Genomic DNA, 70,617 nt, shown 5'->3' with positions numbered 1-70,617 from the left:
TGATGAGGCCTCCTCTTTCCCATCTATTTCCTAAGCTGTACAGTGAAGGGACTGGGGAGCACCCACCTCTAGGTTCAGTATTCTGTGATTCATGACATCCTTGTTCTTCCTGGTTGAGCTCAACCCGGTTGAGACTAGTGGAGACAATATGGGGCATGTAGTGATCTGTGTCTCCCTTTTCCCTTCTCCATCAAAATGGGGGTGAGGCCTGGGGTGCCTACCTGCAGCCTGGCGCCCTTGGGAATCATTGAGGTGAGACCTGACAATTCACCTTCCCCTCAGAACCTCCAGCCCAGGGCCTCCCAGGGCTGGAGGTATGGCCTCTGATCAACAGGTTAAAAATAACCCCTGTGGACTCTTCTCCCTCTACAGGAATGATGTTTGTGTTGGCATCCGTGGCCCCTGTGGGCCTGCCAACTTCCACAGCATGTGACATTGTCAGGGGACCGTAGGTGTGAGGAAGTCAGCCGGAGGGTCTCGTGCTGTCCTGACTTTAGGTGAAGGCATGCTGCAGGGGATGGCTGGCAGGGCCACCTGTGGCCATGGGGCTGCCACGGGGCTGGGGGCATGTGACAGGTAGGGTGAAGGCCACCTGTGGAAGCAGAATGATGTGGACAGGAGGTGGGAGCCAGGCCGGGGCTGTGCATGGCAGAGCCGTCCGGTCCTACCCTATCCAATCCTCAGACCCCAGAATCAGCATGAGGGAACTACAGGATGGTGGAATCAAGGAATTCTAGACTTGAAAAGAACTTGAAGAGATCCTTTCCGTCCGATTCCTGCCCAGACAGGAGAAAAATAGCAGCCTACTAGAGAATATTTATGGAGCTTGTCCTGGGTGCCAGGCTTTTGGCTGGCATTCCCTGAATTAATCCCAGTGGCTCTCTGAGCCCAGCTCGGTTTTGTGTTTGGTTTTATTCTGTTTTAAAGAGAAGAAGAAACAAGGAGGCGCGCAGTTAAGTAACGTCAGCCAAGGTGGCTTTGAACTCGTCTGTAGGATTCCTAAACCCATGCCCCACACCATGACCTTGTCCAGTCCTGTGGAGGTGGGAGCTAAAGCTCAGAGATTCCCCTGTTGGTCAGGGGTTGCTCTTAGAATTGCTAGACCCCTTCATTCCTGACTCTGTCCACAGCTCCCTGTGTTTCCAAGTCCATCTTGTGGGCAGTCAGAATTCTCCCTAAGGCCCCCTGGAATCACAGTGACTTTCATGGAAGGTGATTTTTTTTCTCATTTGCTCTTCCAAAGAGACATGCCAGCACTCCTTTCCCCTTGTGAAGCCCCTTCTTAGCCTTAACAGCAGCCTTGTTCATCTAGTACTCCTTGTTTTTTTCCCGGGGAGTTTTAGGAATTAGGAATTAGGGCATTAGCTGCATTGAAGGCAGCTCTGGGCTTTTCTAGGCAGGACGAGGCAGGACCCTGATGGGGTGGAAGGCACGGCTCTCCCACGACATTTACCACTGACATTACACATGGCCTTTAGGGTCCCTAAGGGCCGGGGCTGCTGTTTGGGAGGGAGGAGTCCAGGTCTCTTTCCATAAGCTCACACCACAACAGTTCTCTCTTCCTCACACCAGGGCAGGATTTCAACAGCGGCCATAAAGAATGCTGTCAGTTCTCTTTGCACTTGTCCCACAGCAGACACAGTGAGAAACACGCTGTAGGAGTCATCCCACTGAACCCCCATGACAGCCACCCGAGAGACTTCTACTGTCATCCCCGCTTTACAGGTGAGGCATCCCAGGAACACCAGAGAGGGGCTCCCGGCTGGACACTGTATTGACAGAACGCCATGCTGATTTTGTGTGGGTTTAAAAAAAATCCCTTCACATTTGCCTTGGATAGTGAGGAAGTTAAGTAAGCCTCGTTCCTAAAGCACAGATAGGAAAACAGAGTTGGACATGGGCAGTGGATCAGGTCAGCCATGCTGCTCTTCCCACACCACAAAGCCTGGCTGGCTGTCACCTGAAGCATTTGCCCTGGGGTATTTCCTTCCTTCTGGAAATTTTTTTTTCATCTTACCCACTTGCCTGACTCATCCCTCTCTATCTCCCTTTCTTCCTTTCTTCTGTTCATCCACCCATCCATCATCCATCCCCAGCTCCTCCTGGAGCTCAATCCTCCCATCAGGGCTCTGCCTGACCTTGCAGGGCATACAGAAGGGAACATTCCTTGTGGGGATGTCACATCCCAGACAACTTTTCTTTACACCCCCTGGCCACATCAGGGTGTGGCTGTGATTCCACCAGTGGAGCAGCCTGTAACCGAGTTAAATTCGATTTATGTAAGATACAGAGGAATTTTTTGCCCGTGTGCTTGAGGTCGGCAGGTAAGCATCCCTGGACTGGCTTGAAGACTATAGGCTGTCAGGGACTCAGCCCCTTCTCTCTTATTGATCTGCCGGGTGTAGTTTCCATTTCCAAGGTCACTTCATTGCTCAAGATGCTTGCTGGAGCTGTAGCCAGGGGAAAGGAGGGAGAAAGGGCCAAAACAGCCCTTGGCCCTTCCCTGGACACTTCCTGGACATCGTACCCACCCTGCTTGTGTCCCGCTGGCCAGAAATCGGTCATGCGGTCACGCCTAGCTGCAAGGGAAGCTGAGCAGTGGAGTCTTTCTGTCCTGGGGGTCTAGCTGCAAACAGCGGATACTGGGGGAGTGTCTGCCACAGGCTCCCATTCCCTGGGCAGAGAGGGGGTGGGGCCTTCTCAGCTCCCGAATTCAAGCAACTCCAATTCTCTCCCTTCCCTGAAGCTGCGGTTCTTCCTGATTTCGCCTTATCTGCCTGACATTCTGCTTTCCGAGGTTGGAGTTACCCACAGTCTACTGCAATTTGGAAGCAGACAGTCCTCCTTCTGATATAGGGCCAGGAGGTCAAAAGTGGCCTCGCGCTACATCCCAGAGCCTTCGTCATTGCTCTCACTTCCTCACTTCATCACGTGAACATGTCACCATCTCGCGTCATCCCAAGAAGGGTAAGGGCAGTACGTGAGGTATTTTGAGAGAGATCGCATTCACGTAACTTGTAGTACATTATATTGTTCTAATTGTTCTCTTTTATTGTTAATTATTGTTAATCTCTTACTATCAATTACTATGCTTAATTGATAAGTTAAACTTTATCATAGTATGCATGTATGGGAACAACGTGGCTACACGGAGTTGGGTACTATCCGTGGTTGTGGGTGTCCACTGAGGGTCTTGGAAGTGTCCTCCACAGAGAAGGGGGGACTGCGGTATTTCCCACCCCGAACTGTTAAGGCAGCGTGCAGTTCCAAGTGCACTTGTTTGTACAACAGGCCCAAGAAACAGCTAGTCTTAGTCCCATTTTACAGGGGAAGAAATTGAGGCCCAGAGAAGTTGGGTAACTTCCCTGAAAGCATCCAGCTGGGCTCCCAGCCCAGTTCTTGTGTGTTGCTTTCTTTCCTGTTGAGTGTTCCTTGTGGGAGTGAATGCCCTCGGCCATCTCATGGTCTGACAGGAGGAACTGGAATGGTCCTGGCCCCAGGAGGGACCTGTCTGGGAGGAGAGAGCAGGCAGGGGTGTGACCTCAGTCCGCAGGTGTCTCCTCAGCACTTACTCAGTGCCGTGGTCAGGGGACGTGTCTGAACAGGGTCCACTGACGGGCGTGGGGATTTCTGCTGGTGCCAGGAGCTGGCCGCTATGTCCACATCCCTGGATGCAACTTTCCCCAGCATGTGAACATCCTAGACCCAGGGGTGAGGAAGGGCAGGGTTAGGGCAGCCCCTGCCACTTCCTCTTGCTTCCTCCTGCCCACCCTGGGGGAGGAGGCAGCAGGGGACTAGTCCCTACCCCAGCCGGCTGTGCTGGGGAGACAGGGGAGGGTGTGCAACCAGCTCCGAGGGAAAGGGGCCAGATTCTGGGCTTCCTAGGCAAACCACAGCCGTCAAGGCCATCCCCCTGCCTCTAGGGGATAGTCCTGTCTTTGCTTGCTGACCCCCAAGGGTGAGGTCATTACTCTGGCCCAGGGTGGGGGTAGGAGCACTGAGTGTAAGCGTGGTCACAGCTGCGACATGTGGTTAGTAATGTTACTGTAATCACTGCTCCCTGATCTCTAGGCAAGAGGAAAAGCTCATGAGTCATGAGTCACAGTTGGCAGTTGACAGTGAGGCCCGCATGCGCAGCTCCAAGGGGGTTGTGCTGGGGATGGCCCTGAGACCCAGACATGACCTCTGCCCTCTGGGAGTTCCCACCGGAAACAGGTGCTGACCAGGAAAAACAGATGAAAGACTGGCTGCCTCCACTCCCTGCCCACCTCTACCAGGAAGTCTTCCTTGATTAACTGCTTTGGCATTGCTCTGGGGTTGACCTTGGGCTCCTTTTTTACTTGACCATTCTGCCAGATCAGAGCACCAAGCACCTCTAGGTCCTGTGCTAGAGCCAAGGGTGTGGACAGGACTGAGGCATTTTCATTCAAGTCGTCCATCCTTCAACAAATGTGCCAGGTGCTCAGGATCTGCTGCTGACCCCCCTCTCCACGCCCCCCAGACTCAGTCCTCCTCTCACAGAGAAGAAGAAACTGAAAGCAAATAGTCACACAAATAATAAGGAATCCCAAGGTGGGCCTGGGGAAGGCAGGGTCTGGGAGCAGGGCGGGTGGCAGTCAGGGGCTGCTACTGGGGGGTGCTGATCCCCCCTGCAGCCCCTGCTCCTCTGACAAAGGTTCTGCAGGGAAATGGCTGGCCAACTCGATGGCACGTTGCCCACCAATGGGGGCCGTGCCAAGTGTGATGTGATGTGTGCTGATCCCTCTCCACTCCTTACCGAAGACCAGCGTCTGCTGCCCCTGCAGCACGGGGAGCCTGGGGCGGCTCTCCCATCATGTGGGGCTGTGTGGGGGAGATGTCAGAGTGGGGAAAGGGATCCCCTTGTGCTACGAGAAGAGGGTCCAGTGTAAAAGGAGCTCCCCACCTCACGGCTAGTCTTCCACCCCCAGCCAATGGGGCCCCTCGCACTGTCCGGTGTGTCAGTCCCTTCTTCCTCCCACTTGTACCTTCACAATGGACGGGGGAGGTGACCCCATTGACCCTGTCGCTCCTCTAAGCCCCATAGTTTGGACCTCCCAATCCAGAACACATTAGAGGCATGTTTTCTTGCCCTCTTTTCTTGCCCTACTCTGCCTGTTTAAGCCTGGGTTCCGGGACGGAGAGCAAGGGATCCTGGGGATGAAAGGGGGCCGTGGAGGCAGGGGTGCTCCCATCCCCCAGAAATAACCAGTGCAGGTTGCCTGGGCTCCGTCTCCCTTTTCTCCCTGCAGCCTGTCAGCCTGTCATCTGAGTCGGGGACTGTGCTGGGTTGGAAGGAGGTCCGAAGCTGGGGCAGCTATTGTATTTAAATATAAGCTCTTGGGTCCTCCTCCCAGATACTGAGATTTTCTAGGTCTGGAGGAATCTTAGTTATAAGTCCCTTGGGTGGTGCCGGGGGGGCTAAGTCAGTGAAGCCTCTGACTCTTGATTTCGGCTCAGGTCTTGATCTCAAGGTAGTGAAATTGAGCTCCCTGCTGGATGTGAAACCTGCTTAAGATTCTTTCTCTCCCTCTCCCTCTGCCCCTCACAAGAGCTCTCTCTTTCAAAACAAACAAACAAACAAACAAACAAACAAACAAACCACCCAAACTCCCTCAGTGTTTGTGACATCCCTGGCTGGCGATCCCACTCTGCTTTTGAGGAAAAGAGTCCCAGTTCTGGAGACAGGAAGTCTTGAGTTCTGACCACAGCTCTTTTCTTGCTGTCTTGGGGATTTCGGATGCTTGTTCTCAAGTCCTTGGTTTCACATCTGTAGAGTGGGACCACAGTACCTACCTGGAGCTCAGTGCCAAGTGCAGATAACGCACCAGCCTCAGACCTGACATGCAGCAGGTGCCCGGTAAACAGTGCGCATTCTCCACGTTCAGACAGGCCGTCTTTGGGATTTGGCTGGTGCATTCACTTCCTGGTTTGGTTGGGCCCTTGTCCCTCCCTCCACTTGGGGATCATGGTGGGGTGAGAGAGGAGAGTCAGAGCTTGGGAATAATGGATGTGCCAGGAGAAGCTCCTCAGAGGCTGCTGCTGCTGGCAACAGGGGAGGGTGAGAACCCCCGTCGCCCCCCAAGTTCACCAACCTAGGGACTCTTTTTTTTTTTTTTTAAAGATTTTATTTATTTATTTGACAGACAGAGATCACAAGTAGGCAGAGATGCAGGCAAAGAGAGAGGAGGAAGCAGGCTCTCTGATGAGCAGAGAACCCAATGCAGGCCTCCATCCCAGGACCCTGGGATCATGACCTGAGCCGAAGGCAGAGGCTTTAACCCACTGAACCACCCAGGTTCCCCCCTAGGGACTCTCATTTTAAAAATAATCACCCAAACCAAACACATAGTGCTATGTGTCAGGCACCGTTCGGAGTCCACTAAGGAGACAGTTCTCATGAGGAAATGTTATTGCATTTTACAGATGGGGAAGTTGAGGCACAGAGGGGTTATGGAAGTTGCCCAAGATCACATGGGCCTGTGATGGGCAGGGCTGGGGTTTGAACCCAGGCAGCCTGGCTCTTAAGTACTTCCTCTCCCTTGCATAGGGCTTCCCTGGGGAGAGGGATGGACTTGCCTTTCCTTCCTGTGCCTCTGTGGAAGGTTCTGGGGCTGGGCTGTTCTCCACTGGGAAGAGGCAGGCTCCAGTTGCACCTCTGGGGTCTCCTGGGCTCTAGCAGCTCCTGCCTTTCCTACCCTGGGGTCCCTACTGCTCTGTGGTTGCCGCTTCCCTCCAGCTCTTCCTCCCTACTACTCTCAGCTCAGTGTTTGCTTTCTCCAGCTGTTAGCATCTGGACCCCCCAGGAGCTGTCGCTGGACTCTGCCTGCCCCAGCCTGCCTTGGCTCAGAGCCCAGTGATCAGGGTGAGATGAGGAGCCTCCCGTCGAAACTCCAACGTGACCTCATGGCTCAAGACTAGGGGCCACCATCCACTGTTCTCTCTGTCTCCGGGGCAGCGGCATGAGGGTCTATCCCTCCTTGAGCTGCTGTTTATGACCCGGTAAATCACTCATTGTCCCCACCATCAGCCTTAATGAGGGCTAGAGCCCACGAAGACACCCCAATTAACCACACCATCTGTTTCCCTTTAAGTGGAAATAGTGTGGCTGGTGAGTGAGAGCTGTGAGGATTCTGTGGGGTGGGCTCAGGGATTGTTTTTGTCCCAGGAAAATGACTTACTGCTTCCCCTGCCCCCACCTCTGCTGTATCCAGAGGTCGGTTCCTCTCCCTCAAAGGAGAGCCTGGGGGCCCCCAAAGGACACGATTTCTGTCTCACCACAGCTGGCTTCTGCAGCAGGCTGGATTTGGGTTCAGCATTGACTCAGATGGGATGCAGAGGGCCCCACTGTGTGCAAGCTTCCTGGAGATTTGGGAGGCCAGATGTCAGTGTCAACAAAGGTATTGGAGTAGAAGAAAGGGCAGGAAACAAGAGTGGAAAGGGAAGCCGGTGGTTGGTGAGATCATTCTGCAGCGATCTGATGTATTCTTTCATTGACCCATGGGTTTATCAAGCACTTCCCAAGTGCCCGGCACGGACTGGGCACAGAAATGTGTGAAGGAGGACCTTTGGGGAGCCTAGAGGTCAAGGCTCTTCTTGGAGGTGGTATGGACTTAGAAATTAGCCCATTTCAGCTCCAGCTCTTTCCTGAGTTCAACTCCCCAGGTCAGCACCCCGGTGAGTGTGAGAGTTAGAGTGCACATTGGAGGGATGGGTTGGGGACGTAAGCTGGAGGATGCATCAGGAATAGTTGGGGCAATGGATCAACGAACAGATAGGGAAATTGGCAGGTCCTGTCAGAAAGCTGTGGGGTGGCATTCGGGCTGGGTAGCTGCCCGGGGAGTATATGGCTGAAGGGAACCCAGTCGGACTTAAGCAGGAAGGACTTTCATTCACTTCTTCAAATATAGAAGCAATCACATGCACTGTCGGCATACACTTCTGCGCCATGGCAGGCATACCAGCTGGCCAGAGCCCGCCCTCCTTTCAAGTCCAGAAGCAGCCTCACACTTTACCATACCCTGGTCCTGGCCATCACTACTCATGGCCCAAAACTGACACGAAGTCAACATCTATCTACCATTCTGGGTTGGGATTCTGATGTGTACAATTGTCTAAGGAAGCTCCTAGAAGAAAAACCTCCAAAGGGGAAAGACATTTGGGAAGATCTTGGCCGAGTGACCATGTATCATGCTCAAAGGGCAAACATGGGAAGTTCTAAGCAGGGCGGGCGATTGTCTTGGGTCTGGCTGTCTGGTAGACCCGCATCTGAGTCTGCGAAACAGAACAGAAGAGGGAGCGGGGAGTAGAAGACAAAGCCCGGTGTACCAGGACTCTGCAGGGACCAGTTTAAATGGTGGGTTTAAATGGAAGGGATTTATTGCAGAGTATGAAACTCTACAGAACTGCTGGAAGGCCAAAGACAGAGACTCCGGGTTGAGCTTTGAGGAACCATTCTCAGTGCTATGATGCAGAATGGGGCTGCTGAAGGCACTGCTGTGTCTTTGGTGATCCTGAGGTCCCCTGCTCCAGAACCACATGGAGTAGCATGATCAGGAAGCTGTTCCTGTTACCAGCGGCACGCTGCACCTGCTGTGATCCACAGTAGTAGGTAGGCATCCTGGGCTTCCCCTTCTTCTTCTTTTCTCTCTTTCTTTCTTTCTCTCTCTCTTCCTTCCTTCCTTCCTTCCTTCCTTCCTTCCTTCCTTCCTTTCTTTCTTTCTTTCTTTCTTTCTTTCTTTCTTTCTTTCTTTCTTTCTTTCTTTCTTTCTTTCTTTCTTTCTTTCCTTTCTTTCTTTCTTTTTAAATTCCAGCATCTTTAACATACAGTGTTATGTTAGTTTTCAGTGTACAATATACTGATCCAGCACTTCCAAACATTACTCAGGACTCATCACGTTAAGTGTACTCTTAATACCCTTCACCTATTTTATCCATCCCCCACTGATAACCATCTGTTTGTTCTCTATAATTTATAATTAAGAGTCGGTTTTTTTGTTTTTTGTTTTTTTTTTTGGTCTCCCTTTTTCCCCTTTGTTTTCTTTATTTCTTAAATTCCACATATGAGTGAAATCATAAGGCATTTGTCTTTCTCTAACTAGCTTATTTTGCTTAGCATTGTCCTCTCTAGCTCCACCCATGTTGTTGAAAAGGGAAGGATATCATTCTTTTTTATGGCTCAGTAACATTTCGTTGTGTACATACACCACTTCGTTTTTATCCATTCATCAGTTGATGGACACTTGGGTAGCTCCCATAATCTGGCTATCATCAATAATCCTGCAGTAAACATAGGGGTGCACATACATCTTCAAACTAGTGTTTTCATCTTCTTTGGGCAAATACCCAGTACTGTGATTTCTGGGTCACAAGATAATTCTATTGCTAGTTTTTTGAGGAACCTCCATACTGTTTCCCAGAGTGGATCCACCAGTTTGGATTCCCACAAACAGTGTAAGAGCGTTCCCCTTTCTCTGCATCTCACCAATACCTGTTGTTTTCTGTGTTGTTGGTTTTAGCCATCCTGACAGGTGTGAGGTGACATGTCATTGTAGTTTTGGTTTGAATTTCCCTGATGCTGAGTGATGTCGAACATCTTTTCATGTGTTTGTTGGCCATCTGGATGTCTTCTTTGGAGAAGCGTCTATTCATGTCTTCTGTCCATTTTTAATTAGATTATTTGATTTTTTTGGTGTTGAGTTGTATAAGTTCTTTACGTATTTTGGATACTAACCCTTTATTGGATATGTCATTGGCAAATGTCTTCTCCCATTCTGTAGGTTGCTTTTTAGTTTTGTTGGTTGTTTTCTTTGTTGTGCAGAAGTTTTTTTTTTTTATTTTGATTATGTCCCAATATTTATTTTTGCTTTTGTTTCCCTTGCCTCAGGAGACATATATAGAAAGATGGTGTTATAGCCAACATCAGAGAAATTACTGCCTGTGCTCTCTTCTAGGATTTTTATGGTTTCAAGTCTCACTTTTAGGTTCTTAATCCATTTTGAGCTTATTTTTGTGTATGGTGTAAGAAGGTGGTCCAGGTTCATTCTTTTGCATTCTTTTGCTGTTCAGTTTTCCCAGGACCATTTGTTGAAGAAATTGTCTTTTCCCCATTGCATTTTTTCCCCCTGTTTTGTTGATTATTAATTAACCATATAATCATGGATTTATTTTTGGGCTTTCTATTCCATTCCATGTTCTATGTATGCATCTATTATTGTGCCAGTACCATATTGTTTGGATTATTACAGCTTTGTAATGTAATTTGAAATGTTGAATTGTGATTCTTTCAACTTTGTTTTCTTTTTTTTAAAATTGCTTTGGCTAGGGATGCCTGGGTGGCTTGGTAAGTTAAGCATCTCCCTTCCGTTCAGGTCATGATCCTGGGGTCCTGGGAGTGAGCCCCGCATCAGGTTCCCTGCTCAGCAGGGGCATCTGCTTATCCCACCCTTCCTGCCCTCCCCCCACTCATGTGTTTGTGCTCTCTCTCTCTCTCAAATAAACAAAATTAAAAAAAAAAAAAAAAGATTGCTTTGGCTACTCAGGGTCTTTTGTGCTTCCGTATTAGGATTGCTTGCTAGCTCTGTGAAAAATGCATCTGGTATTTTGATAGGGATTGCATTAAATCTGTAGATTGCTTTGGGTAGTATGGGCATTTTAACAATATTTGTTCTTCCACTCCATGAGCATGGAAAGTCTTTCCATTTGTTTCTGTTGTCTTCGATTAGTCTCTTTCTCCCTTTCTCTCTCTCTCTCTTTTTCTTTCTTTCTTTCTCTTTTCCTTCCTTCCTTCCCCTCCCCCCCTTCCTCCCTCCCTCCCTCCCTTCCCCTCTCTCTCTTTCTTTCTTTCACTTCCTTGGTTAAGTTTATTCCTAGGTATTTTATTATTTTTGGTGCAATTGTAAATGGGATTGTTTTTTAATTTCTCTTTCTGCTGTTCACTAATTGTCTATAGAGATGCGGTGGATTTCTGTATATTGATTTTGTATCCTGTTACTTTATTGAATTCCTTTATCAGTTCTTGGAGTTTTTTTGTGGAATTGTTAGGCCTTTCTATGCATATCATTATGTCATCTGCAAATAGTGAAAGTTTTATTTCTTCCTTACCAATTTGGATGCCTTTTTTTCTTTTTCTTGTCTGATTGCTATAGCTAGGACTTCCAGGACTATGTCGGATAAAAGTGGTGAGAGTGGACATCCTTGTCTTTTTCCTGACTTTAGGAGGAAATCTCCCAATTTTTTTCCCATTAAGGATGATGTTAGCTGTGGGTTTTTCATACATGGCTTTTAGTATGTTCAAGTATGTTCCCTCTAAACCTTGTTTGTTGAGGGTTCTTACCGTGAGTAGATGTTGTACTTTTATCATGAATGGATGTTGTCAAATGCTTTTTTTTGCTTCTATTGAAATGATCATATGGTTTTTATCCTTTCTCTTACTGATGTGATATATCACATTGATTGATTTGCAAACATTGAACCACCCTTTCATCCCAGGAATAAATCCCACTTGGTCGCGGTGAAAGATTTTTTTAATCTATTGTTGGATTCAGTTTGCTAATATTTTGTTGAAGATCTTTGCATTCATGTTCATCAGAGGTATTGGCCTGTAGTTCTCCTTTTTTGTGGTGTCTTTATCTGGCTTAAGTATCAGGGTAATGCTGGTTTCATAGAACGAACTTATAAGTTTTCTTTCCTCTTCTATGTTTTGGAGAAGTTTATTTTTTATTTTTATTTCTTAATATATAATGTATTGTTTCAGGGGTACAGGTCTGTAATTCGCCAGTCTTACACAATTCACAGCACTCACCTTAGCACATATCCTCCCTATTTTTTGGAAAAGTTTGAGAAGAATAGGTATTAACTCTTCCTTACATGATTGGTAGAATTTACCTGTGAAGCTGTCTAGTCCTAGACTTTTGTTGGTTGGGAGTGTTTTGATTACTGATTCAATTTCATTGCTGGTAATCAGTCTGTTTAAATTTTCTGTTTCTCCCTTTTTCAGTTTGGGAGGTTATATGTCTCTAGGAATTTATCCATTTCTTCTAGGTTGCCCAATTTTTTGGCATATCATTTTTCATAATATTCTCTTATGATCTGCATTCTGTGGTGTTGGCTGTTATTTCTCCTCTTTCATTTCTGATTTTGTTTATTCATCCTTTCTCTGTTTTTGTTTTATGAGTCTGGCTAGAGGTTTATCAGTTTTGTCGATCTTTTCCAAGAACCAGCTTCTGGCTTCATTGATCTTTTCTAGTGTTTTTGTTGTTTCTATCTCATTTATTTCCACCTTATTATTTCCTCCCTTCTTCTGATTTGGGATTTTGTTTGTTCTTCTTTCTCTAGCTCCTTTAGATGCAAGATTACATTGTTTATCTGAGATTTTTCTGGCTTCTTAAGGTATGGGCCTCGCCTTCTTGACCCTCTCTACCAGGACTGCAGCAAAGCAACTATGGCAAGGAGAAAAAAAAAAACAACCCTTCCCTTTCCCAGAATGCAACAGGCGCTGCAGAGGCTCAGCCTTTTAACTCTTATACAAGAGCATCTAGTTGGCTAACTCTGAATTATTTCCTGAATCCTAGGAGCAAGGGACACCGACAAATGTACCGTTTTGTTTATTTTGTTTCTCACTCTTTTTGTCTTTGCAGTCTGGGAGGGCACCTAGCAGAGGGTGGAATGGATTGAGATGTAGTCCATCATATTCACTCTACTCTGTTTCCTAAACTTCTGTAAGATGCCAGGCACGAGCAGCTCTGTTTTTTGGATGATCTCACAGGGGAGTAGAGAGGGAGATGCATTCCCCACTCTTACCACAGACCACTAACAGCTTTGGCCCCTCGAGGGCTCAGACACATCAACGCTGCCCTTTGTGGGTGGTCCTGGGGGAGTTTTGGCACCAGGTCGTCACATCAGATAGGAAAACTCCTAGGCCTGTCCAGGAATATTTGGTGGGATTTTGAAAGCATCAGAGACCAGAGAATATTGGCTATTAGGGTCTGAGTGATTGTATTTAACTCCTGGCCAGATCCATCTTTGGAAACAATACCACGAGCACCTAATCTGTGCCAGGCACTGTGCCGGGTGTTGGGAATACAGAGAGGAATGGAATACAGTCCCCACTGCCTTTTGGGGCTCCTTTTCTAGCCTGAGATGTGGAAAGCAGATAAATGGATGCCCATGGCACCGAGGGTGTGCAAAGGAGAACAGATCCAGGAGACAGGAGAGGTGACTTTTGAGATAAGTCCTGAAAGACCCAAGGATGCCGGGAGGTCACACGGGTAAGGGACAAGGGCACAAATGAGAAAGACACCAGAATCTCAGAGAGCCAGGCATGACAGGATGCAGGGCAAGGGACCACGTATGGGAAACCAAACTGGGGATTTGTCAAGGTGAGTCTCAGGCTCCGCCTCCCGGCCAGGTTGGTATTCCTGGGCTCCGAACCTGCGTCTGGCCAGTACTGCAGTTTGTCCCCTCGCTCTTCACAGACGGCAGGATGGGGTTTGCTGCCTCTGCGTGCACTGACTGCTGGGAATGACTCATGGTGGAGGAGGAGCTGGGGGAGACACGGGCCTCTGCCCAGGCTGGAGGCTATGTGAAGGCCTCTCCCCGCGGGGTGGTGGCTGTGGAAGAAACTAGCCCTTGTTGGTAGGGTGGCCCCTGTCACTCCACTCTGGGCTTAGAGGGAGTTAATGGAACCCCAAGTCCCCAACACCCTCTTCCAGGGCTCCCTGTACTCTGCACCCCTCCCGCTTCTAAGGCAGGGCTGCCCCTCCCTCCCCTCATCCCATTGCGTCTTGATGCCAGCCCTCCTTGGCTTGGGTGTCTAAGGGTACCAGTGGTGGGGTCATTACAGGACACCGCCGCCTGAGGGTCAGAATGGAGGAGGCCCAGCTGTCAGCTGGAACCCATCAGAGGCCCAAGCAAGCCCTGGCAGCAGGCAGCAGGCAGCAGGGGGAGGGCAGCTAATGAGAAAGGTGTCCCTGGAGCTGCAGTTTCTTAACCCTTCCCACTCCCGTCACCAGGGTGTGTCCTGAGATTTTCCAGCAATGACAGGTGGCTCTGGGTCTCCGGTTCCTCAACCCAGGTCCGTTGGAGTAGGGTGGGCTTCATTTAATGGAGAGACCCTGCCCCTGCCTCAGGGAAGGGAGTGAAACAGCATAGTTCCTGTTTTTCTGGGAGTCTTTAGTCTTACAGGGAAAAAGCAATTCAGACCTAGTCTGAGGGGGTAGACACAGCCCTGCCCTCCGGGAACCTCAGTCTGAGGGGGAGACACAACCCTGCCCTCAGGGAGCCCCATTGTGTGGGGAGACACAGCCTTGTCCTCAAGGAACCCCAGTCTGAGGGGAGACACAGCCCTGTCCTCAATTAGCTCAGGGTCAGAGATGGGAGAGGTTTTGTCTCCTTATTAAACTAAGAAATCAACATAATGGCAGAACTTTTGACTTTCTTTGAGATTTTGTGAAAAATCAGCAACTCGAACACATATCCTGGTGCTCTAAAACTCTAGGACTGCTGTATCTGCAGATCCAGACTGCTGTCACTAGGGGACAGTTTTGTCCTGGTTGCCCTCTCAGGGTCAGCTGCCCTCCTCAACCACTGACTTTTCTGAGACCTCTCGGCATCCCAAAAACCACTCAGCAAGTGGTTTTCAAGAACTCATTCAACTCCTTCTTTGGTATCCACGTAACTTATATAACTCACGGCTTTCAATTAACAATTAAAGTGGGCGAGCAAGAGCACAAAAGGAAACAAGTCTACGTGCAACTGGCCTTTCTCCAGCCGCGTGGTTTAGATGTCCCTGATTTATTTTCCACAATTAGTGGCTGGCCTTCTCCCAGCTCTTCTCCCAGATCTGGCTGGAGGGCCTGCGGCTGGCTGGGCACGCCCCCCTGGTGAAGCTGTCACACAGGCGTCCCTTCCCCTGCTGGGATCGCTGAAGAGTTGGGGCCTCTTGGTGACTGGGTGGGCAGAGGTCATTATAAAGCTCTCCAGGGGGTGGGGTGGGGCTCAGGCCCACAGGCAGGTGGAAGAGGAAAGGTTGGAAAGTGCTGCTTTTGCAAGCCTTCGCTGGGCTCTCCAGCTTCAGGCAAGTCATTCCAACTCTGAGGCCTCAGTTTTCTCATCTGTTCAATGGCTGTGAACAACTGAGTTACGTAGTCCCCAGAGTCCCTGGAGCCTGGACTTTGATGCTCTGGCCTGCTTCCTTTCAGACCCCGCCCGGGGCTCTCCCCACACCCTGTCATGGTGACCACGGACTCATTAATCACTACCTCAGTCCGCCGCCAACGTAGTCAGCAAGCATACCACCCGGCAGCCTCGTGCTGGGCCCAAAGGGCTGGGGTCCATTTTTTTTCCAGCCCTGATCTGGCACTCTGATGCCTGAGGATGGTGTGGATCCAGTCCAGTGAGGCTCCTGGGACCCTGAACCAGCCTCTGGGCTTTCCCCTAAAGGAACTCCCAGCACAGTGAGTTGGGTGTATAAAGGAGGTCTGAGGTGCGTGAGTGCCGTGACCCATCGAGTATTCACTGGGCCAGGTCCTAGACGGGGCAGGGGGATGATGCAGATGAACAGGGGGATGTGGCTCAGTTCTTTATGGTGTTTAGAGGTACGTATGTGGGCTCTGATGTCCATCTCCAGGACGTCAGCGTCTTGGTCTGATGCTGACTTGGGCAAGGGACTAGGCAGACACCTTGATTTGTCCGTCTAGAAAATGGGAATACTGAAGTATTCAGCTCAACAACAAGTCAGGATTCAATGAGTCAGTGAATACAGAGTGTTTAGGGCCCAGGGTGTGGCTGTTCCAACTTTTATTTCCTGAGAACCAACTCTGTGCCAGGAATTGTCATGGCATTTGGTGGAAACCAAATCCCTTACAGGAAAGGAAAGAGATCAGCGCTGGCGTGGCTGAAGAAGGAGGCCTCATGCGAGAGTTGGTACCACGGTTTGGTCTTGAAGACCAGAGCTAAATAAAAGGTAGCCCTGGGGGAGGGCGCTCCACAACACCCAGGCGGGTAGACACTCTGGCAGGGGAACTCTAGAAAGGCCAGAGAGATTATGGTGTAAGGGAGATAAAATTAGAAAGTGGGCGTAAGCCGGAGAAACTTCTAGAGCATAGAATGTGGCCTTTATCCTATAGGCAAAGGGGGCCCCAGGTGGTTGTTGGGTGAGGGGACCCTGTGGGAGAGATGAGGCTGATGTATTTGACTGAGACAGCAGGCTTAGTTTCTCTAGATGAATAATATCAGCGATTAGAATGATAATGAGAAACCTCTCTTTTTGTAAATGATGAAGGTCACGAGAAGTGTTTTCATGGGCACGTCTTGGCTGGTCATGACAGTCAGGCAGACAGGTGAGTAAAGCAGAGGTTATCACCGGCCCCTGACAGACAGGAGGAAGAGGCTCATCCAAAGTCAGCCAGCAGGAGGGATCGAAGTCCCCTTTGGGGGCTTCTGCCCTGACTTCAGGAGTTGGCAGGCCTGTGAGTGTGTGTTGGCTGTGGGGGACAATGAGAGTATCTGTGCAAGGAACCTCCCTCCCCCACCATCCTTGCTCCCCCATCAGGCCAGTGTTGGGTTTGTTCCACATCTTGCCCACTGGGGCCAGGGGTGGGGGGTAGCTGGCAAGCCCCCCTCTCAGCACACAGTAGGTGGGCACCTAAACCCCTGCACATAGGTACTGAGAACATTGGGGACTTGAGTGGAGGATTGACTGAGCCACTGCCAGGGGGTGTGGTGGGGGCAGGCAGGGCTTGGGGCGTGTGGACTCATAGCTCTGCCCTTACCTTACACTCTTGGCTGACCTAGAGGTCCCAGCTAAGCTGCAGCCAAGCAGGATGGGTAGAAGCCTCCAGGTGCTGTCTGGCTGGGCTCCTGTCTTCTCTGGGTTCCTGCCACAGGACTGTGAGTCTGGCTTCTGATGTCTGATCTTAGCTCTTTCCTCTCTTAGGATCCTACCTGCTTGGCTGATACTTCCCCTCCTTCCACACTGTGGGAGGGTTTCCTCCTCTGATGTTCATTTTCCAGGTCCAGGAGTTCCCCAGCAGAGCCTGGGGGTGAGGAAGGAAATGGCAGAGCCCTGGCTTCCTGAACCCTTCCCCCACACTACCCCCTCCAACCCCCAGACCAGACCAGGCTTACTGACCTCTCTTAGGGGATCCAGACCAGGGTGCACCTCTTGACACAGCCTAGGTAGCATCTGTGGGTACTGTCTGCCAGGGCCCCCCTCTGTAGGGGATTCCAAGAGCCTAAGGGGGACCAAAAATGGATGCACTGGAAAAGGTACTTCATAACAGAAGTTTAAGAGCAGCCCCGGCAGAGAGCTTTGCTGGTGCTTGGAGCAGGTGAGGTCATGGAGCAAGAGTGGAGGCAGTTGGGGCAGGGGTGGAGGGAGCTTCCTGATGTGGGGTTCCTGACTGGAGCTGAGCCTTGAAGGGTGTGGGGCTTGGAGAGGGGAGGGGATTATCCGGGTGATTCTTCCCAGAGGGTGGGGAGCCGGCCGCACACAGCGATGCGTTAAGGGGGAAGAGCAGAGGGGTGTCGGCGCACTTGCCCTGGCCAGCCCTGGAAGACATGTGCATCATGGCCCTAAAGGCTGGGCAGTTATGGGCTGTTTATTCTCTCACTCATTTATTATTCATTTGCATTTACCTAGTACCTTCTCAGTGCCAGGAGCTGTGCCTGAGGCTGAGGGCTTAATGCTGAGCAGGACAGATGTGCCTCTTCCCTCCTGGAGCTCCTGGCTTAGATGGGAAGGCCGATGAGCAAACAGGCCACCCCAACACACTGATCAGTGCCAGGAGAGAAGAAATGGGTGCCCCGTGAAAGCAGAGAGGAAGGCTTCTGCTTCAGACCCTGGCAGGGGGTATGGGGAGGACCAGAGACCTGCGGGCTGTTGAGTGAGCTGGCGGGGGAGCTGGAAGAGAGGAGGCATCCCAGAACGGGGAGGGGCGCCTCCTGGACACAGGCCCCGTGAAGGCAGGATGGTGACCTTCTCATTGTTACCTCGTGGCGCCCACTGGGGAGTGTTGCTTGAATCCCATAAGGGAGGCCATGTGGGGTCCCAGGTGATAGCTTGTCTTCTCGTTCTCAGGGTCCCTTCCTCTGGTGGAGGTGTGGCCACAGTGATGGTGGCCCCACTCTCTGGCACAGGCAGGGAGAGACAAGGAGCCCCATGGGTGAAGGCTGCCGGAAGCAGGCCGGAAACCTGTTAAATGAGGCAGGAAAGGGCCGGTTGTCAGAGAGGGAGCTGCTCTGCATGAATTCATTAATACTGGCCTTACTCTCCCCTCAGGTAGTTAATCTGGCCTTTAAGAGTAAAGCCCTGTGGTTCCCATGGATCAGAGTGAAGATCCCATTGCTTGGGAGAGGGGATGTTGGGAGGGAGAATAGCTTACCCCAGACTAAGCTCACCTTGGCAAGAGGGCCAATGGAACTCCAGGGAGGAGGGTGAAAATCAGTGCCACGGTCAAGGGGACAGGTGGGGCTGAGCTGGACATCTAAGGTTTCCTGCCCTGAGAAGGATGGGGTTTGTGGAATCTGGGCCACTGGGCCTGTCCTCTGTACCTGAGCACCTCTGCAGGCCACCTGTGTGGGCTGGGGGATGGGATGCCAGTGATTCAGGAACCTTCCTTCTCCTCCACTTCCCCACAGCACAGCCCTCCCTTCCAAGGGGAGAGGGGAATGGGAGGGTACAGGAGGGCCCTGTGGCCAAGCCCTCAGTTCAGCCAGGCCTGGGAACCCTGCCCGAGGCACCCGAGACAATGCCGGGAATGGAGGCTGGTCTGGCCGTAGGCAGGCCCCGAGGAGGGGGCAGGAGCTGTGTCCAGTCCATTCACAGCCCTGGCCCTGCACGGCATGGCGGCTCTCAGCACCGCCCCCGGCTCTTGGGCTGCCTGCCCGGTCCCAGGCTTCTGCCCACCCACCCCTTGGCAGCTACGAGCCATGCCATTCTTCCAGAAGGCCCCTCTCCTACCCAGCCTGGTCCTAACTGGGGAGGGATGAGCGTGTATGTGGGTGTGTGTGTATGAGCGTGTGAGTGTGCATGATGGCAGATGAGCAAGTGTATGTTGTGTGTCTCTGAGTGTGTGGATGTGTGTATGAGTGTGTGTGAGGACATGTGTGTGAGTGGTGAGAGGGCAGAGGTGAAGCGTCTACTTTGCCTACGCACACAATCTTGTCTTCGGGGAGGAAGATGCGGCCGCCATGTCTGGGGCCTCCTCCTTCTCTAGGCCTGGGGAAGGACCCTGCAGCTTCCCCACCTGGCCAGTCAGAGGTCCAGGGGAGGAGGAGCCCGCTGCTGGGGCTCTGGGCTGGTGGGGTGGGGGTGGGGAAGCTGAGAGGATAGGCTTCCCAGTTCCCAGCCCCAAGCCTGGCCTGGATTTTCCTGGAGGGGACAATGAAAGGGAGCTCTGGCCCACAGAGAACCGGGATTCGGTTATTAAACCAAGTTGCGAGTTCAGTCTGCTTTCCAGCCAAATTTTCTTCCCGCCTCCCTTTCTCCTCAAGATAATAGAAATATCCGGGAGAGGTTCCTTTCCTCCCCGGCCCTGCCATTGGCCAGGCCCCTGTCACGGCAGCCACACCCCCTGGGCCCGAGCCAGCTCCACCCCCCCACCCCACCAGAGGGAGCAGTTACAACAGCGGCTCTCTCCAGTGCCAGTCCTCTCTGGGAGAGGCCTCTGACCCGTTCCCTGAAAGGCCCTTCTCATCCGGAAAGAAAGAGGTCATCCCCGACCCCGCCTCAATGACTTCAGACCGTCCCTGACCCTGCTGGGTCCCCGAAACCCTGGTAGCAGCAGGGATTGGGTGGGCCAACAGTGGGCTTGGACTTGAATCCCAGTTGGGTCACTTTCCAGCTGTGTGACGTTGGGCAAGTCACTTACCCTTTCTGAGTCTCAGTTTCCCAGTCTGTAACTGGGGATCATAATAGCGCTGTCTCTATAGGTTATTTCTGGGGATTCAATCAGTTCATTCAATTAGTTAATATTCATAACAGGCTTGTACTTTGTCTTGCACTGTGTAAGTGCTGGTTAGCTAAATACATCACTTTCCTGAATGATGGCTAGCTAAGGAATAGGTGGATGGACGGCTCACTGACCCCCTTATCTCCCAGTTTCCCACCTTAGCACTTACTCCTACCCTGGCAATAAGCTGTTACCCAGCATGGACCCCAGGAGTGTCTCTGATTTCTGCCCCCTTCCTTGGGGTTGAATCCCACCCCATCACTGAGCTCTGACAGCAGAGTGGGGAGCCCCGGGGAGACAGAGAAGAGAGTCTCTCTCACCCTGACCTGTCTCGCCCTGCTCTTTGGGCACAGCAGCTATGCCCCTGCGGCGGCTTGGAGGAGGAAGAGCAGCTATGTGGCAGGTCTCTCCACAGCGCCTTCTGGGTCTTTGCTGTTCTGGAGAGGAGAAGCGGCAGCTTGGCTGGCTGGGTTGGAGAGGTAGGTTTTGGTTTGAAGATGGAAACGATTCACTCATGGAAACTCACCGGCCTTGCTGAGGCAACCGTCCTCAGCCATTACCAGCCACTCGTGCTGGGCTAGGGCAGTAGCTGGGGTGGGGGTGGGCTGCACTCCACCCTGCAGGGGTGGCGGAGGGCTTCTCAGTTTTCTGCCTCCCCTCCCCCACCCCAAGCGGCTCTCTCCTCCCCACTCTCTGATCTCGCTGGAGGGACAGACTTCAGCCTTGCCTGGTCTCCCCTGCATCTCTTGTCTCAAGGACCACAGGGAGTCTTGGCCAGACATGAGCCCCAGGCGGGGGTCCCACACTGCCCTCAGCCTCCGCCCAGCCTCCTGGCAGCCTCTCTCCCACTCCGCTCTTGTTGCGATCACTGTGAGTCTGGAGACTGAGGTAGCTTTTTCCCTGAGCCTCGGGCTTGCCTGCTGCCTGGCTTCTTTGGTGCTCAGGGTCCTCTGGTTCAATTCAGACTTTTCACTTTTGTCACGAGGAACTGCTCTGTGCTTTTCTGTGCCTGGTACTGGGGGGGCAAGGATGAGAAAGGCCCCAGTAGCTCTAGTCACTATGGTGGGAGTTCCTCAACCAGAGAACATCCCTCAAAGAGAAGCCAAGGGCCTCCAGATGCTTTCCTTCCCTCTTGCTTCCTCCTTCCCTTCCTCCTCTGAATATTTACAGAGCCCCTCCATTGTAGCAAGCATGGACTAGGCCCTGCTCTGAAGGTCGGAGAAACCACACAGAGCTTTCTTTTCTGAGGTCCACAGCTCTGCTCGCTGGGGGTTCCCTGAAGGCAATTCCTGAGGTGTCTCCCCCTCCCAGGATCTTCCTCATCCATCGATAGTTGGCTCAGGGGGTGCCTGCTACATGCGGGCTCTTGCCTTCCAAACTGCATCCCTGTGGATGAGAAGAAGCTGCTTTTGGGAAGGGGGTCCTGGGCAGAGGGGGCAACTGCTGCAAAGCCAGGAGCCCGTGTGCGACTGGAGGCGAGCCCTGGGCTGAGGCAGGAAGGGCCTTTGCCTTTGCTCTGACTCACCAGGGAAAGCAGGGTCTGCCCCGGAGCCATGGAGAGAGGAGCCTCTGAGAATGGTTGATTTCACTGCTGTGGCAGGAGAGACAGCCCAGGAGAGTGTCAAGTATCTTGCCCAAAGGAAGACAGGAATTCAAAATGTGTGGAATCCCTGACTCATCGATGGGGTGGAGAGAGGTGGGAAAAGGCTGGGCAGCGAGGCCTTCCAGGAGGACCACAAGCTCCTTCCTCCCCGACTCCCCCCCCTCAGCCTCCCACTTGGCTCCTGGGCCTCCCTGAGTTCTTCCTGTGGTCTCATCGTGGTCTCTCCTGCGGTGTTCTTGCGTGTCCTTGGTGGAGATGGACCACCCTGTGGCCTGGCAGAGGCCTTCCCTATCCCATCCCTGTCCTAGGGCCCCGTGGCTGGACTAAGTCGCTGGGAGGCAGCTTCCTCCTCAGCCCCCGCTAAGGCTCCACTGTCAGCTCTAGGATGGCCTGTGTCTCAGATATACACTGAGGGGCAGGGAGGGGGCAGTTTTCTGCAGATGGAAAGCAGTGCGTTTAAGGGACAACACGGAGCTATGCTGGTCCAAGGCTTGGTGCTGCTGGGGTCAGACGTGCCCGGGGCCTCATGTGAGGTCTGCTCAGACTGCGGGGTGGACGAATGTGGGCGGGGCCCTGCGGTCTACATCTGGAAGGAGGGGGTTAGGGACTTCCCTGGTGATGGGCCCAGTATGGGTGACTGAGGGCGCTGGAATAGAGAAAATGGGACCCCTCCTGCATGGGGCGGGGGTCCTCCTGCGCCCCACTGCTGGAGCTCCACAGTGTCCTGCTTGGGTTCTGAGGGTCTCTCTCTCTCTCACCATCTCTCTCTCTTTTTGTTCTCTCTCCCCACCCTTCTTTTCTGTCTCTGTCGCTTTCTTCTTTCTCTCATCCTTCTGTCTTTCAGGCACTGGCTCCTCTGTCAGCTTCTCCTGTCTTTCTATGTCTGGTGTTTCTTTCCAGCCCCCACACCTTGGCCGCTTTGTGCTATCTGGCCCAAGGCGAACCCCCTTTCTCCATCAGGATTCCTGCCATTGGACACCGGGTGACCCCTGTCTGCGTTTGTGTGTGTGTGTGTGTGTGTGTGTGTGTGTGTGTGTGTGTGAGAGAGAGAGAGAGAGAGAGAGAGAGAGAGAAGGGGGCTTCTGGGTGGGTCACTGGGCAGCTACTGCCACAGGTGGGGCAACCTGTAGAGGGTCTGGCGGAAGGTAGAGGGGTTGGGGTCTGGGGCTGGGCTGCTGTTCCTCTGGGTAGAGTCAATCTTTCTAGGCAGAGGCAGCCCCAGCCCTGACCTGGAACCCTGCACATTCTAGGAAAATGACAAGAGCCAAGGACCCACAAAGTGCATTTTCCCACTCCCCTGTCCTTGCCTCCCACAGCTGATAATCAAGGTAGGAATGAGGTTACTCTGGGGCATGCTGGGCCTGCTGACTCTCAGGAATGGCAACTGTACCTCTCCTTGCCAGCTGCCTGCTCTGCACACCTTTTCCTGTTCTGGGTTCTGGCCAGGCTGGTCAGCCCCGTATCCCCTGCCCCAGCATGTTCTTTTCCACAAGTCTTTGCAGAGGCTAGGTCTCCTGCATGGGCAGCTCACCCTTCCTTCACTCCATTTCTTAGCCTTCAGCTCCTGGCTGCAACTCACCTCCTCTGGGAAGCCTTCTTTGATTGTTCCCTTGGCATTGGAGCCTGTCCCTCCTGGGCCCTGCCAGATTAGTGGACCCACCGCGGACACATTGCGTGTCTGAGGTCCGGGTTTCCTGGCTGAATGCTGGTCCAGAGAAGAGCTTGGGGAAGGAAGTTGTGGGGGGAAGGTGCTGACCCCCACCCAGTACGTGCCAGACACTTTCTGGCACTGGTTACTTCACTCACATGGCATTTTATTCCCGTTTGACAGATGAGAAAACTGAGGCTCTGAGAGATTGGCTGATTTGCCTGAGGCACACAGCAACACCCCCAAAATAAGACACTCTCAAAGTGACATGGGAATGGCAGGGGCTTCCAGTGTAGAGGGAAGGAGCTTCCCCTCCACCTCTAGGAGTCCGAGCATCTCAGCTACTGGAAAGTTTAGGTGCGATGGAGTTTGCGATGGAGGCAGAAGGAAGGATGAAATGACCCCTTGAGTGCTTACCTGGGTTTAGGCCACTCTCTTCGTGCTCACTGTGAGACCTCCCGGCACCACCTGCTGAGAGCTCACCTCTCTTGCCCTCCCATGAGGGCAGACACTTAGCAGCTCGCACGCCCTCCCAGTTCACCCTGGATTCCCTTCTGGCTCCCTTCCTTGGGGCTGGCCCCGAGGCGCCTGAGGAGGCCTGGCTCCCAGCAGCCTGCTTGTTCTCTCTCACCCTGCTCCCCTAGTCCCCTGCTCCCCTCCCAGACCACCTTGGCTAGGATTCACTTGGGATCTCCATCCAGGGCCCTTCTCTGGCTTTCGGAAGGGCCTGGATTCAAATTCTCCATCCCTGTAACACTGCACGAAGCCTGGCCTTCCTCTTCCTACTGTGTATCTGCTTTTTTTTCTCTCTTCTTTCACTCTCTCTTAAGAACCTTCGGGCAGGGGCACCTGGGTGGCTCAGTGGGTTAAAGCCTCTGCCTTCGGCTCTGGTCATGATCCCAGGGTCCTGGGATCTAGCCCCGCATCGGGCTCTCTGCTCGGCAGGGAGCCTGTTTCCCTTCCTCTCTCTCTGCCTGCCTTTCTGCCTACTTGTGATCTCTGTCTGTCAAATAAAGAAATAAAATCTTAAAAAACAAACAAACACACATTTTAAAAAAAGGGGACAAAAAAAAAGAACTTTCAGGCACATGCTATGGCCAAAGCACTGTTCTCCTGTTGGACCCAGGGCCTGATTCCATGGTAAGTGGGTCCATCAACAAACAGACAGAAACATGAAGTAATGGAACAGGTGTCTAGGCAAAACACACTGTGGGAACTTGGGGGAAAACAATGAATGCGTGTTGCCACCATCTTGGAAACCGTCCTGCAGAGGACCATGGGACTGAGCCTCCAAGGGCATGTGTGTGCTGACCCTGGAGAGTGGGTGCCCTCGAGACTGCTCTGTAGTGTGGAAGAGCCGGAGGAGCTTTCCGACTTGGACTGGGAGCTTCTGGGGAAGACCTCTGTGCTCTGAAGCTGTGCTTCTCAGACAGCCTGGGCGAAGGGCCAGTTTTATGGTGTTGTTCTTTTTTAAATTCCAATTTGTCCTAGACCAATAATATTATAAAACATAATATAAAGAAATGATCAGAAAAATAAAACAAGACATATGAAGTACAAGTCCTAATATTTTATTGTTGGAGTCAACAGATATAAAATTGCTGTCCTGTTGGGCAGTCTAAAGCTTGCACTTGGCCTCCCTACCAACCCTGTCCCAGGCTGGTCATAAGCGGCTGTGGACGGGCCTCATGGGTGTGGATCACTCCTTGAGTGTCACTGCCCTAGAGTGGAGTTTTCAAGCTGCAGGTCATGACCTGTTGGTTGGGGTGGAAATTAATTCAGTAGGTTGGGACCAGTGTTCTAAAAACAGAACAGGGGGCGCCTGGGTGGCTCAGTGGGTTAAGCCACTGCCTTCGGCTCAGGTCATGATCTCGGGGTCCTGGGATCGAGTCCCGCATCGGGCTCTCTGCTCAGCAGGGAGCCTGCTTCCTCCTCTCTCTCTGTCTGCCTCTCTGCCTGCTTGTAATCTCTCTCTGTCAAATAAATAAATAAAATCTTTAAAAAAAAAAATAAAAACAGAACAGTATGGAACCAGAACAGAATGGAGAATAGAGGCTTTGCCTGCGTGCAGTGGGGGAAGCATGGTTCCGGGAACATTTATCCCGGGTGTACACACACATACGTGTGCTGGTCCTGGGTTGGGAGGTGGCACGTGTGACCGTGGCCTGTGGCCAGAGCCTGTCTCCCCACAGTGCTAAATGGACAGAATCTGCTCTCTGATGCTACTACTGACACGGGACCTCCTTGTTTCCTCCCTCCGGATTCTGTTTATCGCCTCCCCTGGCCATCTCTGAGTGTCTCCTGTTTCTAGGCAGTGATACTGCTCCAGAGACATTGGCCCCTCTATTTGCCTCTTCCTTTTTTCCTGGAGTGTCTCCCCCCCCCCCCCCCGTTACCTTCCCCAGATGTTCCCTTCCTCCTAGGCCCCAGTAATCAGTCCCTAAATGCTGCGCTGGGCCTGGGGGCAGCCCCCAGACACAGACTGGTGGAGCTCTGCCCTCAGGAAGGGAGAGCTGCGCTGGGGGTTGGGGGTTAGAATGCATGATATCAAGAAATACAGGATAGGAGCAGACCTGGGGTCAGCCTCGGACAGCTTGGCTTTGGCTGGGCCGGGGGAGGACCTCGTTTCCCTCCGTGACCCACAATGGGGGAACTACATGACCCCACCAGGGACCCTGCTTAGCTGTCGCGGTCGCCTCCTTTTGGGGGCTCTGTGGATAGGCTTTTCCCACTCTAGGGATGTGCCGTAATTTAGTCAACCAATTCTCTGTCAATGAACCCCTGGGTTGTTTCCACTTCTTTTAGACTTAAAAACAGTGCTGGGAGGAGCCTCTTCATACTTCTCTTTCACCACATCTGAGCTGCTGGTTCCCAGAGGCCCCTCACTCCACCTCCCATGTTTCGTGTCTTTATCCACACATGGTCCACATTCCTATTGCTTCTCAGCCCCTGGCTGGCTGGGTCCCATGTCATGGGGCTAAACATGAGCCAGAGGTTTGGAAAATGTGATCTCCTTCCTCCTTGGGCCACACACCCATCCTTCTCACAATGACTCTTGGTTTCTGTAACCAGGCTTCCCAAATACCCAGCTGCGTCATAAGGACCCTTCGACTTGCAAGTAACAGAGCACTCAACTCGAGACAGTTTAGACAATACAGGATGTTTTTATTTCATAAGAAAAATAAATTCCCAAGGGAGGGTGGATCCTGAGCAGTTAGCACCCAGATTCTTTCCGTCTCCTTTGCCCTCCACCGATGTTGGCTTGCTTCCCTCATGATTGCAAGATGGCTGTTGAAGTTCCACACATCACATCTAGACATGATATGTCTGGAGGTTGAAGAGAAACTATCTCTTCCTATAGGTCTACTTTTTTATTTTTTAAGATTATTTTATTTATTTGAGAGAGAGAGGGGGGATGAGCACAGGGAGGAACAGAGGGAGAGGGAGAAGCAGATTCCCCGGAGGCTCAATCCCAGGACCCCGAGATCATGACCTGAGCTGAAGGCAGACAGCTTAATGAACTGAGCCACCTAGGTGCCCCTGCAGGTCTGCTTTTAAGATAAAAAAACTTGGGGTGCCTGGGTGGCTCAGTGGGTTGAAGCCTTTGCCTTCAGCTCGGGTCATGATCCCAGTGTCCTGGGATCGAGCCCCTCGTCGGGCTCTCTGCTTATGGGGAGCCTGCTTCCCTCTCTCTCTCTCTGTCTGCCTCTCTGCCTACTTGTGATCTCTATCTGTCAAATATATTAAAAAAAAAAAAAAAAAAAAGATAAAAAAACTTTTCCCTGAAGTGACCCTAGCAAACTTACCCTCACCTCTCATAGGCCAAGGTTTAGAGCATTTGCTGATTCCTTTGTTAACTCTTGGTGGGAGAATGGGGCTTGGCTTGGGGGGCAAGGCGCGGGACTGTGTGAAGGGGTGGGTTGGGTTTGGAGCAAAGGAGCCTGGGGAAGAAGTTGAGAGGACGACCCACAGCATCCATCATGAGAGTGAGTAGAGAAATTTCCTCTGCAGGGAGGACTCCATTTCTGTGTTTCACAACCAGCTGGGCTTGTGGCTCCTGTCAAGGAGACTAGACTCAATTCTGATTCAATTAGAAAACATTTGTTGAGGCAATGAGATACAGTGAGATACAGTTTCACCCTTACGGGAATCTGTTGTAATGCAGGAGAGGAGAAAGGAGGGCCTAACCCTCCTGAGAAAAGAAGGCTGAATCTGAGGAAGCTGGAGACAGGAAGTACTCTAGCCCACCTCTCTGAGAGACGGAATGAAGGAGGAGTCTCTCTTCCCGGTGGACTGGATGCAGGAGACTGATGGAGATGCCCTTGAACTGGGCTTCCCAGATCCTGGGGTCAACTCTGTTTCAGGAATGGAGAGGCCAAGGTGCAGGAGGTCCAGAGACAAGAAGGACACTTATATGGAGCCAAGGTCCTCTTTCTCCTGGCCTTCAGGTGGGTCTTGTCCTTGCCTTTGTGTCAGAGAGGGACAGGAAGGAAAGGGGGTGCTGTGAGTCAGGAGCCTACCTGGAGAAAAGGCAAAACACAGGAAGTGACTCAAGGTCTCTAGGGCAGGCAGATGGCCTGCGGTGCCCCAGGACAAACCCTGGGGGAGTTGCCTGAGGGCGAGGGTCCCCTCCGCAGAGGCTGCCGGTGCACACCGTCCTGGCTATTTCTGCCAACCGTGTTTCCCACAAACCCTTCCCTTTCTCACCACAGCAGGCCGCCTGCCCACTCACCCACAGACCCAGCGGCCAGCTGTCGCAATTCCTGGCCCTGGTCCACCCACTACATCCGGGAGGGCTCCTCACCTCTGACCCCAGAAGGTAGGTCAGGCTCTTTCCCTGCCTCTCCCCTGTTCATGGCCCTCTTCCCTCATCCCCATAGGGGCGAGATGCCAGAGCCACTGGACAGTGAGTTCTGAGCAAAGCAGCGGCTTCTGCGCGTGCATGTAAAACAGGGTGGTACTTGGTTGGGGTCAAGGATGTGGCCTTAGGTCAAGTGAGGGGTACAAACATAGAGGAACACATGCCTTGTGAGCCTCTGGGCCCTCTGCTGTGTGCAAGGTGGAGGGGCCTTCGTCCCACTCACTGGAGTTCAGGCTTGATGTCAGAGTCCCAGCTGGTAATAAAATGATATTTTCCTCCCTTTCCTAGATGTTAAACTTCCTTAAGGACCTATGAAGGGGGAGTGGCTGGGCCAAGGCATGATTAAAGCATACTATTTTAAATTTTATTTTACAAATGTAAGTTATCACATATGTAGGTTTAACAACTAGTTTTTTCGCTTATCATCTTAGACATCTTTCTGTAATAGTATATATATAGAAAGGTTCCTTCTTTTTTTTTTTTTTTTGAGTACAAAAATATGGGGCATGAACTCAAGACCCTGAGATCAAGAGTCACATGCTCCACCAGCTGAGCCAGCCAGGCATCACTGAAAGATTTCTTATTCTTTAAAAAAAAAAAAAAAATTATATCTTTTTTCTTTCTATATATAGAGATAGATAGATATATATATAAATCTATATATATAGAGAGATAGATATATAGATATGTGTGTGTGTATGTGTGTGTGTGTGTGTGTGTGTGTGTGTGTGTATAGTTTACTTATTTATTTGAGAGAAAAAAAGCCAGAGACAGAGCAAGAGCAGAGGGGGAGAGGGGAGGGAGAAGGAGTGGAGAAGGAGTGGGAGGAGAAGCAGGCTCCCAGCCAAGCAGAGAGCCCAGTGTGGGACTTGATTCCAGGACCCTGAGATCATGACCTGAGCTGAAAGCAGACACTTAACCAACTGAGCCACCCAGGAGCCCCAGTATATATGTTTTTAAAATATTTTATTTATCTATTTGAGCCAGAGAGAGCATTAGCAGGGGGAGGGGCAGGGGGAATAGGCAGAGGGAGAAGCAGGCTCCCTACTGATCAGGGCACCCGGTGTGGGGCTCCATCACAGGACCCTGGGATCATGACCTGAGCTGAAGGTAGATGCTTAACTGAATGAACTGCCCAGGGGCCCCTTCCTTATTCTTTTAGCTGCATAGTATTTCCCTCCATGGTCGTACTATAATTTATTTAACCAAAGCCCCCTGTAAATGTTTCCCTCAACTTAAAAAAAAAAAATTATAAACAGTGCTGCAATGAACAGCTTTGTCCATTTACCTTTGGGCTTTTGCATAAATACTTTTGCAGGATAAAATCCTGGAAGTTAAACTGCCAGCTCAAAGAGTATGAACATTTAAAATTGAATAGATTTGCCTAATTGCTCTCCAGAAAGTACTAATTTCCCTTCCATTTGCCCTGTTTGAGACAGCCTCTGTAACCATAACTTTCACAACACTGTGTTAAGAATCTTCTTAACACTGCCAATCTGATAAGTAAAAAATTATTATCTTGCTTTCATTTGCACTTGAAATTGTGAGATGGAATGTTTTATATATTTTTATTAGCCAGTTGCGTTTTTTTGTGTGTGAATGGCCCGTTTATGTTCTTTGTCCATATTTCCCATTGGAATGTTTTTTTTTCCTTATTGTTTTGTAAAATACGTCTTTATTTTTTCCAGAATTAGGGAATTGAGCATTTTGTCACATATCTTGCAAGACTTGTTCTCTTAGTTTGTCCTTTGATTTCATTTATTAAGTTTTTCCTTTTAAAACTTTTTTCTTTTCTTTCTGTGTAGATACATCTGTTAATCTTCTCTGTTATGACTTCTGTTCCATGATTGTTCCATGATTAGAAAAGCCTTTGCCACCCCAGGGTCATAAAAACATTTACATGTATTTTCTTCTGGCACTTTAATGGTTTTGTTTTTCAAATGTTTTTTTCTTTAAATCTTTGATCTAGTTGCAATTTATTTCGGTGTTAGGAGTGAGGTAGGGAATACAGACATATTTATTTTTGTCCTGAATGTGTGGCTAGTGTCTCAATTTATTGAATTGAATTCTCATGTTTATTTGGGTCAATTTCACATTTCTGCATTCTTTACTACTGATCTGTCTGTCCCAGTCCCATACTAATTTAATTATTGTAGCAGTATAATATATTTTTTAAAAAGATCTACTTGTTTATTTTAGAGACAGGGAAAGAGCATGGGGGAAGGGTAGAGGGAAAGGGAGAGAGAAACTCAAGCAGACTCTGCACTGAATGTGGAGCCCAATGTGGGGCTCCATCCCATGACCCTGAGATCACAACCTAAGCCAAAAACCAAGAGTCAGACACTCAACCAGCTCTGCCACCCAGACGCCCCTGTAGCTGTATAATATTTTTAGAAGTGTTTTATAGGGCTACTGCCTCCTTGTTATTTTAGTTTTTCCCCTCCAGGAAATTTCTGGCTATTCTTCCACATTTATTTTTCCAGATGACTTTCTTTTTTAATTTTATTTATTTATTTGACAGACAGAGATCACAAGTAGGCAGAGAGGCAGGCAGAGAGAGAGAGAGGAGGAAGCAGGCTCCGTGCTGAGCAGAGATCCCGATGCAGGGCTCCATCCCAGGACCCTGGGATCATGACCTGAGCTGAAGGCAGAGGCTTTAACCCACTGAGCCACCCAGGCGCCCTCCAGATGACTTTCTAACCATTTTGTCAAGTTATCTCAAAAAAAAAAAAAATTCCACTGAATGTATAGATTTCCTATGGCGACACTGATGTGCTTACAATAGAATTAACTTTTTATCCAAAAGCAGGGTCTCTCTTTCTCCATTTATTCAAGTCTATGTTTATTTGGATTTTATAGCTCTTTCCATGGACACCTGGACAGTTTTTTTCTATGTTTCATGTTATGAGTTTGTTGCCTTCATGGACAGGACCTTATTTCTTATGTTCAGGAGATTTTGCTTATTTTTTATTTTTATTTTAATTACTTTATTTATTTATTTTTTAAGTTTTAATTTTATCCCGGCTGGTTAACATGCAGTGTTACATTCTTTCCTGATACAATATAGTGATTCAACTCTTCCATACATCAGCCAGTGCTCATCACCTGTTACCCCCGTTCCTCCCCCATTTCCCCTCTGCTAACCATCAGTATGTTCTCTATAGTTAAGAATCTGTTTCTTGGTTTGGCGCTCTTTCTCTTTTCTCCTTTGCTCGTCTGTTCTGTTGTATTACACACACGAGTGAAATCGTATGGTATTTGTCTTTTTCTGACTTATTTCACTTAGCTCTAATACGCTCTGTCTCCATCTGTGTTGTTGCAAATGGCAAGACCTTATTCTATTTTTTATGGATGAGTAATATTTCATTGTATACACACACCACATCTTTTTATCTGTTCATCAGTCAGTGGACCCTTGGGCTGCTTCCCCATCTTGACTATTGTAAATATTGCTGCAATTAACATAGGGGTGCGTGTATCCCTTTGAATTAGTGTTTTTGTACTCTTTGGGTAAATACCCAGTAGTGCAACTGCTGGGTCATAGGGTAGCTCTATTTTTAACTTTTTGAGGAACCCCCATACTCTTGTCCAGAGTGGCTGCACCAGTTTGCATTCCCACCAAAACTGCATGAGAGTTCCCCTTTCTCCGCATCCTTACCAACATCTGTTGTTTCTTACAGATCTTGTTTTTAAGCTACTCACCTTGCTAAATTTTCTGATTATTACTAAAAATTCTTTAGCTGATTATCTTAGAGTATCCATGTATAGAATATTATCCAATGATAATATTCATGCTTTCTCCTTATATTTATATCTGTTATTTTAATCTTTTATCTAATTGCATTGTCAAGTAATTCCAGAACAATGTCAAATATTAGTGGTGATAGTTTATGGTGACACCTGACCTCTGTCTATAATATGAAACTGCTCCTAGAGTCTCTCCTTTCAACATGTTGGAGAAAAATCGATCTCTCTATTTTACATATTAAGATAGTGGATTATGGGGGTGCCTGGGTGGCTCAGTCATTAAGCGTCTGCCTTTGGCTCAGGTCATGATCCCAGAGTTCTGGGATCTCTGCATTGGGCTCTCTGCTCAGCCGGAAACCTGCTTCTCCCTCTCCCACTACCCCTGCTTGTATTCCCTATCTCGCTGTGCCTCTCTCTGTCAAATAATAAATTTAAAAAATCTTTTTTTTTTTTTTTTTAAGACTTTATTTATTTGTCAGAGAGAGAGAGAGAGGAGCAAGAGTGAGCACAGGCAGACAGAGTGGCAGGCAGAGGCAGAGGGAGAAGCAGACTCCCTACCAAGCAAGGAGCCCGATGTGGGACTCGATCCCAGGATGCTGGGATCATGACCCGAGCCGAAGGCAGCTGCCCAACCAACTGAGCCACCCAGGCGCCCCATAAATTTAAAAAATCTTAAAAAAAAAAAAAAAGAGGGGCACCTGGGTGGCTCAGTGGGTTAAAGCCTCTGCCTTCAGCTCAGGTCATGATCTCAGGGTCCTGGGATTGAGCCCCATATCAGGCTCTCTGCTCGGCGGGGAGCCTGCTTCTCTCTCTCTCTCTCTCTTTCTCTCTCTGCCTGCCTCTCTGTCTACTTGTGATCTCTGTCTGTCAAATAAAGAAATAAAATTTTTACTAAAAAAAAAAAAGATAGTGGATTATGTTGAGTTTCCCAGTACTTGGTCATCTTGCTTTTCTAGAAGGAACTGCTCTTAGCCTTAAGGTATTCTGCTTTTATTGACACAATTTTTTCCTTTTTTTCTCTAAGTTTTATTTATTTATGTCATCTCCACACCCAGTGTGGGGCTTGAACTCACAACCCCAAGATCAAGAGTTGCACACCCTTCCAACTGAGCCAGCCAGGAACCCAATACAATTTTAATCCAGACGCCCTTCCTTAGCTCAGAACGTCCTCCTTTGGAGATCATTCCTCCTGTGGAAGTAGAGGCACAAAAACAGGGTGAAATTGAGATGAGAGTGTGGCCACAGAGTAGAGCTGAAGCTCAGAGTGTGGGCGCTCAGCCTCCTGTCGCCAAGGGAATGGGGGTCTACAAGAAGCATTCCAAACTCCAGACTGAGAGAGGAAACAAAGCTGAGCGGGGGGTTAGGAGGGTCAGGGAAGGGTGGGAGGCTAGCGAGGACTAAGGAGCAGGGGGCAGGGGGCTTTGGAAGAAAATCAGATACCTTTCTGCTTATCCCCAAAGATTTCTTGCCCTGTCACCCTCAGGGCTATCTCAAGCCCCAGTCTTTTGTGGGGAGACATGGTTCTGAATGCGGGACTTCCCTCAGGTTCATGGAATCAATATGGGTATGTGCGGACAGTCCCATTCTAGTGGAGGTGAGGCAGGCTAGTTGAAGCTGTTAAGAGATCAAGGAAGAGGTCCAGCCTGGTTTGGCTGCTTCTCCACATTTGGACTTGACTCAGCAGCTTCGAGCAATAATTGCTTATTCCCTCCACCCATCTCCTTCAGAGTCCCAACAACTGTTCTTTTGTCCCAAACATATGACCTTGTTCCACCCTCCCTCTATTTCTTGAGGCAGTTGTGGGGTCATGGCTATGACCCTTTATCAGGATCTTGGCCAACAGCATCATCACCCTCGGGGGAACATTGCTGTGCCCAGGATAGGGGCCAAGTAGAGAGAGAAGGGGACTTTCCAGGGTGGGCTATAACAGGTACGGGGCACGAAGGTGGCTGAGGGCACCTGTGTAGATCTGAAGCCAGGGACCCAGAAAGAGACAGGAGGGCCCTTCAGATGTCTTCTCTGAGCTGACTTCCCTCTTCCAGCTATAACAGTCAGTTCTAGGGGCACAAAAAGAACAAGTCCTTGATCCAGAATGCCTGCATCCTCCAGACCCACAAACTTCCTCTGACCCTTCACTAACCCAGTCATTTACGGGGAAAGGAAGCTGTGCTTATATTACCTTGGCGGGTATAGACACATCCCCACTCTTTTCTCATGAGAGAAGATCAAGAGAATACAGATAGGTGTGTGGGGTAAACTGAGTTTCAGGCAAAGTGAGAAAGAGCATGGCCAGCCATTGATAGGGGACAAGTAAGAGTGAAGGGTGGGCACCCCGCCCAGAGGCAGGGGTTTGAATGCAATGCCCTCTGGAGGTTGATGATAACCCTGAGGAGTAAAGGGTGCTGCTTTTGGTGAATCCCACCACAGGCAACCAGGGCTAACTCCATTTCTCCGCTGTCAGAGGTTGGTCAGTAGGAGAGGACGCCTACCATCAGATTGGAGCTCAGGATGGAAATCCAGCTTCTGGCAAGATGGCGGGAGGAAGTCAGATCCTAGCCTTGGGGGAGTCAGGACCGCTGTGGGCACTTGAGTCAGGGGCTTGGACAGAAAGAGGTGAGATGGGCCCTGGAGTTTGGACGTGGGCTTCCGGAACAAGGGAGAGTGCAGGCAGAATGAGGAATGTTTGGGGTGTTCAAGTTGGCCACCACCGGCCACAATACAAAAGGGCTTTTCTTAGAATCATCTTGCAAAATCATGTTAGATTCTTGACCGTTGTGGCTTCCTGTGGAAAAGTAGGTACCACTGGAAGGTCCCGGTAAGTGCCCTGGCATGAGTCTTACGCATTTCCAGTCTTCTCGATTTCTACCATGCCCAGGCCCTGGGGTGGGGTGGGGGGCGGGGAGCTGGAGTAAACCCTTCCACAGGCTACCTTTTGGAATAACAATGCAATTTCCTCAGAAAAGCCTTCTTCGAGGGGCAGACACCACCTGGTGTTGGTGGCTTGGAGAGACCAGAAGAAGTTGTTGGCAACTCAATTATCATTTCCTTTCCCTGGGTCTGCGCTTTCCTCTGCCCAGCTGGGGACTGGAAGCCAGGAAACTAGAATGCGGGCCAGTCAGTGAGAGGCACGTGGACGAGATCTGGCAGGTGGAAGAGAGGCATAAATCACAGCGTTGTTCTTCTGGCGGCGGTGGGCAGGTGTGGGGGCTTGGGCCGACAGATTTTGGAACACCCTTCAGGCATGGTCTCCACTTTTGGTGCTGGAAGTTCAGGTGTCCTGTGGTTTTTCAGCAACCTCCTGATGTCCTAAAAGCTAGCAATGAAGTTGGTAGCCAGCACTTCCACAGCTTTGTAAACAATTTCACTGGACTAAGTCTCTTTCTGCTTGAAATAGAGTGGTTTCTGTGTTTTCTAGCTGACTGATACAGCGATCTTGCTGACCATAACAATTTATAACCTGCTTATTTTCCCCTAATAATAGATTCTGAAGATAAGTCTGTCTACAGGTCAGTCAATAGTTTAAAAATATTTTTTTAAAGAAAATCTGGGTTTCCATGGGTGCGCGCTAGGTCATCATACAGGTATGTCATAATTTATTTAACCAGCTCTCTGTTGTTCAATATTTAGTTTGTTTCCTGTTTTTTACTTTTGTAAACCCTCACTGTCAAGTACATCCTTGGCTATAAATCTTTGTACACAGCCAAGAGTATTTACTTAGAAGTAAATATTCTTGAAGCGCAATTTTTAGTTAAAGGGCATTAACTTTTTGGAAGCTTTTATGCATCTTTTCAGATAAGCATCCGTGTTTTATTCCCTTGGCCTTCAAGCAATAATTGCTTATTCCCTCCACCCATCTTCTTCAGGGTCCCAATGACTGTTCTTTTGTCCCAAACGTATGACCTTGTTCCACCCTCCCTCTATTTCTTGAAGCCGTTGTGGGGTCATGGCTACCTCACTCTGCTGGTTCTCCCTCCACTTCTCTAGCTGTGCCTTCTGTCTCCTTGGTTGGTTCTTTCTTACCTCTCAGACTTCTAACCAGCGACAGCCCCCAGACTCAATCCTCATTTGTCTTCTCTTTTTAATCTGTGCTCATTCTTTTGGTAAATACTATTTGTATGCTTATGACTCCTTCATTTACACTTTAGGCCCAAGCCTTCCCTGCACTCCAGATTTGTGGAGTCAGATTGCCTGCTCATCCCTTCCATCTGGGTGTCCAGTGGGAATGACATCCACCTGCTTTCCCCACAGTCTGCCCCATTCCGGTCAGGACAAATCCTTCTTCTAAGTTCTCCAGACCAAAGAACCTGGTAGTCACCCTTGACATCTCTCTTCCTCTTGAAACTTTGTGCAGTCCTTGAGAAATCCTAAGAGCTCTAACTTCACAATATATCCATAATCCCATCCCTCCTCACCAGCTCCACCTTCACCACCCACTCCAAGCCGCCATCTTGTCTCAGCTGGGTCATTGCCTCCCAACCAGTCTCTTGCTCCCCAACCAACTTAGTCTATTCTTTTTTTTTTTTTTTTTTTTTTTTAAAGATTTTATTTATTTATTTGACAGAGAGATCACAAGTAGGCAGAGAGGCAGGCAGAGAGAGAGAGAGAGAGGAGGAAGCAGGCTCCCTGCTGAGCAGAGAGCCCGATGCGGGACTCGATCCCAGGACCCCGAGATCATGACCTGAGCCGAAGGCAGCGGCCTAACCCACTGAGCCACCCAGGCGCCCAACTTAGTCTATTCTTAACACCAGCCACAGCGATCCTGTTAAAAGATAAACCTGTTCAAAACCCTTTGGTGGGCCCCTTCTCCCTTAGTAAAAGCCAAAATCCTTATAGTGGCTGGTAAAACCTTAACCGACCCCTGCCATTGCCTCTCTGATCTCCTCTTCTCCTCCTTCCAGAAGAGGAATCTGCTGCTTACTGAATCTGGCCCCTTGAGACTTCTGGTTGTTTCTCAAACATTCTAGTCAAATACCCATCTTGAGCCATCGTTCCCCCTACCCCCTGTGCCTGGAATACCTTCCCCAGATGTCCACATGGCAAGCTCCTTCACCCCCTCAGGTCTTTTTTCTTTTTTAAAGATTTTATTTATTTATTTGACAGAGATCACAAGTAGGCAGAGAGGCAGACAGAGAGAGAGAAAGGAGCAAGTAAGCTCCCCGCGGAGCAGAGAGCCCGATGTGGGGCTCGATGCCAGGACCCTGGGATCATGACCTGAGCTGAAGGCAGAGGCTTTAACCCACTGAGCCACCCAGGTGCCCCCACCCCTTAAGACCCTCAGGTCTTAGGTCAAATCCTCAGAGAAGGCTTCTCTGACCACTCCCTGCCCCGCCCCCTTGTAAAATGATGGTGCCTCCCATTTCCACTTTACTTTTCTCCATGGCTCCCATCACTATCTATCAAATATATAAAAAAGATAAAACTCATTTATTTTGTTTATTATCTCCTCCTATTAAAATTCTCCACCTCTTTGAGGGTGGGAAATTTTGTCTGTGCGGCTCACTGTTGTAACCTCTAAGGTAGTACTGAAAACAATAGGCACTGGAAATATTTTTTGGATGAATAAATACATTTGGTATTTTTCTTTTGTTTTTCTTTTTGCTAAAGTTTACACAGTAAGGGGAAGAGTGAAGCTTGAATCTAGGACTCTGATTCACAATATTTTTTGCATTAAACCAAATGTATACAAAAACCTAATTAAGGGTGTGGGACTCACCCGCAAAGCCCGAAGGCTAGAAAGAGCTAGGGAGCTCTCAGTGTCTTTCTGTTGCTTCAGTTCCCTCCGTGATGTTTTGGCCAAGGAATCATTTAACCTCCGCTGGAAAATCTCCAGGGCTGGGGGCCTTAGTGCTTCCAGAGTATGGTTTTCAGACACCCATTCCATGTATCATGCTGGGAAGCTGGGTGGCAGACAGTGTTAGGTGCCCACCAAACACCTATCCTCCCACCCTCCTTATATAGTTCCGGTTCTCTTCAGTGCAGCCTTGTGTCCAGCAAAAGCTAGACTCTCCAGCTTCTTCACCACTAGGTTAGGCCTGTGGCATGGTTATGGTGAATGAGATGTAGGTGGAGATTAGGTGGCTTTCCTGACTAAAAGGGAGGGAGTATTTAGCAATTTGCTACTCTTCCCTTTTCTTTTCCTGCCTGGGATGTGGATGTGATGCCTGGAGGTCCAGCAGCCATCCTGTGAGCATGAGGGAAAAAAAAACCAGACGCTCAAACTATGGGAAGGCAAGGGAGACTGGGTTATGGAGGGCAGCATGGACATATAACATCAGTGTTGGCTGCTGTTGCTGCCGTGCTTCTCAGTGTGAGAAGAAAATAAGCCCTCCTTGGTTAACCTTGTGAAGTCAGGTTTCTGATATTTGCAGCCTAATGCAATCCTAACCACTAGAGTGACCTGAGTGTCCTGCAAACAGGTAGTCTCTGGGTGGTAGTAAATGAGTAAACAGGTAGGCTCCTGAAGGCAGCCCCTAAGGAGCAGCCATCCCTAACCATAAGAGTTAAGATGATGGGAGACTTCCCACAGGGCACTCTGCTCTAAGGCTTTACCTGGATCCATTCACTTAGTCCTCAGAGTCAGTTGGGAGCGAAGTATCACTACTACCACCTGCATTGCACAGACGGCCAGCTTAGACACAGACAGGTTCACTAGCCTCTCCCAGGTCATGTACCTGGCCAGGGACAGTGTGGAAATATCACCCCAGGCAGCTGGGGTGCAGGATGTGGGGCTGAGGCCCTCTACCCTGTTGTGTGAGAGTTCTGTATCAAAGTGCCTCTTATGGGCAAAACTGCCATTAGAGAAGTTTGAAAGGAAGAAAAAGAAACAAGAATATTGAAGATGACAAGATTTTTCCACACTACCTTTTCCAGATCAGTCTTGGAATGGGTGCTATTCTCATACTCGCCCCCTTGGACTCTGGTCTTTTCCTCTCCTCCTCACCCTCCTGAAAACCTTCTGCTTGTCCCCAGAGAACCCAAGCTCTCTTTAATGGAATCGTATTACAGTCCAGGACCCACTTGTCTGGGGCAGGCATCACGTGGGTGAGGCAGGGGTGATGGAGACAGATGGCAACCAGAGGAAGATTCGATTACCTGCTTCTTCCCAAAGCTGATCCGCCCTGTAACCATGTTATGGCCCATTATTGATAGCCTTCCTCTTGGCTGCTGCTTGAAATTTGGTTTTCTGGGACTTGTTATATCCGCTGAAGTTCAGAGACGGATGAGCTGACGGCCCAGCTCAGAAGTCTAGGGAGGAGAGGGGAGGGAGGCAGGGGGAGATGAGACCTGTGAGCACAGGTTGGGGAGCCGGAGGTCAGCCGGGGCCAATTAAGCACAGGACAAGGGTGTCTGGTGACACAAGGGAGGAAGATGGGGTCAGAAGATGAGGTGTAGGGGCCTCAAATGCCAGGCTGGGAGGGCTGGTTTACCTGTGGTTCGTCATAGGGAGCTATGGTAGGCTCTTGAGCAAGGGAAGTGACAGGTGAATATGGTTTTGGAGAGGAGGGGGAAGAATTAGGTGAGATTGGGATGGTTGGGGCCCTTTGTCTGTCCCTCTGAGGAGGGCAGGGGATGAAACCAGGGGCCTGGACTCACTGGGTTCGGACAGAGGCCAAAGGGAAACAGGCAGATGCGTCCGACACTGTGCCAGCCCCACATCTGTGTTAAATCTCCCTCAGTCCTTGAAGCAGGCCTATAAGGCATCTGGAGAGTCAGTGTGGAAGTAGCAGCCCTGTGAGGAGGAGCCATTGCCGGCTCACACACAGGAGCAGAGGTCCAACCCAGCCTAACTCAGGCCAATGTCATGTTCTCTCTGCTCAACCACACTCCCTCCCAGGGCTCAAGAGTCAGGGGCAAGAAACACCCGTTCTTTCCCACTCCTGCTGCCCCTCCAAGCTCCTCCCACGGTGGCACCAGGCAGTTAGCCACTGCTTACTGAGCACCCCGTGTTACACACATCCTCTCTAATCCTGGTCAAGTTTGATGATCCTCATTTGACAAGTGGGGAAGTAGAGCTTACAGAGGTCAATGGCCTGCAGGGACCGCACAGCGGGTGGCGGTGAGCTGAGCAGGAGTATCAACAGGAGCCTGCCTTCTTTCCTTCACCACACTGCGCTGGGTTCCCAGACTCTGGCTTCTGTATTCCCGGACTCTACTTGCTCTAATCCTGGGATTAGTGAGGAGTGGGAATTGGCAGAACAGCTCAGAACAAGACATTCAGCACTGGAAACTTTTTCTGAGGATCCCCAGGCCTGCTTCCTCCCCACCTTGTCTCCCTTTCCACCCCCAGACTCTGGTTCTGCAGGCCTGAGGCCCTGGGGTGGGGGGGCTGGGGAAGAGGGACTGTGGGCAGGGCTGGGGAGGGTCTGGGACCTGTGGTAAAACCCGGGCTTCCCATCCTGGTTTTACCAAGGATGGATGTGGAGAGTTGGGGGAGTGATGGGGGCCCTGATAAGTGGGGAACATGTCCCTGCAGAAAGCCAAGAGTCTCGGAGGAGGACCAAAAATAACTGGGCCTCAGCCCAGCCCTAATCCCTCTGCACACACTCCCATCCCTAAGGACTTTTCCTCAGAAAAATCTGTTTAATTGTCCCAGCTCAGAGACAATGAATGGAGGATTTGGGGTAGGGTGAGAATGGGTGATGGAGGAGGCCCACAGGCCTTGCCCTAGGAAAAGATGAATAAGCGGAAAACCAGTTTTTGACATGCCTTCTCCTCCAGGAAGAAGCCGGGAATGCAGGCTATCTGATTACAGGACTGGCATAGCCCGGAGCGGCCATATGATCAAAAGACTTTGGCTGACTGTCTTGTCTAGTTTATTTTATTGCTTGCATGTTCTCAGAATAGGAGACCCCAAAGACCGAAAGTGGATGTGTCCAGCCCAGGAAATCTTGTATGGGTGAGCCTAATTATTGTGGTGGGATAGTGACGGTGGTGGTCACAGTGGGGGAGGCCGTGGTGGGTGTGATGACGGTGGCAGTGTGGTGGTGACGGGGGTGGTCATGGTCATGGATGCCCTGAAATCATGATGGGGTGGGGGGAGGTGGGCTGAGGGGTGAGCTTATTAACCTGGCACACTGGGCCTACCCCAGGCCTGTCTCTCTCTAGCAGGCATGTGGGCAAGTCAAGCTTCTCTGCGTCTCACTTTCCTCATCTGGAAAATGGGAATAATGAGAACTATTGGTGGAGTTCAGGGCTTGCCCCCCCTTCTCCGGGGATTCTTTGGTGTCCATCCGCCCTGGCTCTTTCCTTTCTGCCCACAGATTTCCTCCACTAGTTCCCACTGGCTCCTCCCTTAATCACCATCACAATTCTTCCTTCAGAGTGACACACATTCTAAAAAAGAAGTTTATACACACTGCCTCTGCTTCCTGGCCTCCCACTCGCTCCCTAACCCCTTCCCAGTAGCCTCTGGGTTCCCGACACTCTACGAAAACTGCTCTCACAGTCAACAGAGCCTCCCCCACATCTCAGCCTCAATCTTACAGGGAAAATGAGCCCTATAACCCCCAGGCTTCAAGAGAGCCTCTTGCCAGGGCCTTCAGGACCCACAGGGTATACCTCCCCACCTCCTGGAATTCATTCTGTCTCCCTCTGCCCTACATGCTGGGCTGGCAGATGCCCCTCTCTGTACACTCCCTGGGCTCAGTTAGCCCCCCTTGTTCCAAGTCCAGTCGAGCACAAGCAGCTCCCAAGTCCATTTCTCTGGTCTCTCAGGTCATCCAGCTAGAAACCCACCTCTGGCCACGGACGGGCCTTTTCTAATGGGATCTTGAGCTCATTAGAGGAAGGCCATTCAGTGCTGAACTCATTCTGCTCTTACCACTCTATCTGCTCTCTCCCCAGTCTATCAACCCAGATCAAGCTTTTGACTCTTTATCCCTTTGTATAAATTTACACCCATTCACCAGTCCAGCCGTCTCCCTCATTGTGGCTCTTTAAACATGAACACTGAACCTCATTTTATTTCCAAAACCTGACACCAGCTCATCATTTAACTTTGTTCTTGATTAACCCTCTTTGGTCTTAAAGCCAATCAGCTGTATAAATCTTGGATCTTTTTTTTTTTTAATTCAGAAAAATAAACTCTGTTATGATAGTCCATAACATGTTAGTCTGTTTGAAGAAGCTGTTGGTTTAAACCAAAACAAACACCTTCTTAACACTGTTGCAATGTCATAGAAACACATCATTGTGCCTGCTTTCAGAAATAGCAGACCAGGTACTACAGATTCACCTTCCTGCTGAGGGCGACTAGAAATGCTGTATATTAAAAAACAAAATGAAAACAAAACAACAAACTGAAGCATCTGAGGCTGATAATATAAATAAGGTAGTGGGGAATTGTTGGGATAAGATTTGGAGGGGACTGAGGTAGAAAGAATGATCCGGACTCTTGAGGGTGTCCCAGGGAAAGAGATAAGGCTTATCAAGAATAGTATTTGCTGAACTCTCTTGCTTTGGGCTGGGACCCCAAAGGACTGCACTTGAGGACTTAGGATGAACCAGAAGTAGACAGGTTCTCCCAGGGGCTGAAGCTCTGCTTTGACTCATCTCAGTTCCTGAAATTGGATTAAGGTGATCCAGTGTTGCCAGTGCCTTCAGGCTACTGTAAATCCTCTCCGGAAGAAGATACCATCCTGGTGTTAGATCATTTCTACAAGTGATTTTGTACCTACAGTGTCCAGGGTATACTGGTTAAACAAAACAAAACAAAAAACCCCATAAAAACAGAACTAAAATAGAAAAATCAGACACATAATGAGACAGGACACATGAGCAAGTATATAAAAAAAGTATATAGCCTCCTCTCTAGATGTTGAAATTATGCATGCAGATTTAAATTTTTTAAAAAATACAGTACTTAGCATGACTAAGGAAATAAAAGACAGGATTCAGAATTTTGGCTGAGAATTGAAACTGTTTTTTTCTAAATGGAAACTCTAGATTGAAAATTCAAACACCTGACACTGAGAATTCCAAAAATAGGTTTAGCAGCATGTTAGACAAAACTGAATGAAGAATTAGTTAATTAGAAGCTGGATGAGAAAAGAAAATATCCAGAATGAACCACAGAAAGGTAAAAGGATGGAAAATATAGAGGACAGTCTAAAAGACCACAGGAAATAGAAAGTTTAAAGGAATAGAGCAGAAGCAATATACAAGGGGATGGTGGGTGAGATCTTTCAAAAAACTGATGAAAGACATCAATCCATATATTCAATAAGCCCTTGGCTCCTCCCTTAATCATCTAAATCAGAATAAGTCAAAAGAAATCTACACCTATTAGAGTAAGACTAAAAAGCACATGTTTTCTATTAGAGCAGAAATAAAAGCTGAAAATCCAAGATAAGGAGAAGAACTTGAAAACAGACAAAAACACAGATTAGCTTCAAGGGGGCAACAATTAGATATAGTGTCAATTTCTCAGTGGAAACAAGGGAAGCCAGAAGACAATAGAATTCTTCGGAGGGCTGAAAGAAAACAACAGCCAACTTATTATTCAATACCCCTCTGGATTATTCAAGAGGGAAAATGAAATATATACATTTTTAGACTAATAAAAACTGAGGGAATTAATCACCAGCAGACCCACATTAATAGGATATTTTTCAAGCAGAAGGAAATAATCCCAAATGAAAAGTTAGAGAGACAGAAAGGAATGGAGACCATTGAAAATGGTAAACATGTGGATACATGTAAAATAATATTGGCTGTGTAGAAAAATAATAATATAATAGTGTTTAAGGGGAGTTAAGGTCCTAAGGTCCTTCCCTATATTTGGGGGGAAAAGAGTAAAAAAATCATTTAATATTAGGATTTGTTAAGAAGGCATGCTGTACTCGTTGAGTAACTTCTAAAAAGTGTGAAAGGGTGAATAACTTCTAACTTAATAGAGGAGGATAGCTGAATAAAATAATTCTAGCAGGAGGCAAAGAAAGGAGAGAAGAAGCAATATAGATTAGGTAGGACATATAGAAGGCACTTAGTAAGGTGGCAGATATAAGCCCAAATATAAAAATTATATTATTATATGTCAAATGACTAAAATTTCCCATTTTAAAATGCAAAATTTTTCAGATTTTCAGACTTATTTTGGATAAGACCCAAAATTCAACTATACACTGTTTATGTAGAGGTAACTAAACTATAGAAAGAATGGTAAACGATGAGAAAAGGTATAACATATAAGACTAACAAAACAAAACTTTATTAGAGTCATATTAAATAATAGGTTTTAAAGCATTACTAGATATAAAGAGAGATACTTCACAATGATACAATTCACTAGGAAGATACAATTTTATATTTGCATGCACCTAATAACTTGGCATCAAAACATACAAAGAAAAAATTAACAGAACCATATTATTGTACTTCAGATTCCTTCTCTGCCTTCCTGGGGTCACAGAAGCTGGGTATTTCAGCTGTTAGGGCCCGCTCTCAGAAATATCTGGTTCACTTGTGGAATTGTTTGTGGATATGGAGCCATCTTGGCTAAATTACTTGTCTTATATGCAAAGAATGTGTGTGGCAGATACTATCAGAGCTTTGCCTCATCTTCCAGGTACTCATTGTTTTTGTTTTTCCACATAGCTACCTGGTAGCTTCCAACTGTAACCAGCAGAAACTTTTATTTTTTTATTTTTATTTTATTTTAAATTTATTTATTTATTTGTCAGAAAGAGAGAGAGGTAGAGGGAGAAAGAGCATGAACAGGGGAAGCAGAAGGCAGAGGGAGGAGCAGGTTCTTCACTGAGCAAGGAGACTGATGTGGGACTCCATCCCAGGACCCTGGAATCATGACCCAAGCCAAAGGCAGACGATCAACTGACTGAGCCACCCAGGCATCCTGCACCTGAAACTTTTATACCCGAGCCTGCTCCTGCATGTAGGACTTTCCAAAAGGTCAGAGCAAGTGCTCCCGGGAGCAACCCTCAAACAATGGCTGGTGTGAGCCAGATGAGAAATAGCTCCTACTCCTTTGCTCTTCAAGGAAACTCAGAGATGTGCATTTTTCCAATGTCTTCCCAGAGACCTCCAGCAAGATTGACCTTCGATTGCCCACAGGGATAACTGACTTGATATAATTCCCCCCATCTTTTTTTTTTTTTTCTATCTTCACTTTCCTGCTTGAATTCCCTACTTCTCTCCTGTTATTTCTTAAGATCACCTTCCAAATAAAGTATATCCAAATAGTTTTCTTAGGGTCTACTTCTAGAGAAACTCACACTGAAATAATATTCCTTGTTTTAATAAAAACATTATCAACCCCTGCAATGTTGCTTGGCTCTAAGGTGGTCTCCATTCCTTCATCCCATCTTCTTGACCTGTCCTTATCCATGACATCATGAGTATCTTTCACTTGGACTGTTGTGACAGTGGTTTTCTGTCCCCATATTTTCCCTCCCATTGCTTCTCCACAGGCAGCCTCAGTAACCTTCCTGTTAGGCACAGAGCTCATCTTTGCATACTTTCTACTCCAGTATCTTCAGTGGCTTTCCACTGCCAACAACAGAAAATTCCAGTACTCAGCTTGGCATGGGAAGTCCACTGTGATCTAGCTCCAGTTCACTTTTCCGGTCACTCCCGATTCTCCTCTGCTTTCTTTCCAAAGCCTGTGCTCATTTCTCAGCCACCTTCACTTGTGGGCAATAGTCCTCATGCTCTACCATTGCCTATTATGTGAGTCACAAGTCCATGAGCCATCCTTCAAGGCTCAGTTCAAATGACAGCACTGTGAAGCCTTCCTGATGTCTCACATTAGTCTTTGCGATTTTCCCATAGTGCCTCAAACTTGGTGACTGCTGGTGGATTTTAAGAACAGACGATATGAAATCCTCAAGAACAAAATTCCTAGGTCCTCCTCATTGGGTTACCTGTAAGACAAATGTGTTGTGTAATTTGGGGTCAGTCCCTTACCCTGTTTGGCTCATAGTTACTACAACTGCACAGTAAGTACTTCCATCTAGAATCTGTGTTTCTCCAAGGAAGAATGGGGTCCAATTCTTTATTTTATTTCCAATAGAGTGAACAAACAGAGTTATATGAGTTTCAGGTGTACAATGTAGTGATTCAACACTTCCGTACAACACACGGTGCTCATCAAAAGTGCTCTCCTTCAGCCCCATTATCTATTTCCCCCATCCCACCTCCCCTTTGGTAACCATCAGTTTGTTCTCTATAGTTAAGAGTCTGTTTCTTGGCTTATCTCTCTCTCTCTTTTTTCTTTGCTCACTTGTTTTGTTCCTTAAATTCCACAGATGAGTGAAATTGTATGGTATTTGTCTTTTCCTGACTGACTTATTTCTTTTGGTATTACATTTGCTAGCTCCACCCATGTCATGGCAGATGGCAAAATTTCATTTAGGTCACATTTAGGTCTTTTTTATGGCTGAACAGTATTTCATCATATCTCTCTCTCTCATGTGTTCTTTTTACATATGTATCTTTTTTTCTTGTATGAGACTTATTTTTCTTATTTAAATTCAATTAATTAACATATAATGTATTATTTGCTTCAGGGGTACAGGTCTGTGATTCATCAGTCTTATATGATACCAGAGCTCATTACAACACATATCCTCCCCAATGTCCATCACCCATTTACCCTATCCTCCCACCCCTCCCCCCATCCCTCCAGCAACCCTGAGTTTGTTTCCTATGATTGAGAGTCTCTCAGTTTGTCTCCCTCTCTGGTTTTGCCTTGTTTTATTTATTTATTTATTTAGGTCTCTTCCCCTATAATCCTCTGTTTTGTTTCTTATTTATTTATTTGTTTGTTTATTTATTTATTTATTTGACAGACAGAGGTCACAAGTAGGCAGAGAGGCAGGCAGAGAGAGAGGGGGGAAGCAGGCTCCCCACTGAGCAGAGAGCCCGATGTGGGACTCGATCCCAAGACCCTGAGATCATGACCTGAGCCGAAGGCAGCGGCTTAACCCACTGAGCCACCCAGGCACCCCGCCTCTGTTTTGTTTCTTAAATTCCACATATCAGTGAGATGATATGATAATTGTCTTTCTCTGATTGACTTATTTCGCTTAGCATAATACCCTCCATTCACGTTGTTGCAAATGGCAAGATTTTGGTTTTTTATGGCTGCATAATATTCATATATATATATATATTTATATGTAATATCTTCTTTATCCAGTCATCTGTTGATGGACATTTGGGCTCTTTCCAAAGTTTGGCTATTGTGAACATTGCTGCTATAAACATTGGGGTGTGGGTGCCCCTTCAGATCACTACATTTATGTCTTTGGGGTAAATACCCAGTAGTGCAATTGCTGGGTCATAGGTTAGCTCTATTTTCAACTTTTTGAGGAACCTCCATACTGTTTTCCAGAGTGGCTGCACCAATTTGCATTCCCACCAACAGTGTAAGTGGGTTCCCCTTTCTCTGCATCCTCGCTAACACCTGTTGTTTCCTGACTTGTTAATTTTAGCCATTCTGACTGGTGTGAGGTGGTATCTCACTGTGGTTTTGATTTGTATTTCCCTGATGCCAAGTGATGTGGAGCACTTTTTCATGTGTCTCTTGGCCATCTGGATGTCTTCTTTGCAAAAATGTCTGTTCATGTTCTCTGCTCATTTCTTGATTGGATTATTTGTTCTTTGGGTGTTGAGTTTGATAAGTTCTTTATAGATTTTGGATACTAGCCCTTTATCTGACATGTCATTTGCAAATATCTTCTCCCATTCTGTTGGTTGTCTTTTGGTTTTATCCTCAGTTTCCTTTGCTGTGCAAAAGCTTTTGATCTTGATGAAGTCCCAGTAGCTCATTTTGCCTTTGTTTCCCTTGCCTTTGGAGTATCTAGGAAGAAGTTGCTGTGGCTGAGGTCGAAGAGGTTGCTGCCTGTGTTCTCTAGGATTTTGATGGGTTCCTGTCTCACATTTAGGTCTTTCATCCATTTTGAGTCTATTTTTGTGTATGGTGTAAGGAAGTGGTCCAATTTCATTTTTCTGCATGTGGACATCCAATTTTTCGAACATCATTTGTTGAAGAGACTGTCTCTTTTCCATTGGACATTCTTTCCTGCTTTGTTGAATATTAGCTGACCATGGAGTTGAGGGTCCATTTCTGGGTTCTCTATTTTGTTCCATTGATCTATGTGTCTGTTTTTGTGCTAGCACCATACAGTCTTGATGATTACAGCTTTGTAATAGAATTTGAAGTCTCAAATTGTGATGCCACCAGCTTTGATTTTCTCTTTCAACATCCTCTGGCTATTCAGGGTCTTTTCTGGTTCCATACAAATTTGGGGATTATTTGTTCCAGTTCTGTGAAAAAAGTTGATGGTATTTTGATAGAGATTGCACCGAATGTATAGATTGCTCTAGGTAGCATAGACATTTTCACAATATTTGGTTTTTCAACCCATGAGCATGGAACATTTTTCCATTTCTTTGTGTCTTCCTCAATTTCTTTCATGAGTATTCTATATTTTCTGAGTACAGGTCCTTTACCTCTTTGGTTAGGTTTATTCCTAGGTATCTTATGGTTTGGGGTGCAATTATAAATGGGATAGACTCCTTAATTTCTCTTTCTTCTGTCTTGCTGTTGGTGTATAGAACTGCAACTGATTTCTGTGCATTTGTTTTTATACCCTGCCACTTTGCTGAATTCCTGTATGAGTTCTAACAATATTGGGTGGAGTTTTTTGGGTTTTCCACATAGAGTGTCATGTCATCTGCAAAGAGTGAGAGTTCAAGTTCTTCTTTACCAATTCGGGTGCCTTTTGTTTCTTTCTGTTCTCTGATTGCTGAGCCTAGGACTTTTAGTACTATGTTGAACAGCAGTGGTAATAGTGGTCAGCCCTACCATGTTCCTGACCTTAGGGGATAAGTTCTCAGTTTTTCCCCATTGAGAATGATATTCATTGTGGGTTTTTCATAGATGCCTTTATGATATTGAAGTATGTACCCTCCATCCCTACACTGTGGAGAGTTTTAATCAGGAAAGGATGCTATACTTTGTCAGTGCTTTTTCTGCATCTCTTGAGAGGACCATATGGTTCTTGTTGTTTCTTTTATTTATGTATCACATTGATTGATTCGCGGATGTTGAACCAACCTTGCAGTTCAGGAATAAATTCCACTTGTCATGGTGAATAATCCTTTTAATGTACTGTTGGATCTTATTGGCTAGTATTTTGGTGAGAATTTTCACATCCATGTTCCTCAGTGATATTGGTTTGTAATTCTTTGTGGTGAGGTTTTTGTCTGGTTTTGGAATCAAGGTAATTCTGGCCTCATAAAAAGAGTTTGGAAGTTTTCCTTCCATTTTGATTATTTTGAAACAGCTTCAGAAGAATAGGTATTAATCCTTCTTTAAATGTTTGGTAGAATTCCTCTGGGAAGCCAGCTGGCCCTGGGCTCTTGTTTCTTCCGAGATTTTTGATTACTGCTTCAATTTCCTTGTTGGTTATGGGTTTGTTTGGGTTTTCTATTGCTTCCTGTTTCAGTTTTGGTAGTTTATACATCTCTTGGAATGCATCCATTCCTTCCAGAATGCCTAATTTGTCGGCATACAGTTGCTCATAATTCATTCTTATAATTGCTTGTATTTTTTCAGTGTTGGTTGTGATCTCCCCTTTTTCATTCTTGATTTTTGAGTCCTCTTGATTTGAGTCCTTTCTCTTTTCTTTTTGAGAAGTCTGGCCAGGGGGTTATCAATCTTATTAATTATTTCAAAGAACCAGCTCCTAGTTTCATTGATCTGTTCTACTGTTCCTTTGGTTTCTATTTCATTGATTTCTGATCTCTTCTCCTGTTGGGTTTAGGCTTTATCTGCTGTTCTTTCTCCAACACCTTTAGGTATAGGGCTAGGTTGTGTATTTGAGACCATTCTTCTTTCTTGAGAAAGGTTTATAGTATATAGTATATAAAACTTTATAGTATATAGTGCTATATACTTCTCTTTTAGGACTGTCTTTGCTGCATCCCAAAGATTTTGAAGAGTTGTGTTTTCATTTTCATTTGTTTCCATGAATTTTTAAAATTCTTCTTTAATTTTCTGGTTGACCCATTCATTCTTCAGTAGGGCACTTTTAGCTCCATGTATTTGAGTTCTTTCCAGTTTTCCTCTTGTGACTGAGTTCCAGTTTCAAAGCATTGTGGTCTGAAAACATGCAGGGAATGATCCCAATCTTCTGGTTCCTGTAGAGACCTGATTTGTGACCCAGGATGTGATCTGTTCTGGAGAATGGTCCATGTGCCCTCGAGAAGAATATGTATTCTCTTGCTTTGGGATGCAATGTTCTGAATATATCTGTGAAGTCCATCTGGTCTAGTGTGTCATTCAAAGCCCTTATTTCCTTATTGGTCTTCTGCTTAGATGACCTGTCCATTGCAGTGCAGAGGGTGTTTAAGTTCCCCACTATGATTGTAGCATTATTGAAGTGTTTCTTTGATTTTGTTATTAATTGGCTTATATAATTGGCTGCTCCCACATTAGGGGCATAAACGTTAGTAATTGTTAGATCTTCTTGTTGTATAGACCCTGTAATTATGATATAGTGTCCTTCCTCATCTCTTATTACAGTCTTTCGTTTAAAATCTAATTTGTCTGACATACGATTGACACCCCAGCTTTCTTTTGATGTTCATTAACATGATAAATGGTTTTCTATCCCCTCACTTTACATCTGGAGGTGTCTTTGGGTCTAAAATGAGCCTGTTGCAGACAGCATATTAATGGTTATTGCTTTTTTATCCAATCTGATACCCTGTGTCTTTTGAGTGGGACATTTAGCCCATTTACATTCATATCTCATGCATTCTTTATCCATTCATCTATCAATGGACAGAGGAGTGTAATTCTTCATTGTGTAAACTGCCTTGTGCATTGTGGGATATTTAGCATCCCTGGCCCATGGCATCCACTGCCAGACCACCTCTCATCATTGTTACAATAAAAAAGACTAACACGTTTTCAAATGCTCTAGGAGTATCTTCACAAGACTGGGTGGTGCCTCAGGATCTGCCAGTTTGGATATTCTTAGAATCCTCTGGTTGGTCTGTAGGGACCACTAGTGGCCCTACAGCTTTCTGTACCATCCAGAGGCCTGAACGGTAGGTGATGGGGAAAAAGCTGGAACCAAACCATCACCTGGCATCTGAGGACAGAACTAGTGTTCAGTGTCCCAGTCTTCAAAGGGGCACAAACTCCCAGCTGGTTCTGGCTGACTTCCCAACCTGTGGAGTTTCAGTCTGCCCTGATGGAGAGGAGACCAGAGAGTAGGTGATGTTCCTGGTGAGGAAAGAGCCACCCACATCCATGAGTAGGGACCAGCTGGGGCCAGCAGAGCAAGGGCTAAGACTTGGAGAGCACCATGAGTGATCAGAGGAGTTGCAAGAGCAAGCTGAAAAGTCAGTTTTCTTATGCAGGCTGTCCCAGGAGGCTGGTGAGGTGGATGGGGGACTGCTGTGACTCGGAGAGCAGGACAGGGTTCAAGATTGATCATCAGGCTTGTGGGCAGTGGTTATGGGCAATAGGATGGCTGTGACCTCCAGCACTGTTGCTGGAGGAGGTTGCAAACACACCTGGTTGTCCAGTCTTGCCAGTGGCGGAGGGAGGGGGCCAAGAAAGATTGCTGTGTTCAGGAGAGATGAGCACTGATGAGGGATGACACAACTGAAGAGCAGCCATTCCTCAGAGGTTGTTTGTGGCTGGGGCTCTGGGGCAACCAGAATGTTGCCCAATGTTGAAAGCTCAGGGTGAGTTTTTGGGAGGTTCTGGGAATTGCTCCACTCACTAATTCACCGAGTCATCCATCCCACAAGCATCTCCGGGGCTGGAATGAGACCACCCGGATCTTGTACATGTCCTGGGACCATAGTTCCCCTGGTGTGAGTTGCCAGAGCCTTGGTGACTAGCAAAGGAGGAACGTGGCAGGAGAAGAATTTGTTAATATTTATTCAGCGCAGTCCAGGAGATGCTGCTCTGAGTTGAGACGACTGGCCTCAAGCAGGTGAGGGGCAGGAAGGAGGAGGGCAGGTGAGGATAATTCTGGATAGAGTGCCCTCCCACCCCTGAGCTCATGCCCGCGACCACCCTGCACAGTAGAGGCTCCGCTTTCCCCTGTTTTGCAGATGAGCAGAGGCTCATCCTTGCCTTCAAGAGGGCATTTCTCCACATTCTTCCAGCTTGAGCTGCCCTGAGAATCTCCACTGGCCCTAGCTGTGATGTCTGCGATCTTGGGATCTCAGGCGGCGGCTGCCAGAGCGGGAGGCCAGCAGCTTCTGGGCCCCGTCTGCTCCTTCTGGCAGCAACACCTGGCCTCAGCAGGAAACCATACATGGTTTTGCCTCAAGCCTGGTTATACAGCTGGCCTCCTGGAATCTGCTTGCTCTCAGGCAAACCAATAAAACCTAATCTTTGAACTTTCCACACCAAGGACCGAGGTTTGGTAACTCCACTGTGCACCTAAGCATGCTAGCTAACATACTTTAACATGAGTTCATGTCAGGTGTCTGGCACTGGTCTCAGCAATTCAGCTAGGTTAACGCATTGGCTCCTCACACCAGTCTGGGAGGTAGGTACCATTGTTAGCTTCATTTTACAGATGAGGAGGCAGACTTATGCCTGTAGTCGCATGGCTGATAAAGGGCAAATCAGAGTTCAAATCTGGGCATGCTGGCTCCGAGGTTCCAGAAGTGTGGTCAGGGGCTGGCTGAAGTGGACTGCTCCTTCTGCATTAAGGATACCTGGATTTGGGTCCCCAAAGCCTGCCGTGGAATTTCAGCAAATTAGCTATGTGCCCTGAAACACATCCCTTACTCTCCTGAATATCCGTTTTCCTCCTGGTTGAATGGAAGGATTGACATGCATGATCCCAACTTGGTTCCAGCTCTGACATTTCAAGAGGCTTCATCAGGCTAAAATAAGCAGCAAGAGGCACGTTGCGGTTGCGAAAGGGAGCCTGGGACGTGCGTGCGCGGAAGCCGGGAGGCTCTCCCTAGTGAGGAAGCATAGAGGGCTAATTGCGAGCGCATGAGCTCAGCTGGGGGCCACTTTCTCCCCTCTGTGTCCACAGCTGGCTGTGAGTCACTGACGGGTCACTGGCCACAGCAGGGCTGCTGGAGACAGGGCAGGCCCAGAGCATGGACAGAAGATAAGTCCAACCTGGTCCCAGCCTCAGGGGCCCCAGGGCGCGTTCTTCCCAGTCCCTGTCTAGATGCTACCACAGTCTGGCTAGAAAATGCTCCATCTCTGTCTCCCTGAGCAGAACACCACTTTCTATCTCAGCTCTGTCAGCCCTGGCCCCTGTGTTGCTCACCATCCTTCTCTGAGCCAGGGATGGGATAGAGGCAGGTAACACTACAATTCCTCCGCGGCAAGGTCACGGAGCAGCTGCTGGGGAAGAGGGGTGAGGGAGGGGAGGGATCATGAGCATGCGCTGGACCTACATCTCAGGCTTCCGAACATGCTGGGGGCAAGCTCAGAGCCAGGGCACTAGCCCCGCCCACCCCACCCTTTGCAGGCCAGAGGTGACACCAGGTGCCAAGTTCTTCCTTCTCAATCCCATCCCCAGCCCCAAGGAGGAAGCTGCCACAGGAGCATTGACCTCAGGACAGATTGATGCCAAGGGGTCATCCCCAGGGAAAGTAGCCCAAAGGGGGTGATCTTTTTGGGAAGAGTGAGAGGCAAATCAGGATGGAGCTGCTCCTAAGACACCTCCGTCCTCGCCCTGCTGTAAATGTTATCCAGCACGACACGTCCGGCGTTGCTGCATGGATTAGGAGTGTGCTTTTCTGTAAGTGTGTGTGTGGCAGGCGTCTCGGGGTCCATGGCTCTTTGCCCTCCTGGGGTCTGACTCCGATGCAATTCTGAGACACAGGTCAGCTGTCAGCAACCTCCTACTCATGTATGAATACTCGGTAGTAATCATCCTCATTCATTCATTCATTCATTCATTCACATAACAGCTCCTCTGACAAGTGCTCTTCCTGGTTCTACTTAAACTCATCCAGAGAAACTCACCGTCTTCTGAGGCAGCCTGGTCCACATTATGACCATCTGACTTCTAAAACCTTACTATTGATGATCTGAAATCTGACTCCCTAGGCTGACCTTCTGCTGGTGCTCCTGCTCCCTCTGGCCCTGGAGAACCTACATACGGCAGCCCTTGGACCGTTCAAGGCACCTCTTTCCTCCCTCTTTGGATGTTTATGGAGCTCCTACAATGGGCCAGATACAAGGAAAACAATAGTAAGCAATAGCACATAGGGCCCTTAACCTCACGCTGCTTACAGTTTCTTAGGGAGACAGCACAAAGAGAACACTCTCATAGGTAAAGCTACTTCTGGTAAGTGCTACCCCGAGACCAGGGCTGGGTGGCAGACAGAGCATATAACCGTGGGACATAATTGCCAGAGAGGTCAGAAAAGGCTTCCCTGAGGAAGTAGAGCTGTAGCTTAACTAGGCGCAAGAAAGTTGCCAGTAGGCAAAGGTTGTGGCTAGAGCAGGGACCTCCCAGATGCCAGAGTCTTTTGTTTTGGGGGCTAAACATCCTTGTGGTAGTTCCTCCTATGATGGAGTTTCTAGATCCCTCCCCACCCTGTCACTCTGTCAGCGTCCCCTTCAGGGGGAGATATCCAGGTCTGGACCCATGGCTCCTGAAAGGTCTGGCCAGCTCGGAGCCTGGGGGCTGCCCCCTCTCTTCTAGCTGGCTGCTCTCCTTCCATTAGCACAGCTCAGATCTGCATATTCATTGCTCCCTAAGGGACAAGTCCCCTCCCAGGAATGCTCTCCCAAATCGATCTTACTTGTGGGCCCCCCCAGCCTGTGTCTGAGCTGTTTGACATCTGACCTTGTGTTGGAGACCTTGTGTTGGGGTACAAACTCTCATCTCTGACGTGGCCTGTTTGTTCCAGTCCAGCAGGGTCTGTTCTGAGTCTAGATTCTGCTGCTGGCTGTGGTGTGCAGGGCTGTATTCCCTGTGAATGTGACCGGCAGGGAGTTTGAACGTCTTGTCAGCCCATCCTGGACAAGGTACTGGCAGGTGAGATCTCAGAGTGTTTGGGGGAGGGGGTGACAGGGAAGGCAAGGGGCTTGAGAGCTTGGGAGGGGAGGGTTTGGAGCATCATCCACCCTGGCTCCAGAAAGAGGTGCTTAGGGCCTGAGGCCTACACTAGGATGGAGCCACACTGTCCTGTGATCTCTGACCCCCGTCCTGTGCCTTTCTGCAGCCCTCGTCAATACAGCCCAAGGAGTGGGCGAGCTGCATGTGCGCACGCGTGTGGCATGTCCATATCCGTCTGGGTCTGTGGGTGTGGAGTGTGTGAACATGTGTGCCAGCTTGCAGCCATCTTTTGCCATTAGTAATTGTGTCCCTTGGGAGACACAGCCCCTTGGGGGGTAGCCAGGTCATCACAGCCTTGAAAGAGGTCCCACCAGACCTGCCTTGTCTAATAGCCCTACCAGGTAGTCCCGTCTACCCTCCTGCCCTTGTCTACCTACAGGCTCCTCACTCACCACCCTAGACCCTCAGGGAGCTGACCCGGCAAGTGGGCAAGCCCCCCCCCCCCATCCAGTCCTTTACTCCTGTCCACAGGTCACCCTGCCGCTGGTGCTAGCCCCCCTGGCCCCTCTCCTCACTTCCTCCTCTTTTCAGACTCAGCTGAGACATGGTCTCCTTTAGGAAGCCCTCCCCGATCCACCTCTGTGTTCTCACAGACTAGAGGCCCTGACAGGGCAGGGCCCCTGTGGTATTTATTATGGTGTCAGAGGCTAAAACTCAATATATCCTATTAGACAAATGAAACAGTAACTTCTCTGGGCTTCATATTTCTTATCTGTAAAATGAAAATAATACTGTTTGGACACACAGGGTTCTGAAGCGGGCGGTGGGAGATGGCGCACATGATTATCCTACTGACGGGCCGGACACACAGCAGAAGCCCCGAAAGAGGCCCCTCACTTCCCTGCCCTTCAATGTTTGTGGATTCCTGTTCTTTTCTATTTAAAAATATTGTACATTTTTGTATTTCTTTTCGTTCTGAAGCCTGACTGGCTTCTCAGAGTTCAGGTCGCCCCTCAAATGTCACCTCCCCCTGAAGATGGTCTTAGACGACGCCATCTGAAACTGCCCCAGCCACCCCAACACTCTCCCCTCCTGTAGTCTTACCACAACCTGAACTTTTGTCTTTTCTTTCTTTCTTTTAAGATTTTATTTATTTATTTAACACACAGAGAGAGCACAAGATGGGGAGTAGCAGGCAGAAGAGGGAGAAATAGGCTCCCCACAGAGCAGGGGGAGCCCAATGTGGGACTCAATCCCAGGACCCCGGAATCATGACCTGAGCCAAAGGCAGTCGCTTAACCAACTGAGCCACTCAGGTGCCCTGAACGTTCATCTTTTCTGACTTGTTGCTCAGCGGTCATTGGTCCCTAGAATGTGAGTACCATGAGGGCAGAGACTGGCTGATTTTTACGCTCCTGAAACCCCAGTGCCTGGAGCTGTGCCTGGGGCAGAACAGAGATCCAGGAGTTTCCAAAGCCAAGGCAGTGAAGTCTCCAGGGAACAAATGCCAGTGTGTGGGTGTTTGGGATAGAGGATGGTAAGGTTCCCTAAATTGGGAAAATTGGTCTCTCTGGGGCTGGGCAGGTGTGCCTGGGGGTGTCAGTGAGGGGACTGCACTCTTTTGCCTGGTGACCCTGGGTGGCTGGGCTGAACACAAGCCTTTCTCAGCACTGCTGAGCACGGTCTATCTGTTGGCGAGGAGGGGCTGGGTACTTTGGCAGTTCTTCCTTTCTGGAGGGACCCACCCTGCTGCCCTGTGTTGGGACCCCAGGCCCAGTCCTGCTTCTTTTTGGCGCCATCTTTCTTCCCTCTATGGCACCCACTCCCCTCCTCATCTGGCCTTCCTCTTTTTGTTTGTTTGGGTTTTTTTTCCTTTTAAAGATTTTATTTATTTTTTTGACAGACAAAGATCACAAGTAGGCAGAGAGTCAGGCAGAGAGAGAGGAGAAAGCAGACTCCCCGCTGAGCAGAGAGCCCGATGTGGGGCTCGATTCCAGCACCCTGAGATCATGACCCGAGCCAAAGGCAGAGGCTTTAACCCACTGAGCCACCCAGGCGCCCCTGGCCCTCCTCTTACCAGTGCCTGATGGGCCCCCTCCCACTTGCCTTCCCCATTGGCACCAAATTCTCGCACCCGCAGCCTCAGTGGTGCTGGGGGGTTCCCTGGGTCTCCTGCAGTGGGGTACAAAATCCCAATTGGGTTTTCTGGTGCCCAGCCCCCTACAGCTCAGCCACTTCGGGGCCCTTACCAGCCCCCCAACCCCTGCCATTCTCCTCGTCCTAGATATAGTGAGAGGGATTCCAGAAAATAGCTGCAGAGGCTCCTGCCGTAGTACTGCCCATCCTACTGGGGAAGGGCCCTCTCTGCCTCCACTCATCCTGTCCTCCCTCCAGCTGAGGGGCCCAGCACCAGAGAAGCCCTATGACTTCTGGCTGGGGTGTGGCAGGGGTGGGTAAGGAGGGTGGTGAACATTTGATAGTTCCTGCTTTGGACCCAGGCTCCTGCCCAGCCTCACTGGACTTACCCAGTGTTGAGAGAATGCCCCCTATCTGTTAGAGCTCCTTGCCCTGTTACCCCGGGGCCCTGCTCCCTACACCCGGAAGGCCCACAATCACTGCTTCATGCTCAGAGCCCCGTTCAAAAGCTCTCAGCCATGGGAGGACCCCAGAATGCTTGCAAGGGAAGGATTTCAGGGTTCAGAGGTTTATGAGGTATGCTCTCTGGAGTGCTCTGGAACTGATCTGTGTGTGTGTGTGTGTGTGTGTGTGTGTGTGTGTGAGATGGACTGGGGTTCTGGGCCACCACTCCTACTTTGACCATAGAACCCCAAACATCTTCTGTGTTACTAGTGGAGATGCCACTTAAGTTACTATTTAAACAGAAGGATCCATTACTTAGGGTGGAAAAAGAAAGGTTTAAAAACCAGGGAAACTGGACAAAAGTCCTTTTACATATGGGGAAACTGAGGCCCAGAGGAGCATAGGGCTTCTCAAGGTCACAGTGGGATCAGTGGCAGAGCTGGTACCATACAAGGCCACCTGGCTCATAGGCTGACGTTCTTGCCAAGACCAGGCTGAAATATCCCTCTCAGGAGGTGGCAGTTGGGGGTGGGGTGCCAGGAAGGCCCATCCAGAGAAGTGGGTTAAGGTCACAACCTCCCCACTCCACGGGCCCCCTATGAAGGGCCTGCAAGAAGAGTTGCATTGGAAAGGTGGCTCAACTCTTTCTTCTTCTTTTTTTTTTTTTTTTAAATTTTATTTATTTATTTGACAGAGAGATAGGGAAAGAGCCCAAGTACTAGAATGGCAGGCAGAGGGAGAGGGAGAAGCAGGCTCTCCGCCAAGCAGGGAGCCCACTATTGGGCTTAATCCCAGGATCCTGGAATCATGACTCAAGCCAAAGGCAGGTGCTTAACCAACTGAGCTGTCCAGGCACCCCTGGAAAGGTGGTTTGATTCTTAACTGGAGGCTTGAGGGCTTGAAGTGGGAAGGGGCAGGATGAGGAAGTGTGGAGAGGGAGCAAGGGACAGGGATTCATCCTTTGGGTCACTCGCACCCACTTCCCCACTCAAAGCACCAAAGGCCCTCCTGCCAGGTCGAGACTGCTTCTACATTCTCCCACGGTCACTCTGACAGGTGTCCATAAGAGGAGGAAGCCTGCTCCAGTGGTCCTCCCCCACCCCACAGCCCATGACCCACTGGAAGCAGCCTCTGTTTCCAAATACCTGAGTTCCAAGCAGAGGGAGCTTGTGCCAGGCATGGACTGGGCTGGGTAGCTTTCAGGTGATGACTTCTGGGGTGGGAAAGCTGTGAAGAAGAGAATGGGGATTTCAGTCTCAGGGGTCCTGTGGACACCCCCCTACTGACAACAGCAGAAAGGGCACAGTAGGGGGCCCTGTGGCACTCACTGTGTCTCCCCTCAGGGTCCAGATGGGCACCTGGGAAAATGCTGTTGGATGAATGAGTGCATCCATCTCCCCCCCACCACCCCCAAAGTCACCAGCCCCTCCCTCACTCCACACCTCTGTCCTTTAGAAACTACAAGGACTGAGTTATTCTTAGTAGGTTTCATTCATCAAAGCGTGACCAACGGTGTCCTGGGAGGAATGCCTGGGTGTTGCCAGAGCCAGAGGGCTGGAGTGGGGTGCAAAGGCCCCATCTCAGAAGAGAACCCAGTGCCTTCAAGGGGCTCCAGGCTGAGGGGGAGAGGCAGCCTTGCTCTCAGGGAGCCCCAGTTGAGGGGAGACACAGCCCTGCCCTCAGGGAGCCCTAGTCTGAGGGAGGAAACTGCCCTGCCCTAGGGGAGCTTCCTGTGATGGAGGGTACTACCTCCACAACCCAGTTCCCTAGCCCTCAGTAAGATCCTAGACTAAAGGGAGAGATCTAATATCCTGCCCTCAAGGAAACTTTAGTTTCATGGCAGAAAAGCAGTTGTCATCCCTGCTGAGGAAGGCACACCCAAGGCACAGATTGAAACTGAAGATGAAAAAAAAAAGGGGGTACAAGAGGGTTTTCCAGAGGCATGTGCAGCTCCCCAACCACCGCATGTGGGAAGTCTAAAGAAGGGCTCCCAGGGTCACTCACCTAGGCAGGCTTACCAAGAAACGTGCAGACTTCCAGGGGGTGGCATTAGTGCAGACAAAAATCCTGGCTCCTGAGGAAAGGTTAAAGGCAAGGCCAAGTGGACTGGTCTCAATCAGGGGTCTCAAACCCAAATGCCTTTGGGGACTAGTCTAACCACACTGACCTTTGACACTGGGGAGGGCAATCAGACAGCTCACACTGTCAGCTCTCATATTCAATAAAAACAAAACAACCCCCCCCCCCCAAAAAAACACATACTCATTGCCGGCCAAACAAAACCTCACTAAAGATTAAACCTGGCCCAAGGCCACGCGTCTGCAACCCCCTGGACATCAGGAAAGAATTGCTGATAGAGGAAAGGGAGCCTGGTTTGGATAAAGAAGCTGACAGCCAAGTTGCTCCTCCTGCTGCCCGGCCACAGGGCCTGGCTTCTGGGTCTCTGGGCCTCTCCCACCCTTCCTGGGAGGCAAGACTTTTTAGCCCCTCCTCACTAGCTCCCTTCTGACCCACAGGCCACAGCTGGTGGGCATTCCGGCCTCCCAGGGGGGTTCCAGGTCTGCGATGGGGTATCACCTTTCCTGGTGGGAGGGTATTTTCCCTGTTAGAGGAAGAAGCCTGTGGGGTGGGTCGTAAGCCCTGAAATAAGCCGAGCTGGGAGTTCTGGCTGGGTGGCCTTCCCAGCGACAGCCTTCAATTTTCTGTGCCTCAAGTCCAAAATGGGGATACTCTTGCCGTGGTGCCCTTAACTGGGCAGTTACTTTCCACGGACCTCAGTGTCCTTGTCAACGAAACGGGTCCTACCTCCTCCCCACTCTCGGAGTCCCCTGTCCCTTACGGACAGACAACTCAGGGCTATTGGCTCACGGGAGGGAGGAGCAGGGCCGCTTTCTGACCCTTGAGGCTCGGATCTCCCAAGTCCTGCTCCTTCCCTCTCTCCATCACAGGTGGGGTCTCAGGGCTCTCTTCTGGGGCAGTTTAGGAAGGCGACAGGAGGCGTCGGCGGGCAAAGCCAACGCTCGCGCTCCTGAGGACTGGGGACAGGGAACGGGTTCTGGGACCGGGGAGGGGCGGCCTAATTAGGGTGCGTTGGCCCAGCGCAGCAGAGCGCCGCGGAAAAGAGCGGCGGTGGGTAATTAGAGCGCATTAGCCGTGCCCCTGCAATCCTGTAATTTCTCCGCGCGCTCCGGGTGCGTGGTAGGAGGTGAAGCGATGCGAGCTCGGCTCTGAGTCAGACTCTCCGAAGCCTGGGTGGGGACGCAGGGGGCGGCAGAGGCCGTGGAGAAAAGACTTCTGCCGCGGGAGGCGCCATCGCCTTCCCCTGGCGCGGAGTCACCTGTCCCGGGGCTGCTTGCCAGGCGCCCCACTTCCGCGGGGACGGGAGGGCGTGGCCAGGAGGAGGCGTGACCTGCACCTCCCCTGGCTTCCAGGGGGCGCTCTTGGGTCCCGCGGATCTTCCCGGGGCATTGAGTGGTGTCCCTGCACCTAGTCATGTGGCCCGCTCCCCGCGCGCAGGTGGACTGAAAGAGATGAAGATGCAAAGTGCGAGGCAGAGACTCCCCAAATTCCGTCAGAGTAGGGCAATAGATCTAGGAGGGCGAAAGAAAAAAAAAAAAAAGGAGACAGAAAGACGGCAGAAGGGAATGGAGACGCATGTTTTACCTGAGCCCTGAAATCAATTCTTGGGGGGCGAGGAGGAGCCAGTGGGGGGCGGAGGCTGGGAGGGGAGTTTATTTATTAGCCAGATTAGCCAGTATTAATGGGGAGCAGTGGTGGCCGGCGGCGGCAGGGACATAGCTGGCATAGCTGGCATAGCGGCGGGGCCTCCCGCGGCGCGGGGCTCTGCCGGCTTCAAAGGGGCTTAAAGAGGCCGGTGGTGGCACTGCCACGGCCCCGCGGGGGAGGGCGTGGGCGCAGGCGGTGGGGGAGAAGGCGGCCATTGTGCACCAAGGGATTAGGGATCTGGCCTGGAAGGAATTTTAAACTGCTGCGAGCCAGCGCCCCAGGACTCCCCTCCCGCTCCACCACCACTCTCCTGAGCTGGAGCACGCTGTAATGTTTACCTGCATTTTGGTGTCTGGGGGTCCTTCCCCTTCCTTCTTCCCTTAGATTGGATGCATCTAGAGTTGTCAGCTTTGACAAGTAAAAATACAGGATGTCCGGTTAAATTTGAATTCCAAATAAGCAATGGATACTTTTTTTAGTATAAGTACGCCCCATATGTTGTATGGGCTATACTTATACTAAAACATCATTCATCGTTTATCTGAAATTCAAATTTAACTGGACATCTTGTAATTTTTTCTAGCAGTACTGAAGTCACTGAATGTCTAATCCATGTCTGCAACAGATTGAGGGCTCCAGAAGGATTCTATGTGGCCGCGTGTCTCTACCCTCAGACGAAGTTTCTTGAAGCCCCGTACTCCTTCTCCCTTCAGAATGGAGCTTTGATGATAGAACACGTCTCCATCGGAGTGGAATCTTCCCGAGGACGAGCCGAATTTCAGACTGGAGCTAGTAGGTCAATGTCTGAGTCCCCTTCATCGCAGCACCACGGGGCTTACCCTCAGGCAAGGCCTGTGTGCTTTGGTGGGGGGCGTGTCTGTCTCCTCCCTCAGGCAGGTGGATGGCCTCCCCCCATTAGTATAGTTCCCTGCCCACAGGGGGCGCTAAGGGCCCGGAGCACTGACCTACAGATGGATGGGTCCTGGTTTTTGTCGCTCAGGGCGGGCAGGTTCTCTCGGGTGGATGCACCTGGGGATTTGGAAGGTGGAGCCCCCAATCCTGTGTAGCTTCTGACTTGGTCCTTCCTCTGGCAGTCGAGGCAAAAGGCATGCGGGGGCCAGAGGCTGTGGCCAGCATTGTGGGAGAAGCTAAGTCTGGTTATGCAGTTTGTGCCGGGAAGGGCCAGTGTGGCTCTCAGTACAGAAGCCCCCCCCCCCCTGCCCCATAACCATGGCAGCCAAGCCCCCATCCTCCATTAGCCTCACTAAAGCCAACTGCCCAGCCTTTGCCTGTTCCATTCTCCCTGTCCAAAGCACCTGCTCTTCTGGTCCTCAAGGACATGTGATGTCTCACCCCTTCTGGATGCCCTGGTCTTCAGCAGACTGGGTACCACCAGGTATACTGTTTATGCCCCAGTGTTGGCGGCAGGGGTCTTATGGTGAAAAGAGCCCTCCACCTATTCCCTCCTTTCTCACTAGCCTAGGGCCACAGGGGCCAAAGAGTGGCCAAGGGCAAGGGTGGGAAACTCGGGAAGGTTGGGGAGTGTTTGTGGGAGGAGAGTAAAGAAGCCTCTGCCACCATCTCCTCCCTGTGCACCCCCGGTAGCCCCTTCCCAAATCCCTTCATCCCCTGGAGCCTCTCAACTCTTTTCCCTTAAAGCTGAGGGAAGCTGGGGAGAAGTCCTTTCCCACGGTCCCAGCCTCAACAACCCCCCACCCCCTGCTCCTTTGGCCACAACCACCTCAGCCTCTGCAGAGTGCTGGCCTGGCCCACCCCGTCCCTGCAGGGCCCCCTCCTTGTGCTGGGGCGCCTGCTTCCGTGAGTGGCATCATCACCCCATTCCTCAGTCTGCCCAGTCATCAGGTCGGCAATTAGCTACTTCCTCTCAGCAGCATGAGGCCACCGAACGTCACAGCCCCTCCCCCGGCCAGCGGCGGGCGGGAGTGCTGGGGGTGCCCCCCACACTTTGTAGTATGTGCCAAGTCCTGGCATGACCCCCCCGCCCCTGCTCCAAACCACTGAGTGCTGGGGTAATGAGCCTCCCATGTAGGGAGCCGGGTGCTCCCTGTATTCCTGGGGGCGGGAGAAGCTGCAGGGCTGCCTCCTCCTCTGTGTCACCCCATCCCATTGGATGAGGACACTCCCGCTGCCTGGGTGGGGCCAGCTCAAGGGCTCCCATGGCCAGAGCAGGCGGGGCCTCACACTCAGGTGTCTCTGTCCCCAGATGTAGGCTGCTTTTACCAGGCTCTTACCTGGGGGCCAGGAGTCTGGAAACGGAGGATCGTGGCAGTTCTGTGGTAACGGGAGAGAAGCGGGGAGTCACGCCACAGACACCCAAACATGAACACCCGCAGGGGCTGACACATTTGTGCCTAGGCACAGTCATAGATACAACCTGTGCAATGCACATCCCACCGCAGCTCTGCCCTCTGCCTTCTTGTGTCTCCAACGGGCAGCCCCGCTGGAGCTACACCTTCGAGCCCAGACAGCCCCACCCTCCAGACGTGCACACAGACCCGCCAGCATTCTCAGAGATGCAGTAAACTCACGGCCATGCCAAACCCAAAACCAGGACACTGCAGAGAAGTCCAGGAGGGTGGGAGGAGAAGGTTAGACCACCCCCTAATTTGTCCGGCCACCCCACGGGCCAGGGGGTCTTCCTGGGGAAGAATGGGAACAAGACCACACTTGGAGGGGGTGTGCGTGGTGGACAGGTGGGCTGCTGTGAGAGCAGCTGTGGTCTGAGCGAGGAGGAGCCGGTAGGCTGTGGATTTCCAGGGAGAATAAAAAAATGCCGACAGACGTAAACACGTGTGTAATTTTAGACCGGCCGTTTAACTCCTTAGGACCCCCGCAATAACATCTGTAAAATGGGGATGAGGAGAACCCCATTTAAACTTGGTTGGGAGGGTTAAATGAGATCGGTGGCTCCGAGCGGGCCCTAAGTCAACAAGACTATGGAGGAGACTCTGCCAATGTCCTGTCTGTGCTTGGGGGGTTTGCCTAAAAGAACTGTCCTAGGAAATTAACAGCCCTCATTCTGGGCCTTAACCTGAACATGCACTTGCCTCTTTCTCTCTCCCCCTTAGTCTGGGCATGGTGGCTGACTGGGTGGTAGTGGGGCCTGGGGCGGGGTCTGGGAGGGGCTGGCTACCTGCCCCACCCCTACCTGCCTGGCAGGGCGGGAGGTGAGGACTGGCTTCCAGCCCAGGAAGGGTATGAGTCAGTCAGAGCCTCCCAATCCAAGCAGATGCTGAGCAGGGGATGGGAGCTTGGGTGGAGGGGCTTTCTAGGAACATTACTGGAAAAGGACCTGGGAATAGGCGTTGCCACCCAGAACCGCTTCCTCAGCCTACCAGCCCTGGCCCAGCTAAGCAAATAGCCTCGTCCTTGCTTCGCCCAGCTCACCCTTGGGAGTTGTGAGGCAAGGCCCCACTTGCCCACCTCCGATAGCCCCAAGTACGTCCTCGGCCACAGCAAGGAGCTGGGCCGCTGGGTACCATGCTGCCTTACCACCCTCTTCAGCAGGGCCAGCGGGGTCCCTAAAGCCCTGCACACAGGGGCACGCAGGCACACCTGCTCACGTCCACGTGCCCACAGCCACGGAAGCTCAGACAGGGACACCAATGTGGACATGCCCTGGCAAGCACGTGCACACACACACTGTGCTCCCTCTTGCTGTATACACCCACACAAACACTCATGTACACTCACATACAAACGTGTTGAGTCATAATCACTTGTTGGGAGAATGTGTCCCTCCGGAGAAAGGTTGAAGTCCTAACCCCCAGTATCTGGGAACTTGACCTTCATTGGAAAAAGAGTCTGGGTAGATGTATTAAGGTTGAGATGATATCTCAGTGGATTAGGGGAGAACCCCAAATCCAGTGACTACTGTTCTCTTAGGGAGAGAGAAAATTGGAGACACAGAGACATGGAGACATACAGGGAAGAAGGTCAGAGACAGAGGAGGCAGAAATGGTAGAGAGGCAGCTCAAAGCCAGGGAACCCTAAGGACTGCCCGCCACCACCAGAAGCCAGTGGAGAGACATGCAAGACCCTCCCTCGGAGCGTCCAGAATAAAGAAAGCCTGCCAACGCCTGGGTTTCAGACTCTGGCCTCCTCAACTATGAGAGATTAAATTCCTGTTGTTTTAAGCCACCAAGTCTGCCACAGTTTGTTATGGAAGCCCTAGGAAATGAATATAATCACACTCACACACACGCACATGCACACACACTCACACACGTGACTGGCTCTGGGTTAGGTGATGAGGTTGGTGGAGTTCCTTTTGGGTATGCCTCTGTGTCTGTCCTCCTTCCCCTGTGAGTGGCCAGTGGACCCAAAAAAGCTCACGGTCTAAGATAGGAGCTCAGTAAGTTTTTACTTTTAAATTTTTAAACATTGAAGTACAGTTGAGTGACAATGTCGTATTTGTGTGTCCCGCATAGTGACTCAATGTGCCAGTACTCCCCAAGATAAGAAGATGATATGTAAGATGGTAGTCACCCTTTGTCACCATATGACTTTACTGCAATATCATTGACTACTGGCTATATTTGCTCTGCTGTACTTTTCATCCTCGTGACTTATTTAGTTTATAACTGGAAGTTTGTACCTCTTAATCCCTTTCACCTTTTCCACCCATCCTCCTCCCCATTTGGTTTCTGTATTTATGCATCCGTTTTGGTTTGTTTGCGCCTTTGTTTTGTTTTTTTAGATTCCACATATAAGTGAAATCATAGGGTATTTGTCTTTCTCTGCCTGACTTATTTCACTTAGCAGAATACCCTCTGCGTCTATCTGGGGAACTCAGAGTAACATTTAATCTCTCCGGGCCTCCCTGGAGTTCTTAATGACGCATCCATCCCCAAATCGTGCTCTCCAGAATGGGTCACCATGTTTATGCCACCAAAAGACATGTCTTATGGCTGCCGTAATCATATTACACCAGAAGTGGAGGGGCGCCTGGATGGCTCAGTTGGTTAAGTGTCAGACTCTTGATTTTGGCTCAGGTCGTGATCTCAGTATCATGAGATCGAGCCCTGCATCAGATTCCGTGCTCAGCTCAGAGTCGGCTGAAGGTTCTCTCCCTGTCCCTCTGCCCACCCACCCCTGTCTGTGCACATGGATGTGCTCTCTCTCTCTCTTTTTCTCTCTCTACAACCCAAAACAACCCAAAAGTCCATCAAAAGAGCAGAAAAATGAGCTGTGAGGGACTCGATGGAAGGCTACTTGGCCATGAAAAAGGAAGAAAAAAACCTGCAGTAACACTCACAGGAATGTGCATAGCCCTCAGGCTGAACAGACTGGGTCAGACACAGGGGGCATGCCCTTGGAGTCCATTTGTATGGGGTTCAATGACAGGCAAAGCCAATCTGTGGGGACACCAGTTAGAATACCTCTGGGGCAAGGGATCGACTGGTTGGGGCTTGAGGAAGCTTCCTGGGGGGTGCTGGAAATATGGCGTGCTTGACATGGGCCAGGTCTACAAAGGCATGTACATATGCACAAATTCACTAAGCTTGATGTGGGCCGGGTCTACACAGGCATGTACATATGCACAGATTCGCCAAGCTCTACCCTTAAGATTTGTGTGATTTGTTGCACAAATCTTACACCTTGACAAAAAGTAAATTTTTTTTTTAAAGATTTTATTTATTTATTTGACAGAGAGAGAAATCACAAGCAGGCAGAGAGGCAGGCAGAGAGAGAGAGGGGGGAAGCAGGCTCCCCGCTGAGCAGAGAGCCCGATGTGGGACTCGATCCCAGGACTCTGGGATCATGACCTGAGCCGAAGGCAGCGGTTTAACCCACTGAGCCACCCAGGCGCCCGACAAAAAGTAAATTTGAAAAACTGGTTTCCAGGCAGTCCATGACCAGAAGCCAGCCATAGGAGAGTCTTCTAGGGTGGATGCCTTCTCCCATGGTGCACCTGTGTCCTCAGGCCTGGGGCCACTTGTGTGGCTGACTTTCCAGATATTTGTTGACTATAAATGCCAAGCCTGGGGCTGCCAGGGGAGACTGTGGAGGCGTGTCAGGGCAGCCAGACCTTCCAGAGATGACCCGTCTTCAGGTGGTAATAGTGTGTGTCCGGGATGCTAATGTAATGCCCCGTTAAAGACCAAAGGTGATGATTTTTTTCCATCAAAAGCCCCCACTACAGAGGAATAATGACCTTTTATTCAGCTTCTGCTACCTGCCAGGCAAGCACCGAGCACCTCTGAGGGATGTGGCAGAGTTGCCCCTTCATGGACAAGAAAACTTGGGCTCTGAAATGTCAAGGTGAATGCCCAAGGTCACACAGGAAGCCCAGCAGAGGGGATTTTCCCTGACTGTTTCATCACACTGGGTCTCCCCCAGGGCAGGACTGTGTCTCCCCCTCCGTGTGGACAGTGGGGGATAGGGCTCAGACTTCAACGCAGGAAGGGCTTATCTTGAACCCTATTTTCACAGCAGCTTTGCATCCTGACTCTTGAGCCCCTTAATCTGGCTTGGGGCTCTGCCCACAGGTGTGCCATCATTTGGGACTATGAATCTGGGGGTGGAGGGAGGTGGGGGACGTGTGGATCAGAGGGACCAGTTCCTTTGGCATCCATGCTGGGATCAGTGCTGGAGACTCCTTCTCTTCCCTCCCCTCCCTTCAAGTCAGGACCACCCAGCTGAGCAGGGCGGTGGGTCGGGGGGAGCAGCCCCCAGCCCTTCCCAGGACCAAAGCGCTTCTCACCCTGCCCACCCCTCGCCAGAGGGAGCTGGGTCATATGATGGGGGCGAGGTGGCAGGTGTAATAGGAGCTGACATCTTCCTCCTGCCCTGTGACTATATTAAGCTCTGTGCCCCATCTCCCCTTCCCCCACCCTCAGGACTTTCCCTCCTCCCACAAGGGATCTTGCTCTTCGAACTAAGGAGTCATTCCTCCTCTTCCCCATCCTGGGAAAGGGACAGGAGCCTAATGAGGTCAGAGCCAGCGGGCGGGGGAGTGGAGGCAGTAAATTTAGGCCTTGGGTGCTGATGAGTTGCAGAGGGAGGCCGCCTGCTCCTGAGGCCTTAGCACACCCCTCATGCTCAGTTGTCCCCGTGCGGCTGCCCACGCGCCACCCGGGGCTCACGAGGGCACTCACAAAACAGGCTCACCTGTTCCCCTCACCCGTGGCTAAAACAGAGTGATCCCTGGGGCTGCGGGGGTGGGGGGTGGGGAGCGTAGTCTGGGAGGTGTAGGGCATTTGCACTCCTTGCCTAGATCTAAGGGCTCGGTGTCTGTCTCCCCCCCGCCCCCACCCCTCCACAGTGGGACTCACCGCCCCTGGGATGAGGGGCCAGAAGTCCCCAGAAGCCCTGCCTTCTTCCCAGGGTGAGACCAGGAGTCAGGACAGAGATTATTAATAAACTTGCTCCTGACTGGAAAGGCCTGGGCAGAAACCCCAACCTCAAGCCAATCAGAGCAGAGCTTTCCAGGAATGTTACCCCAAAGCGAGCCTTCCTCTGATTCCAAGATTATTTCCCACCCCTGACTTCATCCGCCTGGTGTGTGGGGCTCCCGCCAGGCTCCACTGGCTCTGCCCCCACCGGCCCGCTGTCACTTGGCAGCTGACATCTGCCTTGGCCGCTGCCCAGCAAAGGTCACGGCGTGTCCGTGGTGGGGCTGGGATTAGGACTGCTTCCCCTGTCACCTAGTTCTGCAACTCCCTGCTCCCCCAAACGGAGGACGGCTGAGCCTACTGTGTTGGGAGTGCAGAATGGCCTCCGGGCCACCCACCCATGGCATCTGGACGCTGGCCTGGTGCCCTGCTCCGAAGGCAGCAAGCCCAGGCCAGCTTCCTGGCCTTGTGACCTTGGGCGAGCAGAATGGGACTTGTCCATGGCTCATTGTCATCCTTTATAAAATGAGGCTAAAAATGCCTCCCCAAAGGCAGCTGTGAGGATTAGGAGTGTGTGATGTCCGGTGTGCCCTGGAAAGGGCTGTCCTGGAGGGTAGAGGAAAGGTATCTATGTCCTCGCCTCTACCACTCACTCCATCCCCAGCTTCCTCATCGCCGGCCCCTCCACCATCACCCCGCCACCGCCTGCCCCCAACTTCTGCTCAGCTCCACCACACTGTTGTCGGGACTTCTACCACCACGTTAGCGCTGTTCGGTCATTCTGAGGACACTTATTCAACCCTACCATGTTCCAGGTTGTGGGAGTGGCCTTTGAAAAGGAGCCCTGCCCAGGGTCTGGCCCCCTGGGAATGGTCCGTATCTCTCCCGTCTTTTATGCCCTGATACACAACCCACCACTTCCAGAAGCCCTTCCTCCAGCTACCCTGCCCCATTCCGATTCCTTCTGCACCTGAGGGCTCAGCTTCGCCTGCCCCCTCGCTGGGTGCTGTATGTGTGTACATGCGTGTGTGCACACTCACACCTATACGGTTTACACTGGTCTGTAACATCAGCCTCCATCCAGACATCCTGTGTTTAGCATGGTGGCTGTGGATCCCAGACCTGGCTCTGGCTCTGGCATTTTCTAGCTATTACCTTGGACAACTCGCTTCTCCTCTTTGTGTCTCAGTCTTGGGGACTGTAAATTGGGTGCATAATCGAGTTACTAATAGGCTCAGAGAGTTGTGTGTGTCCCCGGGGATATTGTATCTCTAGCACTTCTAGCACTAGGACTAGCAGAAGCAGGCCCACAGCAAGTGCCCAAGGAGCATGGAGGATTATTATTATTTTTATTATTAGTGCTAGTCCTACTGACTCTCTGTGTGGGACTCGGGGCTTTGCACTGTGCCCGAGGGTACAGTTAATGGACACACTCCGGTGTTCCAATATAAGCATCACAGGAGGAAAGAGGAGGAAAGAAGGGTTGAACCCTTTGGAGAACCGCGTGGACTTCTGCCCATTCTCAGAAGGTGCCTGGACTCTCAGGGTGAAGGCTGGGCAGTGGGCTGGGAAGGAGCACGCAGGCCTTTTGGAAGCAGGCAGCACTGAGTTTGAATCCTGACTTTTCACCACCTGGGCAACTGTGGGTGGGTCCGCACTTCAGCACCCCAAGCCTCCGTCTTTTCACCTGTAAAGTGACTCACTGTGTGGGGCTGCTGCAAGGCTCTCATTTCCATCTATCTTGAACACAGATACCACAGGTAGCCGTGGGTGGGACCTGGGGCTGGTGTTCCCTTTGGGCCTCAACCTTCCCGTGTGGACAATGGATTGCCCCAGCCAGCCCAGCCTGCTTCCCAGAGTAGGTGGAGAAGGTGGTGAGTGATAGGACGTGCTCCCCCCAGGGAAAATTCAAGGGGGAGCATGAACAATGATTGCCTCGAGCAAGGCTCGGCTCCACCGGACTTGAGAAAGCGCCTTGAGGTCTGAGCTAGGGTTCTGGAGCAGGGCAGGGGCCAAAGGGTAGAAGGGCCGAGGGGCCCCAAAGTGCAGGCACCGGGCAGCCATCTGGGTCCAGACTCCCACTGGTACCAGCAT

General features: G+C 50.0%; 1 protein-coding gene and 1 long non-coding RNA gene across 3 annotated transcripts; both read right to left on the bottom strand.

Moving 5' to 3' along the window:
- Positions 1 to 44,610: 44,610 nt before the first annotated feature.
- On the bottom strand, positions 44,611 to 60,311 carry LOC116588680. Of its 2 annotated transcripts, none has more exons than XR_004285042.1 (4): positions 59,444 to 60,311; positions 58,585 to 58,666; positions 53,818 to 54,014; positions 44,611 to 45,706 (listed from the first exon to the last, which is right to left on the bottom strand). It is a non-coding gene; the product is annotated as an uncharacterized LOC116588680 (long non-coding RNA). The 2 variants fall into 2 exon arrangements; XR_004285043.1 differs by having other exon boundaries at positions 59,458 to 60,311.
- Positions 60,312 to 60,357: 46 nt separating this feature from the next.
- LOC116589356 (uncharacterized protein C6orf223-like) lies at positions 60,358 to 63,021 on the bottom strand. The gene is given in 4 exon segments (XM_032341345.1): positions 60,358 to 60,665; positions 60,668 to 60,770; positions 62,482 to 62,566; positions 62,913 to 63,021. Coding segments are annotated over 4 exon segments (423 nt in total). The 5' UTR covers positions 62,998 to 63,021; the 3' UTR covers positions 60,358 to 60,515.
- Positions 63,022 to 70,617: the final 7,596 nt, after the last annotated feature.

Source organism: Mustela erminea, chromosome 4, assembly GCF_009829155.1.
Source record: "Mustela erminea isolate mMusErm1 chromosome 4, mMusErm1.Pri, whole genome shotgun sequence".
NCBI lineage: Eukaryota > Metazoa > Chordata > Mammalia > Carnivora > Mustelidae > Mustela > Mustela erminea.
The sequence above is the reverse complement of the archived record's forward strand: the minus strand, read 5'-3'. Positions and strand labels throughout refer to the sequence as shown.